At 38.8% G+C, this 72,089-nt stretch overlaps 1 protein-coding gene across 1 annotated transcript; it reads right to left on the bottom strand.

The window, feature by feature from the left end:
- Positions 1 to 24,266: 24,266 nt before the first annotated feature.
- Positions 24,267 to 32,334, bottom strand: LOC126810132 (uncharacterized). Its single transcript, XM_050535122.2, has 9 exons — positions 32,094 to 32,334; positions 30,815 to 30,856; positions 28,674 to 28,846; positions 28,073 to 28,138; positions 27,538 to 27,643; positions 26,770 to 26,885; positions 26,165 to 26,256; positions 25,333 to 25,418; positions 24,267 to 24,819 (listed from the first exon to the last, which is right to left on the bottom strand). The coding sequence occupies exons 2-9, from the start codon at positions 30,854 to 30,856 to the stop codon at positions 24,688 to 24,690; spliced, it is 813 nt and encodes a 270-aa protein (XP_050391079.1). The 5' UTR covers positions 32,094 to 32,334; the 3' UTR covers positions 24,267 to 24,687.
- Positions 32,335 to 72,089: the final 39,755 nt, after the last annotated feature.

The raw sequence follows: 72,089 nt of genomic DNA, 5'->3' as shown, positions 1-72,089 counted from the left end.
TGTCAATCAAAAACGGTGTATAGGATTTTAGTCAAAGTGTCTCATATGGACGGTAGAGTTAAAGTCTCTCATATAGACTGTAGAGATTGGACATTTGTCACAAGATAGAGAATCGGCAGTATCAAGAACCGTTTATATGATGTTAGCCAAAGTGTCTCATATGGACTGTAGAGATTGGACATTTGTCACAAGATAAAGAATCATCAGTTTCCAAAGAATTTGCTAGTGAAAAAAGTCGCATTGTTTTAACTGGAAGTCTATTCATCATATTTCTATGCAAGTGATCATTGTATTGTATCGGAGAGATTGTGACTAGTTTTACTGGAATAACGTACTTGTCGTGTGTGCATATATTCCTAAACAGGATATAAAACATTTCGTGCAATAAATAGACTTAAAACATTATACAATAAGGCGTGTCCTTAAAAAAAAAGATATAAATAATTCTCAAACACGCCTTTAAGCGCCGGTGCGTTTTACTTCTGAAGACAAAGGTGACACATTTTTCCACCTGATTTATCACCTGTAATTCTGTAGAATACCTGGAACCTGTTTAACAGTGATCCGGTTAATATTGGATCCCTAGAGCGGTCCAAGTGTGCCTTGTATTGTGATTACCCTTTTTTTTAAAAACAAACTTCAGATCTTCCTATAACCTTGCCATCAACATGAGGCCCGGATTACACGGAAACCTGTTACGTAACAGGGGTCAAAGGTCAAGACGGCTGCACAATAGACCACATACGTTTTCGTTGAGTCGTCTATTGATGATGGTGTTTGTTGGCGCCATTATGTTTATTCCAGGCCTAGCGTTGACGATTATAGGCCTACAAGCCGAATCTTTGGAGAAAATGGCACCAGGAGAAAGAATGTAAGTTGATTTAATAACCCCTTAATAACTGAACAGAGCTAGACACATATAAAATGAAATGGTTATCCAAACTTATCGGCAGTAAATATTCGCTCGGTCGCTACAATCACTGATAGGGAGGACATCGGCGCGGCTTACTGAGCCCCAAATATTCACTCGGCCGCTACAATCACTGGTAGGGAGGACATCGGTGCGGCTTAATGAGTCCCCAATATTAACTTAAATTCTAGAAAAAATTTTTTTAAACATTAGAAAAATAAATAAAGGTGTTTTAAGTATATGTCAGTAGAAAATTGTTTCCTAGTTAGTGTAAATGGGTATTAAAATCAGTAAAAGGCACCAATCTGCCTGGAGCAGTAACGTCTTATGTAAACAATGTCACGTGTTGAGAGCAGTCATTAGAGAGTTATTAGAAGACTTTCGTAATCCTCTATGAAACAGATTGTTACTTATTATGGAGCCCCTGACTGAAGATGTCCTATTCTAGTCGGTGCCCGTTACACTCGCTCAAATGCAATTTCTATACCAGTATGGTAAATAGATTTGTAACATGGACGGGAAATCTTCCTTTATTCTTTTCGTTGAATAAGCAGATTGTTTTCTCTTTAGTAGATTGGGTGGAGCTTAAATTAGACATGTTCAATGTTATTACATACTTTTGTTGCTTTATACTAGTTTTAGTAGAAATCATATAGAGAAGTGGGTTGGATTTTCTGTGCAATAACAACAAGCATGTTGAGCAGGTGTCAATGTTACAAGTTAATGTTAATAAATAGAATTACAAGATTATAAGTTATATGCTTTATATAAAACCATTTTAGAACTAATTTGGGGCCTCTTTAATATTGGGTCCTGTGGATCCTGTTCAGCCCCCCCCCCCCCATCCGGCGCTGTTACTTGTGGAAGAACAATTATTTATTTAGTTGGGTGAAAATAAGAGAATACTCGCCCATTAATATCAACAACCCTGTTCAGCTACGTAAAAATGTTCCAATGTAAACAACCCCTTTTATGAGAAAAGTCTAACGGGCGTGTGCTTTATCCTTTATCATCAATTGGTGGGATGGGATGCGCATTCAAAGCGCCAGATAATGATATAGACATGTGATATCACAATTAATGCTTTGCGTCAATGAAATTAAATCACAATGTGATTAAAAACAAAAGAACTGCAAACTAATTTTTCAATTTGTAGAAACGCGTTTATTTATATTAACTTTTAAAAAAACACGGCAAAATAAATTGCCAGTTTGTAGAATAATCCCCAAATTACATTGGCTCAGGTACCGTGCAAACCCCCTCCTACAAAAAATCTTAGATCCGTCCCTGCATTTTCATAAAGTTGTATCCTTGATCGTAGGTTTCCGTCAGATTGTCGTGTCGTGGAGCAACATAAGCCCAGCTTTAAAACCAGTTTAACATCAGTTAAGGAAATGATAAAACGAAATGAAGCCTGTTGAAGCTGAATTAAAGATCTAGAAAACATTTATCCTTGGGGGTGGGTGGTCGAATTGCTTAACGTGTGCGCTTAAAATGCCTGGTCTAAAACAAAATAATTAAAACAAATATCTAATGTTTATCATAGCCAGAATTTCTGATAATTTTGATTATTTATTTTCAGTATGTATAGAGCTCTGGGGCCAGCAATGTGTGTTCTGGGAATCGGAACCCTGTTCGGTGCGGCTGTGTATTATTGTTGTTACGCTGTAGGTAATCCGAATACCCGACAACAGGGAGGAAGCTCCAATCATGTAAGTATAGCAATAGCGTGTTGATTCGACACGCTACATTGAGGTTGTCGTCTCATCTCAGAATGCATCCCATGTGGTCTTCTCATCCCTTATTAAAGCCTGATTTAAACACAGATCCTGTTTTTATAGTTCAAAATTTCGTTTTACTTGTCTTTACTACACTAGGAACTGGAAGAGTTGTTATCATTGACGTGTTCTGAATGATGTAAGGGATTAGCCAATGAAGCGGTATGTTAGGGCGAGCTTTAGGCGTGTTTTGCATGGAACTGTGGGTAATCCATTAGTAACATCAATGCTGATTGGTTAATCAAATGTCTGACGTCATAGGGTCAAAAACCGTTGGTATGACCTCTGACGCGACATATTGCTACAACCGGTCAGATCTTCATGCAGTGTAGGCCATCGAAAGTATAAAAAAACGAAACGAAATATAGATCTGTATTGTAATCAGATTGCCCTTATTACGTCCCAGGTGGTCTACCAATCCCTTATTACATCCCAGGTGATCTTCTCATCCCTTATTACATCCCAGGTGATCTTCTCATCCCTTATTACATCCCATGTGATCTACCAATCCCTTATTACATCCCAGGTGATCTACCAATCCCCTATTACATCCCATGTGATCTACCAATCCCTTATTACATCCCAGGTGATCTACCAATCCCTTATTACATCCCAGGTGATCTTCTCATCCCTTATTCCATCCTATGTGGGCTGTCCTCTCATCCCTTCTTACATCCCGTGTGATCTTCTCATCCCTTATTACATCCCAGGTGATCTTGTCATTCCTTATTATATCCCAGGTGGTGTACCCATCCCTTATTACATCCTAGGTGATCTTCGCGTTCCTTGTTACATCCCAGGTGATCTTGTCATTCCTTATTATATCCCAGGTTGTCATTTCATCCTCTGTTTAGGATTTTTCTGGTCAAATCTGAAATTCAAGCTTCGATGTTGCACCATATACATATAAAGTGAATGGATTGGAATACCGCGGTGTCAATCACACGCAAACTAAGAAGTGTCGGGTTCGATCCCGGTGTTGGACGAGAAAGGTCCTGGAGATTTTCTTAGCGTGGATTCCCCTTTTTATTTGTGCAACGGGTACAACTGGATAGGGAGCAGTGTTCAGTCGACTAATAATCGTTCTGATTGGACAAAAACAAAGTGCCGTTCACGTAAAAGCACCCTTGGTAGTTGGAATTCGAGATAAGGGTAGACCGTAGCGCAGATGTCCGGGCAAAATTTACCTCCCAGCACACTGTATGTTGTATGCCCGTCTCCATTAGCCCAGTCGGAGCAGAACAGTAGGACGTTAAACCCCATTTTATTTCTTTTCTTACGAATTAATACGATTGAGATGAATTTTAAACTTGTATTATGTGAATACGTCGTGATATATATAGGATATTACATGGTCGCATCCGCGCCTGCAGGGTTTATTACTTCTTTGAGAGAGAACACATTAACCAAATACTATAAATATTGGCCTGATCTGATATTTATCCGTAAGAGGAAACTAAAAAAGCTATGAGAAGAAAGATGAATCATAATTTGCCCGCTGAACGTTTTTACGATTATTTTATGACCCTACACAATTATAGCCAGGCTAGGATTTAAAGGGACAACGTGATGAAATGAAACTTTTCTATACCAACTGGGTTTGGGTTAGGTTTACGGTTGGGTTTAACGTTATTCTACACCAACTGGGTTCGGGTTAGGTTTACGGTTGGGTTTAACGTTATGTAATTCTACACCAACTGGGTTTGGGTTAGGTTTACGGTTGGGTTTAACGTTATTCTACACCAACTGGGTTTGGGTTAGGTATACAGTTGGGTTTAACGTTATATAATTCTACACCAACTGGGTTCGGGTTAGGTTTACGGTTGGGTTTAACGTTATATAATTCTACACCAACTGGGTTTGGGTTGGGTTTGCGATTGGGTTTAACGTTATATAATTCTACACCAACTGGGTTCGGGTTAGGTTTACGGTTGGGTTTAACGTTATACAATTCTACACCAACCGGTGTAATGATGACGGGCATATATCATGCAGTATTCCGTGATGAATATTTTTCCCTGATCACGGTGTTTCCGTCTACTTGTTGTCGATGGGTCATTTACGTGCACACCATTTGAATCGTTGTCGATTGGTCATTTACGTGCACACCATTTGAATCGTTGTCGATGGGTCATTTACGTGCACACCATTTGATTTACGTACACACCATTTGAATCGTTGTCGATGGGTAATTTACGTGCACACCATTTGAATCGTTGTCGATGGGTCATTTACGTGCACACCATTGAATCGTTGTCGATGGGTCATTTACGTGCACACCATTTGAATCCAAACTGGGAGTTTATCTAGATATTTTGATTTTATCTTTTTAATTATTTATTAAATAATCAATTAGAGTGGATCTTAACGTGGATTATAGCCTGAACAAAGGAAACATGGGATGGAATGGGGTTTAACGTCCTTGGGGTAATAAAGACGGGCATACGCCATACAGAGTGCTATGAGAACAATTTTGCCCGGACAGCGGCGCTACGGCCTACTCTTATATCAAATTCCAACGGCCAATGTGTACACGGAACCTCGGTTTTTCGTCCCATTTGAACGACTAGACAGCTGTTCTTGTCAGGCCTTCCGTGCTGCACGCCGGAAAATCCCGATGAATTTTCTCGGCCAACACCGGGATCGAACCGGCGACCTCCAGGATAGCGAGCCAGTGCCTTCCTCACTGCTAAAGACCCCTATGCGCAAGCGAATTATTGAAATAAGATTGAAACTTGGGTTAGTCCCAAAATGACCTAGTTTGTGTCGAGTGGGCGTTAAACCTTATTTCGCTACCTCCAAACAATGCCACGGACGATCAGCGATTCACAAATTCAATTAATGAATAAACGGCGATCGTCGTTGGGATACGTTGGCTGGCAATGAAACCGCGAGAAAAAAAACAAAGATTCGGCACGCTCGGCCCTTTAACTTGTTGGTTTTAACCCTGGATGGAACGTGATAACAAAAGAATGTTGATGTTTGAGAAACAAGGAAAGATAATTATTATAAACGAGTGTCCATGTCGATAAATCGATATGGTAAGAGCACGAGGGGTATATATCGATTGATATACCATTATATCCTGTAACGAAAACATAACAAAATCACTTACACTGGCATTAACACTTATAAATACATCCTATACATTATTCAAAATAATTTTTCATTTTGTTTTGGTTATGTTGCGGGTGTAAGAGAGAGAGAGAGAGAGAGAGAGAGAGAGAAATGAAATGAAATGGTGTTTAACGTCCTACTGTTCTGCTCCTAAACTGGGCTAATGAAGACGGGCATACGTCATACAGTGTGCTATGAGGGAAATTTTGCCCGGGCAGCACGAGGGAGAAAGATTCCTTTAAAGGCCAAAAGTTATTATATGAGACTGTAAGAGGATATCTCACAATTCAAAAAAAAAAAATAAAAATGGATGAATATAAAATACATGGGTATGAGTAGGAGGCATACGGACAAACCCATCCATTAAGAAGTTTTCTCTATTATGTATTTGGAAATTAGAGAATGAATCCCAGATTATATGTCAGTGAGGACAACTAGTTATTTTATTCTAAAACATTCAATCAACCCAAATAACTACTTGTTTTAAAAGAGTCGGAAGTGGGTTTAACGTTCACTCGACACACACACAGAGGGGGGGGGGTGAGTATTGTGTCTCCTCCCACTACTAAAGACCCCTACGCGCACCGAGAGAGAGAGAGAGAGAGAGAGATGAAATAAAATTGGGGTTTAACGTCCACTCGGCATGCTTGCGCTAAAAGCCCCTACGCGCACTGGTATAGAGAGAGGGAGCGCGCGAGGGAGAGAGAGAGAGAGAAATGTGGTTTAACGTCAACTCGACACAAACTAGGTAATTTCGGGACTAACATATGGTCCAATTCTATTTCAATAATTCGCTTGCGCGTAGAGGTCTTGTTAGCATTTGGGGGAAAACAAAGGACCCGGAGAAAACCCACGAGGTTGGACAGAGACGGGTTTAACGTCCACTCGACACAAACTAGGTAATTTCGGGACTAACATATGGTTCAATTTTATTTCAATGATTCACTTGTGCGTAGAGGTCTTTAGCAGTGCGAGGAAACCCGACCCTATTAATATTAATCAAGTTATAATATAAACTATAAAGAAATAAGATCCTTTGATGTCGCTTCTGGCCGTTTTCACAACTTGTTCAGGTGATAAATGCCATAGTTAATGACGGGTTATCGCGGTAATAACAGGCTACTGTAGAACCTAACTTCTACCAGATAAATAATTAAATAATATTAAACAGTATCGAATAAACGTCCCGCTTTCATTGAAAGAGAGAGAGAGAGAGAGAGAGAGAGAGAGAGAGGGGTTAACGAGACTATCATATGGTTTTATTTTAATTTCAATAATTCGCTTGCGCGTAGGGGTCTTTATTGGTAGTTGAGAGAAAAATAGGGTTTAATGTCCACTCGACACAAACTAGGTCATTTCGGGACTAACACATGGTTGAATTTAATTTCAATAATTCGCTTGCGCGTAGGGGTTTTTTGTCAGTGGGAGGAAACCTGGGGACACAGAGAAAACCCACGAGGTTGGACAGGTGACACTTTTATTTAGAGCGTGTAGCCACGGCGGCTCAGTAAGTATGGAGGTCGTGGTTTCTTGGGATTTTCAAGCCAGGCATTCCCTTATCAGTGGCGCATGTTAGAGAATCTGGCAATGGAAAAAGAGATCTTAGTCTCTCGGATAATGCAAAAAGCGAGTTCCCCTCAGTGTCATCAGTTATGTACACGTAAAAGAATCTTTTCATTTTGAACGTGCCAACTCTTCGTTATGATTTAATGATAAAATGGATTTTAATATTCTACTTTTCTGCACGTTGCATCATAAGGTCTGCCATTGAGTCAAGTGGCGTGGTTTCGATTCCCCGGTTGTACGTGACTCGTGGGTCTACTCCGGGTCTTCCGGTTTCCTCCTATTGCTTAAGACACCTACACGCATGTGTATTATGTATTATTGAAATAAAATTGACTTATGTTAGTCCCGGAATGCTCTAGTGTGTGTCGAGTGGACTTTAAACCCATCTCTCTCTTTCTATCTCTCTCTCTCTCTCTCTCTCTTTCTCTCTCTCGTGCTGTTATCTATTTGTTAAGGCCAGCTCAATTTTTGTCAAGATCGCTGAAATGTAAATACGGTTAAGGCAAGTGATTGTTGGCGAGATTGTAGGTTAGGGTAAGCATTCGGGCTAGGACCAGGGTTAGGGTTGGGATTAGCGCTAGCCCTCTTTACATGGGTTAGAGGTAGGGTTAGGGTTATGACGAAATATTGAGCTGGCCTTATCATTTAGCACCAACCCTGCATGAACCACGCACGGAGCTTTAAATTACCGTGTTCTAGTTTGATAAACACTGCAATAAATCAAATAATCCATTGGATCAAACACAAGATGCGCCTGCGGCTTGCCGACATTGTTTTATATCAGTTTCCTACCATCGTTCAATATACATCACAAAATGGCGATTAGTTTATTATTAAACACTTTTGATTATTTCCATCACACTCGGTCTATATTCATAATACCAATTATATTGTACGCAGGTGCGGGCGAAACAAAATTAAACATACATAATACAAGAGCTACATCTGCCTATTACAGGTCTTTCTTTAGGTCTGAAATGTTATCTAAATTATTAATTAGACATTAATTAACTTATCAAGACCATGATTAACTTTAAGTAGATAAGAATTTTTCGACCTTATAATGATTTAATATATAACTGGAGAAGCGAGGCTAAGACTCGAATGACCAGTTGTAGCACTGTTGGACCTTTAATCTTCACATTGTATTCTCTCCCGTGACTAAAACTACAGTTTAGGTTCCTCCTTATATTTTATTTGAATAAGCTGGACGGATGCGTTAGCCACAATTCTTCCTCGTTCTCAAATACATATATGGCTGATGTGTCAGGCAGTGTGAGTTCTGCCGAATGCTACTACTACTACTACCTGGTGCTTTAAAGCGAGAATTTAATATTTTCTAAGAAAGTCAAAACATAATTATTATTATGTCTTTTGCTTCATAGGTTGTCAACTCACTATTATACGATCATAGTTATCATTCTCACACTCAAAAACGTTTCACACCGGAAATAATAACACAATTACCTCCCTTGTTTTTCTATGCCCTACCATGGAATAGCTTTCTTCAAATGTTTGAATTTGAAGTTGAAAATGGTATTTTTGCCAACTGGCAATAGTGAATTATAGGATTAATAGGATTATTTTTTATCAAGGTAGGACTGTTTATACATAGCATCGATTTGAAGGCTTTAAATTTTAATACATTTTAAAAATGTAACTTAAAAATATGAAATTGTAGCTTTAACGTCTGCTTCCACAGAAGTGGTATCGCAGACGAGACATAGGAGATTTTGCAATATTTCCATTTGCGACATTAGGCCATGGAGTAGGTTTAGTTGGATGTTCATCCCTTTTTTAAATAAAATACGTATTATTTGGTAGTTGATATGTAGAGACAGTTGGTATGTGTAATCTTTGTGCGTCTTCTCTTGGCCTCCCCTTACTCCAATATCCCACTCTGCAGGTTTGGTGGTTTTTTTTTTAGCGGATTAGTGTTTAGATGCCGAGCCCGTCTGACCGTACGTCTTCATTAGCCCAGTATAGGAGCAGAACAGTAGGACGTTAAACCCCATTTCATTTCCGTCTGACCGTGACCCTCCCTTAGTCCACTCTCCTGCTAATTTGGAATATCTCCCCTTGCCGAATGCTATTCCCCCACTCTCTTTTATAGTGCCCACACCCCAATTTGGTTTACGTCATAGACTGACCACAGTCTTTAATTACAAATATGGAATAGACATACCCCATACCTTGTACCCTGGTAGGGACCTATTACTATACTTGGTCAACAGACACATTGCATTCTTGGCCATAAAGATGGCATATGACAAATATGTTTATTAACCTTTAGTTGAATTCATGTACCATAATATCACATCTTTCCGTTGTTTCGCGTGCTAATTTGCTTGTCTATGAATCTGTAAACAATAATAGTTAAGGCCATAATATTATTATAAATATGTGTTGTTTTGACAAATCTCGGCATCAATAGTACGGTGGTTACGATCAATGCCGAGTGTTTTTTTACTTTTTACTTTATCAACGAGTGTTGATATTTTTTTTTTGATATCAAAAAAGACGAGTAGGAGATTTTATTTATCACCCAATCCTTTCTTACATGCACAATTAAATAATATAATTCTTGCTATAGATTTCACTTTTACTGAACCTGATTACATTACGGCGTAGTGATACATCATTTTTGACAGCAATTCAACCATTGCAAAGTCCTTTATATTGACCCAGTGTTTCCATCAAGGTCAATTAAATAAAAATAGTTCATTTTCAATAAGAAAAAATAAGTTAATTTTAATAAAAAAATGAACTGTTCTTTGAAAATAAAAAAAGTAGTTCCTTTTTAACTGACCAATCAAATTCATGTAAAGCGATATCTGCTAAGTAGATTATGAAATTCATCACTCCAGCGATATCAACTGTAGAATGTATTAATGGGTGATAAATTAGACTATTAGTATAATAAAAAGTATATCCACACCTAAAAGCAATAATATCATAATTATTACAGTGGTTAATAGGCTACTACTTTATATTCCTCCAAAATAAACACCAATTAAACGCCAACAATGATATCAATAATGCATGATATTTGAATATGGCGTTCGATAACATTTAATATGAGTGTTCTTTGTTTACTAATGTGATTAACCGTTAAATGATTGGATGTCGTTATTGTAGGCTTTAACGATATATTCCTCATTTTACACGAAACGAATTAAATAAATTATTTAATCACCAAAATTTGCTCCCATAAGATTATTTTCAAAGGCTATTTGTGTGCCGGGATTCATAGCACTCAGGGGATGTGCTTTAGTCAAATGATTCGGGGTATGTCATAACGGAGAGAGAGAGAGAGATGGGGTTTAACGTCCACTCAACACAAACTAGTTCATTTCAGGACTACATATAGTTCAATATTATTTCAATAATTCGCTTGCGCGTAGAGGTCTTGTTAGCAGTGAGGGGAAACCAGAGGACCCGGAGAAAACCCACGAGGTTGGACAGGCGGCCCTACTCTTTGTCACTTACAACCGGGAAATCGAAACCACGCCAGCTGACTCAATAACAGACCTTATGGTTCAACGCCCACGCGTTAACCATTCGGCCATCCACTCCCATGTATATCACAAGGGAGGACTGGATTGGGGTTCAATAACTCGGCTATTTTGACCTACTTGTTTTCCTATTCCATCTGCCAAGGGTTATATTACACGCATGGCATGGCAAGGAAACGGAAGTGAAGATGGGAATACGCCATACAGTGTGCTATGAGGGAAATTTTGCCCGGGCAGAGGCACTATCGCCTACTCTTATATCGAATTCCAACTGCCAAGGGATCTTTTACGTGGATTCTAATGTATACACGGGACCTCGGTTTTTCATCTCATCCGAAGGACTAGACAGCTGTCCTTGTCAGGCCCTCCGTCCTGCATCGCTGACAAGGGGAAACCCCGCCGGAAAATCTGGATGAACTTTCTCGGCCAATGCAGGGATCGAACACCCGACCTCCAGGCTAGCGACCCAGCGTCTTACCCACTTAGCCACGTGATCCCCGCTCAAGGAAACGGTGATGAGTGGTGATGAGTTGATGACACGTTGGCGTGTATGTAAAGACTCCTTGGATTTGGATTAATGGGATGCGTTACGATAGGATTGCCCCTACTAAGTCGGAGCCACGGCGGCTAAGCGGGTAAGACGCTGGCTCGCTAGCCTGGAGGTCGGGTGTTCGTGATAGTGGGAACCTTGCATAGGAGTAGCCGGAGTAGGCTTTTCCATATTTAGCACGGCATGACGTAAGCCTACCTATATTATCCCGCCATGATACAGATACGATATGGATATTAAATACAATTTCGCTTTCATTTCCAAAGCTTAGTGGTTAACCGGTCGAATGGCGTGAGACATGTGCTAAGATCAAGAGAATTATTGATATCCAAATGTGCCGTATTATTCCCGAATTGCCCCAGTTTGTGTATTAATGTTCCAGTAACGACAAGTCCACAGAACGCGCGCCAATATAATTCCTCTATGAATATGTTGAATTTTGATAAAGGAGAAAAGAAGCATACAGTGTTAATGTTATTCATTTGATTTCCCATGGATGTGGTGCCATCTGACAGTATTCTCTGGTTCTTATGACATTCTAAGTTTTGGGTCAGATGGTCCGGACTTAAAGATACAATTTCATATTTTTAAGTTATATTTTTAAATTGTATTAAAATAAAGTCCTAAAATAGATGGTATCTATTTAACAGCCTTACCTTGTTAAAGAATAATCCTATTAATCCTATTGCCAGTTGAGAAATTGGCATAAATATCATTTTCAACTTCAAATTCAAACGTTTGAAGATAGCTATTCCATGGGGGGGGGGGGGGAATAGAAAAACAAGGGAGGTAATTGTGTTATTATTTACGATGTGAAGATTTTTAAGTGTGAGAAAGATAACCTATGATCGTATAATAGTGAGTTGACAACCTTCTGAGCAAAAGACATAGAAATAATCATGTTTTGACTTTCTTAGAAAATATGAAATTGTAACTTTAAAGAAATCTGAGTAAAATACAGATCTATATTTCGTTTCGTTTTTTATACTTTCGATGGCCTCTACTAATTGAAGATCTGACTGGCTGTAGTGGAAGATCGTGTCAGGGGTCATGTGAGTGGCCTTTGGCCTATGACGTCAGACATTGTTTAATCAATCAACGTTGACGTTTCTAGTGGTTTACCCACAGTTCCGCGCATCGCATGCCAAGAATTCGCAGTAACAGATGGTTTCATTGGCTAATCCCTCACATCAACCAGAACGCAGGTTATATAACAACTCTTCTAGATCCTAGTGTAGTACAGACAAATAAAACAAAATCTTGAACTATAAAAAAACGAAACGAAATAGGATCTGTGTTTTAATGAGATTGATGTCGAAGCCAATCGTTCGTAAAGCAGATTCTCATATAGCAGCACATCATTGCCAATTCGTTTCCGTAATTCATTTCATCTTGGCCAGCTTTAAAAAATATGAATATCATTTGAATATATGTTGATTTGAGTAGCTGGTGTCTGTGAATCTGAGTTTGTTTATCCTCTATCGTATTCCTGTCTATATTGACGTTAATCTGATGTTAATGGAAATGGCAAGAAATATAGATCTCTCTATTTTTTATGTTGCAATATTTGATTTAAAACATCAAAGCATTGAGGTGAAAAGAGAGCGAGAGAAATGGGGTTTAACGTCCACTCGACACAAACTAGGTCATTTCGGGGCTAACATATGGTTTAATTTTATTTCAATAATTCGCTTGCGCATAGGGGTCTTTAGCATTGCACTAAAAACAATTCTTGGGGATTTAACATGTTATTGTGTAGTGGGCGGAAGTGATCCATGGAGGTTGGATGACCGAATGGTTAACGCGTTCTATCATAAGGTCTGGCATTGAGTCAACTGGCATGGTTGTACGTGACAACCGTGGGTTTTCTCTGGGTCCTCCGGTTTCCTCCCACTGCTAAAGACCCCTCCGCGCCAGCGAATTTTTGAAATAAAATTGAATAATATGTTAGTCCCAAAATGACCTAGTTTGTGTCGAGTGGAAGTTGCAGTCATAGTCCGGCTAAAGTTAAACATACATTATGCAAGAGCTAAATCTGCCAATGGCAGGTCTTTCTTTAGGCCTGAAATGTTATATAAACTATTAATTAGAAATTAATTAACATGAAAAGACCTTAATCAACTCTCGATGCCATCTTATCTGTCCGATTTTTAATGGATTTGAAACCGATCTGCTTTTCAACGTCTGTTGATGATAAAAAGCAAAAGTGGTTAACAATGACATCGAGGCTACAAAGATTTTAAAATAATGTGAAGCAATTTGACTGAAATGTTCAGCATATTTCATTTACATTATCTAGTTTTTAACTATTATAGTGAGAACTGCCAGCTAGCTATCTAATCTCCCATAATGTATCTTTAAAGGAATATTTCATTTACAACATTGTAATCTATTATAATTATTATTTACAGTGTTCCATGGTGTCCGGAGACTCAGAACGTCACAAACATCATCACCATCACCATGGAGAGAACGGGCATTCTGGAAACACACCCGACCACACCCACACCCATCGCCGTGCCAGCTATAACCGACAGGAGAACGACCAGGAAACACGCGTTCCACTTGCCTATATAGATGATGATACTTTAAAAGAACCGCTGTAAGTTAATTTACAATTAATTTATTAATGGGGGGGGGGGCGAATGGTTAGCACGTGCGTGCTGTATCTTAAGGTCCGTCATTGAGTCAACTTGCGCGGTTTCGAATCCCCGGTTGTACGTGACGAGTGGCGGGGTCGCCTGTCCAACCTCGTGGGGTTTCTCCGGGTCCTCCAGTTTCCTCCCACTGCTAAAGACCACAACACTTATCTCTAGGATTGCGATTGTCTGATCAGGTTAAAACACAGATCCTATTTCGTTTCGTTTTTATAGTTCAAAATTTCGTTTTACTTGTCTTTACTACACTTGGATCTGGAAGAGTTGTTATTTAACTCGTGTTCTGAATGGTGTCAGCTTTAGGCGTGGTTTGCCCGAAACTGTGGGTAATCCACTAGTAACATCAATACTGATTGGTTAATCAAATGTCATAGGTCATAAGTCGGTCTTTTGACTAGTCCGATTAACAACCAATAGCTAACTGCGTAACAATACCAAACATAGCTCCAAATTTGTCCAACTATGTTTACATAATGACGTCATAACTCACGATTTTATTATGCCCAATTAACCAGTGCATAGCAGAATACTGCAGAAAAACTAATTGTTTGACAAACAAGGCTATCAACACGATTTTTGCTCTGTGGATATAATTTAAACAATATTGTTTTGAGACGAACAACACTTTCACCGTTTTTAATACCTTAAATCACTGTCGAAAGTTTTAGGGAGGACCCCTAATTAAACGAAGGACTGTCATGTTGCTGTGCTTTGGATAGATTTGAATGAACGGGAAGAATAGACACACTTCCTCAAAAGCACAAGTATCAGAAGCCAATCCAGCAATAGCCAGAGATGAAATGAAATGAAATGAAATGGGGTTTAACGTCTTACTGTTCTGCTCCTATACTGGGCTAATGAAGACGGGCATACGCCATACAGTGTGCTATGAGGGAAATTTTGCCCGGGCAGCGGCACTATCCCTACTCTTATATCGAATTACAACTGCCAGGGGATCTTTGACGTGCATTCCAATATATACACGGGACCTCGGTTTTTCGTCTCATCCGAAGGACAAGGGGGAACCACGCCGGAAAATCTGGATGCAGGGATCGAACACCCGACCTCCAGGCTAGCGAGCCAGCGTCTTACCCACTTAGCCACGTGATCCCCAATGTGGCTGTTAACGAGCGTACAATATGGCCAGAAACCTAGCATGACGTCATCGTGGCCATCATTTTAAAAATCGAAGCCAGTCAATACATGTTAAATTGTCTATAGCGAAAGCATGTCAAGGTGTACGTCTACCGTACTCGAATTAAAATGCCGTGGGCTTTTTGTAACTGCATCGCCCCAAGAGAGAGAGAGAGGGAGAGAGAGAGAGAGAGAGAGGGTTTAACGTCCACTCGACACAAAGTAGGTCATTTCGGGACTAACATATGGTTCAATGGGGTCTTTAGCAGTATGTGGGGGGGGGGGAACCGGATGTTCCGGAGAAAACCCACGAGGTTGGACAGGCGACCCTACTCCGTGTCACGTACAACCTGGGAATCGAAACCACGCCAGTTGACTCAATGACAGACCTAATGATTCTGTCCGTACGCGCTAACTATTCGGCTATACCCCACCCCCCTCATCGCCTCAAGAACAAGAAGTTTGCTAAGTCTATGAAAGAGAAAAAAACCCTCAGAAGCTCAGTAAATAGGCACCGAACCACGTCTTATAAGACAACCATAAAATCTTGAGTCCACGATCTGCAACGATCAAATACGTTCGGATACCTTTCGATACGATCAACACGATTGCTAAGACTGGCCTCAATATATGATAAGACCTGATAGGATCACCACGATTACTCCACGATTAAAACCACGATTTCAATCACAGCACGAATCGTCATAGTGGGAACCTAGCATGAATCACCAGACATTATTTTCATCCAAGGAATTGAAACTCGAAATTAAACGTTTTTAAATTGTTATTTTACAGATCTCCAGTAGCCATACAGATAGAAAGTGCATCGGATAACCAAGGTGCGTTTGGCTTAGATATACCAGAAGTAAGAATATCGCCATGTTCCAGCTACCAAGGCAGTATACTAAACGGTGAAATCCGATCATCGTCACCGACATGATGACGTCATTCTATATTTAGACAGTGAAATAACCAGTTAGCGTGACAGCAAGTGTTTTTGGATCCGCGATAAATATTTTTCTATCGACTATTAACGGTTGGTTTGTGTGATTGATTTTTTAAATTTGATCTGAATTTTGGGATTTGACAAATCAGTCATTCTTCATACATATATTTGTGAGACTGTGAAATGCATCTAGTGATGCCGGTTGTGGTATACCCACGATGTAATAATACATATATCGAAGCAATATTCGACTTATTGAACGTGATAAACACGTGTTAGTTTTGATAAAAGATACGATGTGTATCACGAATCACGGATATCTCGAAATACAATTCGAACATTTGTTAAAACGTGTGATGATTCGAGATATATAATATTGTGACGATTAATAATTCGACATATTAAAATGAAACATGAATTTCAGTACATTTTATGTATCAAACTGGATTTTGAATCTTTAGAAACAGAAATCGATGTGATAAACCTTACATTTGAAATCGTGATAATATAATCGTGATAGGCACGGGAGAGATTTTTGTTTTAGTAAAATGTGTGTTTTTATATAAATAAAATAAAATGTTCATTTCTTAAAAACACGTCAAGAAACCTGAGTGAAAAATGCGTCGAGATACTTTAGTGAAAAGCACTGCAGGATAGTTTTGTGAAAAATGCACCAATTGATTAAAAGTGAAAGGTATTTTCAAGAATTTAATTAATAATAAACACTTTAATCTCAACAAAGCTCAAGATATGGAATGTGAATAAATCCATACAGAGGGGATGTATTGTGGATACAAAGCCAATATTGAAATGCATAAACATTTTCGGAGGGATAGGACAAGTTGTTTTGGTAATGGATCTTTATGGACACGTTGCTATGGTAATAGATCTTTATGGACAAGTTGCTATGGTAATGGATCTTTATGGACAAGTTGCTAGGGCAATGGATATTTATGAAAAAGTTGCTATGGTAATGGATCTTTTTGGGCAAGTTGCTATGGCAATGGATCTTTATAGACAAGTTGCTATGGTAATGGATTTTGGACAAATCACATGTTATGGACAGCTCTCTGTATAGCGGAAGTGTTACTTGGTTGTTCTAGTGTTATTATATCGTTAAGACAATTCAACCAAATTATGACGGATGGTATAAAGTAAAATCTGCCTGAAATATTTATAAATATTGTTCTCGCCCCCTACACTCGTTGTGGAAGAGTAAGTTGTTACAAATCCTATTGTGTATCTCTGATCGTTTATTGTCACTCTCTTCTATTCAAGCAATCAGAAAGACTGAAACCCTGCCTAGTGTTTCTTGAACTTAATTTTTTTTTTTTAAAAACAATAATTTATTTTCAATAACTTATCAGCTTATATTAAACCTGAATCCTTGAATATAAATAATCCAAAGATTCGGGCCCCGAGTTCACAAAGCATTCTCAGACTTAAGTTAAGAATTTATTCAACTTTCAATCACTGTTTATGAGAAACATCTTTGATCAACAAACACAAAACTTTGCACAAAGTTTTTTATTGATGTATTTGATACATTAAAACAACAAAAGATTTATAAAGGGTTGTATATTTAGTTAAAATAAATCCAACAATTTTGAGTAAATTCTTATCTTAAGTCTGCTAATGCTTTGTGAACTCGGGTCCCGAAAGCCTCAAATGCCGACACAATTTCTTGAATATATCTAAATGCATAACCAGTATCACGTGTTATTCTTGGCCAATCAAAATACAGTAATCGTCTATGCGATAGCAATTCATATGGTATACACATTTTGATTGGCTGTGTATATAACAAACCAATTCTACAGGATTACGTTTAATAGGATTTATGAACCCTTAAAACTGATATTCACATAGCTAAATCTATTTGTTAAGGCCAGCTCAATTTATGTCAAAGTCGCTGAGATGTAAAATAGGTTAGGGCACGTGCTTGTTGGCGAGATTGTAGGTTAGGGTTGGGGTGGGCATTGGGGCTAGTTCCAGGGTTAGGTTTAGGGTTGGTATTAGCGCTAGCCCAGTTCACATCACGTGACCTATGACCTTATCATTCAGCACTAACCCTATCCACATGGACAAATATACAGGTATTTGCATTATATAAAAAAACTAATCCTTAAAAACTAATCCTTAAAAACTAATCCTGCATTGGCCCCTAGTTCAACAGCGAATCAAGTTCAAAATACTACTGTTGACTTTTAAGTGTTCCATGAACTATCAATCACCAAGGTCATAGGCGTACGAGCTGGGGGGGGGGGGCTGGTGGGCGACAGCCCCCCTTATTTTGGGCACCAAATGCTAAGAAAATTTGGGAATACAATTGTACTTTGTAAAAGTTGTATAAAAAAATATTGTGTTCTTGAATGTGTCCAATTTAACAGCGAATTTAAATTCAGAGTGTCTATAGTTAGGCAATTAAAAAGAAATCTTATGACTCGAACCCTCTATTGTTTGGAGTACAGTAAGCCACGAGTTACACTTACATAAACAACTGTTTTATTGATGATTTAGAAATTAAGAACTTATTCATCGCAAAAGAGATATTATTATTATTATTATTATTATTATTATTATGTAACATACTATGAACCTAACTACATTTTTGGGCCACCAACCACCACCGCCCCCCCCCCCCCCCCCCCCCAGTCAAAAATTTCCCCGTACGTCTATGACCAAAGTATATCAAAGATCTGATTACCCCATATAAATCCACAAGAACCCATAGATTGACTAATTTATGTATCAACCATCTTGAAATTGCAAAAAGCTAGTTACACAACTCTCTTTACGTATTAAGCATTAGTTTACGGTACTGATAATTCGCATAATTTAATGGTAACCACTTTTCATTACTAAACGTCACTGGTTCACAAGGAAGTGGTCTCAGTTCGACAGTGATATTATTTATTGAGACATGCGCAGAAGAAATGGATTTTTAAGGGAGATAATGACAAAATAATCTACTTGTTAATATTTTAAAATCAAAATGTATTGTATGTGCCTCTTTGAAATATTACCATAAAATGATTATAATAATCATTTATCGTTCTAGCAATCACGTGTTTTGTTTGACTAAAGGGGAAAAACTCCGTTTCTTTGGAGCTATTTCCTGTTACATTAATTTTAATATATCTGATATTTATTATTATAAAATATTTGCTATTTCCCGAATTTCGGGTGGAAATTTTCTTACATTTGATTATATATACATATTGTATATTTGTTTATCTCATCGTATTGAATATTTATGGAATTATAAATAATATAATATTGGTTGGCGGGGTACTGGTACGTTTAATTTGGCGGTGATGTCACTTCCTTTATCAGACATGCGTGTTATATAACATAGAGTCAAGTTGAGTCAGCCAGGTCACAAGTGTTCATTGAATTATTGATTTATTTCTAAGACACATTTCCTTGTCTTGATAGTCAATCTCGAAAAAATTAGAATTTGCAGGCAATAGTTTCCCAGATTTCATACCCGTCCTTTATATAATATTAGAATTAGTCTACTACCCCATAGAAGAGAGCTGTCTAGTAGGTCGGATGGGACGAAAAAACGAGCTCCCGTGTACACATTGGCGTGCACGTAAAAGATCCCTCGACAGTTGGAATTCGATATAAGAGTAGGCCACAGTGCCGCTGTCCGAGCAAAATTTCCCTCATAGCACACTGTATGGCATATGCCCGTCTTCATTAGCCCAGTTCGGAGCAGAACAATAGGACGTTAAACCCCATTTCATTTCATTTTTCCATAGAAACGTTAACGTTCACGCTGTAGAACTGCCGCATAGAAATAAAATGAAATAGGGTTTAACGTCCTACTGTTTTGCCCCGACTGGCCTAATGGAGACGGGCTACCCCATAGAAACGTTACGCTATACAACATTAAAATTAATCTACTGTTAGATATGAACGTTAACGTTATAGGTATATAAACCCATATGAACTTTAACGTTATAGGTATATAAACCCATAGGAACGTTAACGTTATAGGTATATAAATCCATAGGAACGGTAAACTAAAGGATAATCTGGTTAAAACACAGATCCTATTTCGTTTCGTTTTTTATAGTTCAAAATTTCGTTTTACTTGTTTTTACTACACTAGGATCTGGAAAAGTAGTTATATAAACCCGCGTGCTGGGTGATGTGGGGGATTAGCCAATGAAACGGTCTGTTACGACGAGTTTTTTGGAGTGAGGTGTGGTGTAGGCCATCGAAAGTATAAAAAAACGAAACGAAATATAGTTCTGTATTTTAATCCGATCAATTAAAGGTATGCTATATAGCATTAAAATTAATCTACTACGTCATAGAAACGTCCACGTTATGCTCGAACATTACAATTAGACTTCTGTTTAAGATTATAGGCATATAACGTCAGATCAAGTTTACTGGCCAAAGAAACGTGGCAGACGCTATTGGTATATTTATATAACGTCATAATGAGCCTATTGCCTCAGAGAAACGTTATAAACTAACTTTACTGTGTAGTGATTTTGTAAAGATGTCATAGTTGACATTCTTTGGTTTTCAGTGTATAACAATATGATAAATGTCATTTTTGGTTATTGTTATCAAAGGGAGACGATCGACCATTTTCCTCTGATTACCTCCCTTGGTCAATTTACGAAGTGCTCAAAATGTCACGTGGCCTTGTTTGTGGGCTTGGTTGTTATTGTATGTATTCATATTGAGCTCAAATATTTCGTTGTGATTAGGCACTCAAACTCATTTCCCTTTTTATTGGTGTGAGTTTTATTTTGACCTTACAAAGTGGAATAAATACAATCGGTGTTGCAACATTGGTACAGACAAAAACATGGAACAAGTTTGGATTTTTTGTTTTTGTTTAGTCCAGTGTGTGACCAATCCTTGATGCGTGTACATACCACTCGGCAAACCTCGACAGACTCCAGTACCCTACATCTAACCTCGGCTGTATGACGAGGTCCGCCATGGGAACTACTTTCAAGTTCCCGGATTATCAACGGCGTTGCCCATGACGACGACTTTGAAGAATGCTTTATCTTACAAAGATTTCAAAGTCTGAAGCTGTTTATCCGATTTTCTTTAGACATGGACAAGTTTGCACTAAAAAATTCTATACACTCTTCGAACAAAGCAATTGTTAGAACTTCTTTGTGAAAGCGACAAGTTTATTTAAAAAGTAAAGCGGTGCCGCATCGCAATTGTATAGGCGTAGGTACATATCACTTACCGTCATACAGCCGAGGTTAGATGTAGGTTACCGGAATCTGCCGACGTTTGCCGAATGGTGTACATACGTGACATTATTTTGAAGAGATAAACCCGCTGCGAATTTCGAGGACTATTTTGTATTCGTAAGAAATTACCTATACATGTAAATAGCTTTAATTGTTTGGGATTTTTTTTGTTAATTTAAGGGTAAATATTTTGAGCTTTTTCTTAATTTATGTATTTCCAGGCTTATTGGGCTAAATTTTATTTCGACGAATATAAATTGTGTTTTTTTTTTTTTTTCTAATTGACTCTTATAAATGATATCCGAAGACAGTGCTGCCGTTCGGCAAACCAACTGGTTCATATCCATATAATACGTATGTAATTTGTAATATTATTATTCATGTATTTAGAAGTTCTACTTAATAACCGTATCAGTTCTATAAACCATGTCATCTAGTGGAAGACTACGCATACATACTCTCTCTCTCTCGCTCTCTCTCTCTCTCTCTCTCACTTATTAGTTGGAAGACAACGTGGCATAATTGATGTTAGCCTCTAGTTGGACAGGGTTTTTAAAGTGTCAGCATACATAATTTGGAATCATGTACACGTGTGTATTTAATTTGTCTGTATTTACCTATTAACATTCTTGTCATGTATATTTTTATTTTTATCTTAAAGGGGAACTCCACTAGTTGCATGGTTTACATTCTGGTCACCCGCTGTGGTTCGCGCTATGTATATTTTTTTTTATCTTAAAGGAAAACTCGACAGGTTGCATCGCTTACATTCTGGTCACCCGCTTTGGTTCACACTATGTATACTGTTAAACAAACGGATAATACATAATTCATCTTAAAGGAAAACTCCACTATTTGCATTTTTTAATATTTTATTTATCATAACTATGGAGTGGCATTTAGCGATTGAGCACAACAAAATACATAGACCATTTACATGGAAAACAATCACTGGTTTTGGTATATATACATGTGCTTGAAACCGGTAAAGGAATTCGTGTCGAAACGTTGTGCTATATATCTAACAATCAGTGATTCTATTCCATATGCAATGATCTTTTTTTTGTTTTTTTTTTATGAGATTTAAATTACGTAAAACCCGGATGTGACGTCATGCGTTTAATTGTAATCTCCCGCGCACACTGTAACGACGAGAGTTATCCTTTCCTATATCCATATTTTTCAGCAATATTTCGTCGAGTGGTTTCAAGAAAAGAAATATATTTTAATACAATGGCTCACTGTGTAATATATGATATTTCTCCGCACAAACCACTGCAGTGTACAAATTCACCCTTTGATTAAGATTGGATATTATTTCATAATCTTGTCTCTTTCTTCCAGACGTCTTTTATTATAGATGTTCCATAAATAAATTATAAATATTAAAACATGTGTTGTGTTGTTTTCCCCCGTGCCGGTTTATGAAGCAGAGAGGACCTAGGCCAGGGGTGTCAAATATGCGGCCCGCGGGCATCCAATCTGATTAAAACACAGATCCTATTTCGTTTCGTTTTAATAGTTCAAAATTTCGTTTTACTTGTCTTTACTACACTGGGATCTGGAAGAGTTGTTATCATTGACGTGTTCTGGATGATGTAAGCTATTAGCCAATGAAACGGTCTGTTACGGCGAGCATTCGGCGTGTTTTGCACGGAACTGTGGGTAATCCACTAGTAACATCAATGATGATTGGTTAATCAAATGTCTGACATCATAGCGCCAAAAGCCGCTCGTATGACCTCTGACGCGACCTATCGTTACAACTGGGTTCAAATGTGGCCCGTGGAACAAATTTCAACAACTGACCTGTCGATAATTCTTACAGACTAGCGGTGGAAATCATTTACCAGTAAAACTCTGACTTCTGTACTGTATATCATAGATATCTAAGTTGTATGTAATACAAGAGAACGTTGTGTTCAGTAATTTGGAAGCCTGTCGCGGACGTTTGACTTTGTTTTTAGAATTTTTGTATATCTCCGGCCAACTTGATGTAAAAGTTTAGTTGATGTGGCCCCTGAATCAAAATGAGTTTGACACCCCCCTGACCTAGAGTATTTTACTTATAAGATCCCCCACCCCCCACCCAATTCATGACATGAGGAAGATGACAGTGTGTTTTAAATACAATTAAGCAGAGCTAAGGAGGATGACCAATGTTAATAAGAGAGAGCAAAATGAGGTTTAACGTCCACTCGACACAAACTAGGTCATTTTTGGACTAACACGTGGTTCAATTTATTTCCATAGGTCTTTTTCAGTGGGAGGAAACCGGGGGACCCGGAGAAAACCCACGAGGTTGGACAGGCGACTCTACTCCTTGTCATGTACAACCGGGGAATCGAAACCACGCCAGTTGACTCAAAGACAGACCTTATGATACAGCGCGCACGTGCTAACCATTCAGCCATCCAAACCCCCCAATGTTAATAAGACTACAGTGCGTGTAAGAAAGTCTTATGGCGGTGTCAAAACCATTATACACCATGGCCGATGATATCATTTGAGTGATTTCGAATACAATATTGTGAAAGTTGAATCTCTAATAGAAATATTAGTCTAAAAATGGCTCAATTCCGTTCAGGCCTTAATGAGTTCACAAAGCAATCTCAGACTTAAGTTAAGAATTTACTCAACTTTCAATCACTGTTAATGAGAAATATCCTTGATCCAGAAACACAAAACTTTGCACATAGTTTCTTATTGATGTATTTGATACATTAAAACAACAAAAGTTTTATAAAGGGCTATATTTTAGTTAAAATAAGGCGACCAATTTTGAGAAAATTCTTATCTTAAGTCTAAGAATGCTTTGTGAACTTTGATCCAGTTTTATAAAGGACTATATTTTAGTTAAGATAAGGGGAACAATTTTAACTTGAGTCTGAAAATGTTTTGTGAACTTGGATCCAGTATTTACAAAGATATGAATTGAAAATCTGTCAACATTCAGCATTCTTCAGACAATAAAAATAACACAGGATAAAAAATGTTGATATTTTTGTTTAAAACCGATCGAATACAAGTTGTGAAATTATCTACAGTTATTATGCTGTATTTTTTGTTTATTTTTTGCATGTTACCGTACACTTATCAGTGACAAATTAGACATTGGTAGACGAAAAATGAAAATTACATCGTTCGCTTTAAAGTTCGTGATTATGTGAATTGAGCAACTATCAATGTCGGGTGAGCAAAAACGCATGTTGAATCTTTATTATAGGTGCTTGTATAACCAACTGTCTGTCAATTAAGGTGAAATCCAAACTATTCAGTGGCGCCATCCTACTTCATGCCCGTCCACCATCTGGGGTTCGAGAAAACCCCTAAAACTTGTGCCATCAGCTGTCCATCTGGCCCCATAGCCCTTCTCCTCTCTTGCCTCGATTACAAACACATCGTGCTGAAACATGGTATAAACAATAACTTGTATTACAAACACATGGTATAAACAACAACTTATATTACAAACACGTGGTATAAACAATAATTTATATTACAAACACGTGGAATAAACAGTAACTTATATGGCAAACACGTGGTTTAAATAATAACTAATATTACAAACACGTGGTTTAAACATTAACTTATATTACAAACACGTGGTATACACAATAACATTTTTATAAACTTCTATCACAAACACATCCTTCCAGAAATGTAGACAACAAAGTTTTCTTGTAAATAAGTAAGCATTTGATTACAAAAGCATCGAGATCGAGAGTAAAGGGCAGATCTTAAGATCTAAATCGCATGCGTTAGACTATTCGCCCCGCCCTCACCACTAATAATACTAGTAAAAAACTATAAACAGTGAGTAGCTTTCGTTACAAACACAGAATTTTAGAAAGAAAAACATTTTTATACATAAACTGCCATTTTAATTATATGAAGCTGCGATAGGTGATTTACTTACCGGTAACCAATGTATATTAATCCATGTGGCGCCATCTAGAATTCTATTTACGATGCTCAAAGCGTAAGCATTCTTTTCCGACTCAGCTGAAAATACAGAATATATATTGATATAAATTATTTTATCTATTTTAAAACAAATTAATTTTTTAAAAATGTATTTTATCATTCAAATTCAAGTTGTTCGATCTTGTACTTGGGACAACGCATCAAAGATATGATAGATGGGTAATGGTATCATGGTGGATGGGTAATCGTAACATGGTGTATTGGTAATCGTATCATGATGGATGGGTAATCGTATCATGGGGAATGAGTAATCGTATCATGGGGATGTGTAATCGTATCATGATGGATGGGTAATCGTGACGTGACGAATGGTTAATTGCAACATGATGTATGGGTAATCGTACCATGATGGGTGGGTAATGGTGACGTGACGAATGGGTAATCGTGACATGATGGGACGTGACGAATGGGTAATCGTGACATGATGTGTGGATAATAGTATCATGGGAGATGGGTAATCGTATCATGATGGATGGGTAGTCGTATCACGATAGATGGGTAATTGTAACCTGGTGGTTGGGTAATCGTATCCCGATGGATGGGTAATCGTATCCTGATAGATGGGTAATCGTGACGTGACGAATGAGTAATCGTGACATGATGGATGGGTAGTATCAGTATGGATTCATGGGTAATCGCATCGTTACATGATCGAGATAATTTGTTGATTTAAAGCTTTCGGACTTAACCGACCTACATTGTGACAACGTTATCGCAACGTAATTTTGTTGGTTGGGTAAAACATGAATGTTGAAAAAACGTACTGCCTGTCGAGTTACCCCACCATGAATGTCCCTCGTCTCTATGGTAATGTTTCGCCAGCGCCCTCGATCCTACCCAAAGCTGTGATTTCTCGCTGAAATGGAAAAAATGACGATCAAGCCAACCAATATACTATCTCTATCTCTCATCGCGAAATCGGGTCATATCCAGATTTCATTCTGTTATAAAACGACAAAGATTTATTTTTGCTATAGCCGCCAATACTTTTTTAAATGTCGGTTTATATTCAGTATTTACAAAGATATGATAAACTGAACATGTTTTAACATAATTTGATGACAACTGTCTAGTCGTTCGGATGGGACTAAAAACCGAGTTCCCGTGTACATATTGGCGTGCACGTAAAAGATCCATTGGCAGTTGGGATTCGATATAAGAATAAGCCGTAGCGACACTGTTCGGGCAAAATTTCCCTCATAGAACACTGTATGAAGTATGCCCGTCTTCATTAGCCCAGTCGGTGCAGAAGAGTAGGACGTTAAACCCCATTTCATTTCATTTAACATAACATAATTTGGTATCCTCCGCGGACGATATAGGCAAGCCAATGGCATCGTTAAATGTTAGATAAAAGGGTTGTACTTACGAGCATTTTTCTTTGAAAGACTCCATTAATACGGAACGTGGTGGTGGTAATATTTCTTTTGTTCCAACCGTTTTTCTGATCCCCAATAGATCCATTATGCCCCTTTTACCCAATAACTAACAAATATACAAATATATACACATATATAAATCGATAACGTCATTATAACTCTTTTACCCAACAACATATACACACAAATCTATGACGTCATTATACCTTTTTTACTCAACAGATATCAAATATATTAATCTATACACATAAATATATGACGTCATTATAGCTCTTTTACTCAACCACTAACAAATATATACACATATATCTATGACTCCTTTTGACGTCACGTTACTAATTATAGACGGGGGTTAGGGTATCCCTCTAATAAGTCTTCCTGCCAAGATCGTTTCAAAGAACCTATCTCTATATACTGAAGTTAGAAGTTAGTTTTCTAATTGTAGGCCGGTTGGGGAGGTTCGGGTGCAAAATGGCCGAATACTAACCCGAACCCCAACCCTTTTAAGAGGGGTAAATTGGATCCCAGTTCAGTTTCTAAAAAAATAGTTAAGGTTAGGCCTAATAATTCCCCAAAAAATTATTTATATAAAGTAGCCATTTTGGACCCAGGAAACACCCGAACTTCCCCAACCAGCATCGCCCAAGTTATAAAAACGCTGTGACGTAGCTACCTGTCTGACGTCATTTTATGAATAAGTCTAGAACCCAGAAAACCTTGAGTTTGTGTCGAGGAATAAGTAGTACTGTGATTCTTACCATCAATATCTGTCGCAGTCTAAATTTAATTTCTCCATCAACCCATATAGACCACAATGTCTTCAGACCATCCAGCAATGGTGTTATAGACAAAATAACAGCACTCCTATAAATAATAGTAATAATACTTATAATTCATAATCTATTTTCCTCTGCATTATTTTTACAGGTAATTTCTATTTATTGAAGGAAATCCAAAATTGACGGTTGAAATGGGAAAATAATTCTTATTTTTACTTTTATGCACGTGATGTGGAGTTTTAAAGGGAAGCAACTCGCTGTACCTATAACTTTACACGAAATTTAAAATGCTGCAGAATAGATTTAAAGATACATTGTGTGAAATTAGATAAAGGGCTGGTAGTTCTCACTATATTAGTTAAAAACTAGTTAATGTAAAGTCAATTTGCTGACAATTTCAGTCAAACTGATCCATTATGAACCGAGTATTTGCATAATGTATGTTTAAATTTGGTTTATTTTTACTTTTATACACCTGTGATGTTGGTGTTAAAAGGGAAGTAACTCTATATACCTGTATTGTACATACGACTGTTCATCTAGTAAATCATAATTAGGCAAATCTAAAACAGGACACGATCTGAAAGTACAAAATTTACAAAATGTCTAAAAATATGTCTTTCTTCATTATACCAAATGCCATGGTTTTACTAGGAAATCAAAGCTTCCCATTCGTCATTTCAATCCCTTTTGAATCTGTAACATTCGGGTTCCTCTGCAGACAATATGGTCAAGCCGACTGAATCAAAGGCGGACGATTATTTACAGCTGATACTTTGAATTTCACCATAATTGACTTGAGTGCATTTTGGCATGTTTTGAAAACTTGATTGTCCGATTAACCCACGATAGGGATCGGCGACGTTTAATTATCAGTTGTGCTGGACGCAAGACCTGACAAAACAGAGTCTAGTCTAGTCGTTAGGATTGGACAAAAATCCCAGATCACGTGTACACGTTGGTGTGCACTTACAAGAAGTTAAGAACTTTTGACACATATGGTGAATAGCGTACGACAGTCTTCACTAACGCGGATCGTCCAGAAAAGTAGGACGTTAAACATCATTGAATTTCCTGTCACATTTCCTAGCAAATATCGTGTTAAATATATTCACCTAGTGTTCATCCAGATCTGTAACATTCCAGCTATATCACGATATAATGGGTAACTAGGGTAACCAATTATAGATCTTCTTACAGTATCATCAGACTTATCTCCCCTTATTAATATCTTCAAATCATCAACTTCCAGAAACCGATCATCACGATTCATCTCTTCTTCAAACACCTGAAACATATTCTATAATTACAGCGACGTAGTCATGTCGGCTCATTAAATAAATTCCAGTGAATGCTTTCTAACTTCGTTTTGGTGGTGTCCTTCATTCCCCACTCGACAAACCTCAGCAGATTCCAGTACCCTACATTTAACCTCGGCTGTATGACGAAGTTCGCCATTGGAACTAGTTTATCCGATTTTCTTTAGACAAGGACGGGTTTGCACTGAAAATTCTACATTCTCTTGGAACGACGCAATTGTGAGAACTTCTTTCTAAAGGCGGCAAGTTTTCCTAATAAGTAAACCGGTGCCGCATCGCAATTGTATAGGCGTAGGTACATATCAATGACCGTCATACAGCCGAGGTTAGATGTACGGTACCGGAATATGCCGAGGTTTGCCGAGTGCTTCATTCCCTAGTAATGGTGTCTCAGTAGGTGGCGCTGGCTCCTTAACCAGGAGGTCCGGGTTTTGATCACGGTGTTGGCCGAGGAACTTCCCCGGGTTTTTCCAGGGTGCTTTCCCCCAGATGGAGGGTCTGTACATCAAGGGGGGTGGATGGCTGAATGGTTAGCACGTGCGCGCTGTATCATAAAGTCTGTCATTGAGTCAACTGGTGTGGTTTCGATTCCCCAGTTGTACGTGACAAAGAGTAGGGTCGCCTGTCCAACCTCGTGGGTTTTCTCCGGGTCCTCCGGTTTCCTCCCACTGCTAAAGACCCCTACGCGCAAGCGAACTATGGAAATAAAATTAAACCAATATGTTAGTCCCGAAATGACCTAGTTTGTGTCGAGTGGACGTTAAACCCCATCTCTCTCTCTCTGACAATCAACAGCGTCTAGTCGTTAGGATGGGACGACAAACCGAGGTCCCGTGTATACCTTGCCATGTACGTAAAGGAACCCTTTACAACTAGAATTCAATTGATGTCTACACAACATTTCCCCCATAGCACACCGTCTCCATTATCTCGGTGGGAGCAGAAAAGGGAAATACAATTGAAGAGCCCCGGGAAGAACGATCGAAGTCATTTACTGGCGCCATCTGGTAGCAAATTGAATAAGCTTTCTTTGGAACAATCAATTTCAGGTAAAAACGATTCGTATTAAACATCATTTTGAAGTTGTAATTAAACCCACTCGTTGTTCTGTTCGAGTCAAACATTCCCGTCCAAAAATTGTTTTGCGTTTTATGCGTAAAGACAAAAATGTGACTTATATCGTTCTTCCCCTGGACTCTTCAATTTCATTCAATAGTTAGGGCCGGTGCTAGTGTATAGGGTTAAACGTGAGATTATCGGAATTCCCGAGAGAATAATATCTTGCATGGCTATGACCTCACTAGCCGGCCAGACAACAGACCGACTGCATAAACAATCTAGCTCAATTTATCGCACATTAGACAGAAGCGGCAAGACAAATGGCGTCATTAGACCAAAACCGAGTGGAGTTAAAAACCGGAACAAAATAATGATAAAAGATGAATAAGATTTGTCACACTGTCTAGAATCTGGTGATATTTGTTGTCAACATGGCGCCCGTACAATGTTATTATTATTATTACAGCATATTTATAGTGCACCCTTTCATATAACATGTTCAGGGGAACTTTACAAAGTGACAATGTAAATCATACATAAACAACAAGATTATGGACATGTTAACGATTGTATACAGAGTCAGTTAAAAACCTGATTAAATAAATGTGTTTTAAGTTGTTTTTTAAAAGAATATAGAGATGTACAACATCTTAAACTAAATGGTAGATTATTCCATAAAACAGGTGCTTGATAACTAAAAGAGCGCTGACCATAAGAGACCCGGGGCCTGTTTAATGAAATTTTAACTTAAGATAAAAATCCAAATTTTAGTAGATAAGTCAATTTTGATTGGCTAAGCACTAAAATCAATCTAATATTATCCAATCAAATTACTAAAATTAGGTGAAACAGGCCCCGGATGTTTACAATCTACTCACCTCCTTGATATACTTCTCTAATTTTATCTCTTTAACAGACATCTTCAAAAAAATAAAATAAAAATAAAAAATAATATTCAAAACCCACGTTAGAAGATATTTCAACTCTTCATATAACTGAGAAATAATAGAAGGTGTTCTAAAATTAGTAGAAATGTAAGCATACTCAACCCTGAGCACCACACCCATCCTTCAATATATCTCAGCATACACAATCCCGAGCACAACACTCAACCCTCAATATACTTGTATCTCAGTATTCGTAACCCACCCTCAATATACTTGTATCTCAGTATTCGTAACCCCAATATATCTCACCATACACAACACAACCCCGAGCACAACACCAAACCTTCAATACTTGAAAAGGGTATCTCAGCTACGGGTCTACTCAACAGTGGCGCTATGACCTACTCTTATATCGAATTCCAACTTTCAATATTCACGCCAACGTGTGCACGGGATCTCAGGTTTTCGTCCCATCCGAGCGACTAGAACAGTTCCTTGCCAGGCCCTGCTTCCTGCAACACTGATAAGGGGAAACCACGCTGGAAATTCTCAGGGAACTTCAACTTTCTCGAGGGGTGTTGAATGGCCGAATGGTTAGCACGTGCGCTGTATCATAAGGTCTGTCATTGAGTTAACTGGCGTGGTTTCGATTAACCGGTTGTACGTGACAAGGAGTAGGGTCGCCTGTATGTCCAACCTCGTGGGTTTCCTCCGGGTCCTCCGGTTTCTTCTCACTGCTGAAGACCCCTCTACGCGAATTATTGAAATAAAGTTGAACCGTGTGTTAGTCCCGAAATGACCTAGTTTCTGTCGAGTGGATGTTAACCCCCTCTCTCTCTCTCTCTCCCTCTCTCTCTCTCACACAACCGTATCAGACCTATATTCAGGGGCGCACAAACATATTTTCCTCGGGTTGGGGTGGGCGTGCGCCTTCAAAAAATCGGCCCACTCAGTATTAGAAAATCCACCCCTGTTAGGGTGAAAAGTAGTAAGTATAACATTATGTTATTTTTAAATGACTCAGTTGAATATTGATTTGTTTGCCTCATTTTAGTTTGATTAAATATTTACGAGACTTGGGTAATAGAGTACATTTTCCCAGAAAAAAACACGGCCCACTCCGAAAAAAAAAATCGGCCCAATTTGCCTATGCACCCTGTTGTGCGCCCCTGCCTATACTGTATTTTTTATACATATATGTACCACATTTTAGCTGTTTATATGGCTGTATTCCTCCTATATCTAATATCGTATAAGTTATTTGACTTACCTTAATATCGAGTACAGCTCCAATTGTTGTCCTTGACAATGGCGTCTAAACGAAACCAGAAAAACAGTCTGGTGTTTTTCAGCCAACTCTGCCTTCAACAGTACCTGTCGCCCTTTTTATTCAAATCTCCAATGTTTCATCAGCTCTAAATATTATAATATAAGTATTCTACAATCCTAGAATCCTCCAGAAGATTGCAACTCGCAATCATTTGTAATGTTTTATTTTCCTTTGTTTTGATCGTACAGTTATCTCCCTTTCATTTCTAGTCTCGATTACGGGTTGCTGTTAAAATAATTTTAGTAGATTAATTATGGGAGATAACTCGTGGAGTCTTGTTCAATTCGAGTGGCCACAGTAGACTATTGATTTCCCTATTGGCTCTAATGTTAATTTTCGTCGATTTGACTGGCTCTAACTTGTCCCCAAATTGTCGTTGGGTTGAACACTTTCTACCATTCGAGAATAGATCTCTGCCCTAAATGGCCGCCATTTTTAACAATATTAGTATACTGTTTTGTCATGCGGTCTTAATTTAACCTTTTCAATTTATTAAATGGAAGCAGAATATATACTTCTTAAAATCCTCGAAATATTTATTTTAAAATGTCGGTCAACTAGCTTAGTGTCCGTATACAGAGAGCGTAAGTTTAGTATGCGCTTTCTACCATAGATGGTGTAACATGGGGCAAGTTCTTGTTCTAAAGCATGTAACTTTTCTAGCGTCCGAATGATGACATCTGATTCAAAATGTTGACATAATAAAATAACAAGGTCGTCGTCACGGAAATGCTTGTGTTTCTTCTGTTTTTACCCAATGCAGGCCTATGTGTTATCACGGACCATATGTGTTATCATGAACTTTATCATGGTGTTTCGGAAAAAGTAAGCAAACTCTTCTGTACACCGCATAAAATAATTACCACTTCAATGCGAGGTAGGCAAATTTTGCCTAAATAGCGCTAACCCGAAATCCAAGGTATCGTTTACATGCATGCTAACGTGTATAAAGTAGAGACCCGGCTTTTCGTCCCTTCTGAACGACTAGACACAACTGGGGGGGGGGGGGGGGGCGAATGGTTAGCGCTGTATCATAAGGTCTGTCATTGAGTCAACTGGTTTCGATTCCCCCCCGGTTGTACGTGGCAAGGAGTAGGGTCGCCTGTCCAGCCTCGTGGGTTTTCTCCGGGTCCTCCGGTCTCCTCCTACTGCTAAAGACACCTAAGAGCAAGCGAATTATTGAACCATGTTAGTCCCAAAATGACCTGGTTTGTGTCGAGTCGACATTAAACCCCTTGTCAATGGTACAGGATGGAGGGCCTGACAGGACAGCTGTCTAGCCGTTCGGATGGGAAGGAAAACCGAGGACTTGTGTATACATTGGCGTGCACGTAAAAGATTCCTTGGTAGTTGGCATTCCATATAAGAGTAGATCGTAGCGCCGCTGTCTGGGCAGCGTTTCCTTCATAGCACACTGTATGCCCGTCTTTACTAGCCCAGTCGGAGATGAACAGTAGGACGCTAAACATCATTTCATTTCATTTCATTTGGTACATACAGCGGAATTATATATTAAAATAACATTCTTGACTTTAATAGTTTTCTATCGTTTAAATACCGATAACGATAAAAAAATGAAAGGAAATGCTCTTGACCTTAATTTGTGTTAGTCTACCGTTTGTTTAAAGTTGGGGGTCACTGTGGCTAAGTGGGTAAGACGCAGCCTGCATTGGCCGAGAACGTTCATCCAGATTTTCCGGCGTGGTTCTCCCTTGTCAGTGATGCAGGACAGAGGGCCTGATAAGAACAGCTGTCTAGTCGTTCGGATGGGAAGGAAAACCGAGGTCCTGTGTATACATTGGCGTGCACGTAAAAGATTCCTTGGCAGTTGGAATTCGATATAAGAGTAGGCCGTAGTGCCGCTGTCCGGGCAAAATTTTCCTCATAGCATACTGTATGGCGTACGCCCGTCTTCATTAGCCCAGGTTAGGAGCAGAACAGTAGGACGTTAAACCCCATTTCATTTCATTTGTTTAAATGTAGTCAATAAAATATTCAACCTTAATGTTCAAAGTTTAACATTATATGAGGGGGAGGGGGTTGGATGGTCGAATGATTAGCGCGTGTACGTTGTATCATAAGGTCTGTCACTAAGCTAACAGGCGTGGTTTTGATTCCCGGTTGTACGTGCATGACAAGGAGTATGGTCGCTTGTTCAACCGAATTATTAAAATAAAACTGAACCATATGTTAGTCCCGAAATGATAATATGACTTAGTTTGTGTCGAGTGGACGTTAAACTCTCTCTCTCTCTCTCTCTCTCTCTCTTTCTCTCTCAACCATATATACATGTATAAACGTTACATTATATGATATAAGTTTTAGTTATAAGTTTTAAGTAGACATAAGTTTTAATTAACAAAAAAAATCATAAAGCAATTAAAACTGAACTTGATTTCGGGCATGTTAACCTCAAGTGACATTCATCAAACCTACTTGATAATCTGAAGTCAGTAATGGTAATGAATGAATGAATGACACCGGGGTTTAACGTCCTACTTTTCTGCACAACCTAGACTATTGAGAGAGAGAGAGAGAGAGAGAGAGGGGGGGGGGGGGTAACGTCCACTCGACACAAACTGGACATTTCAGGACTATCATAATGGTTCATTTTTAGTTCAATTCTTCGCTTGCGCGTAGGGGTCTTTAGCAGCTGGAGGACCCGGAGAAATCCACGGGGTTGGACAGGTGACCCTACTCCTTTTCACGTATAATCGGGGAATTGAATCCAAGCGATTTTACTCAATGACCGGCCTTATGATACAGCGCACATGTTAACCATTACCCGTCTAATGAAGACAGGTATACCCCGTGTAGTCCTCTATGAGGGAAATTTTACCCTGACATGGATGCTATGTACAGTCTACGGTGTTATTTCGATTTCTAGTTGCATACACCGAATCTCTTTGTTTCTTAATAGTAAGTGCAGGGGGACAGCACCACACATAATAACACAACACAAAACGTACATATGAATGGATCCGGAGTCTATTAAGTCAGTAATGCTAATGAATGAATGAAAAGGGGGTTTAACGTCCAACTTCCCTGCACAACCCTGGCTAATGAAGACAAAGATAAAGACAGGCCCACTCACAAAGTGGCTTACACCGAACTTCTGTTCCTCATAGCACACTGTATGGCGTATGCCCGTCTTCATTAGCCCAGTCAGAACAGAACAGTAGGACGTTAAACCCCTTTTCATTTCATTAATCATTTCATTTCCATCATGATTCATAACCGTCAACGTCTTCCTCGGTCAATTTTCGAACCGGATTGTTAAAGACAAAAACCTGTGTGTCTCGACAACGGATTCTGGTTTTTGCCCAGTCACGACCTAATCTCACAACTCGTTCTACGCCAACGCATAGGAAACAAAACATGCCATGTTTAATCATGTGACGCTAAAAATGATGCAATCGACTGTTGAATTGGGCGGAGAATTCGGCTACAATTCGTCGCAGATTGATTCAATCGATTGAGTTTGGAAGAAATTCGTCTAGTGTGTCTAGTGGTCACTTTAAGAAATACAAAGGTTCAGTGTATGCCACTTTGTGTCTGTCTTTGTTGTGCAGGAAAGATGGACATTAAACCCCGGTGTCATTCATTCATTCCTTAACATTACTGACTTGATAGACTCCGGATCCATTCACTATGTACGTTTTGTGTTGTGTACTTATGTGTGATGCTGTCCCGCTGCACGTACTATTAAGAAACAAAGAGATTCGGTGTATGTAACTGGAAATCGAAATAAGACCGTAGACTGTACATAGCATCCATGTCAGGGTAAACTTCCCCTTATAGAGAACTACACGGGGTATACCTGTCTTCATCAGCCCGGTTTGCGCAGAAAAGTAGGACGTTAAACCCCGGTGTCATTCATTCATTCATTAACATTACTGACTTTAAATTATCAAGTAGGTTTGATGAATGTCACTTGAAAGATCAACAATCGAGGTTAACATGCTCGAAATCAAGTTCAGTCTTTTTAGAGAATTGCGTTATGATTTTTTTTTTTTTCTTTTTTAGTTAAATCTACTGATATGTGATATAATGTAGCAACATACCATCGATAGAAGGTTGAAAGAAAAAGAGAGAGGGGGTGGGGTAACGTCCACTCGACACAAACTAGATTATTATGATACAACGCGCACGCGTTAACTATTCGGACACCCCCCACCTTTTGTAAAGTAAATTTGTTCAGATTGGTATTTATGGAGAAATAAAATGGTGGTTTAACGTCCTACTTTTCAACGCGGATAAATTGTTAACAATGGCATAATTGACAATATATGTACATGTAAAAAACAATCCTTGGTTAATGCTGACTACCCAGAGAAGTCTAGTAGAAACGTCGATTAGTAATAAGCAGTAATTGTATTCCATAGAAATGAAATGAAATGAAATGGGGTTTAACGTCCTACTGTTCTGCTCCTATACTACTGGGCTAACGAAGACGGGCATACGCCATACAGTGTGATAAGAGGGAAATTTTGCCCGGGTAGCGGCACTTTCGCCTACTCTTATATCGAATTCCAACTGCCAAAGGATCTTTTACGTGCATTTCAATCCATACACGGGACCTCGGTTTTTCGTTTCATCCGAAGGACTAGACAGCTGTGCTTGTCAGGCCCTCCGTTCTGCACCACTGACAAGGGGAAACCACGTCGGAAAATCCAGATGAACTTTCTCGGCCAATGCAGGGATCGAACATCCGACCCCCAGGCTAGCGAGCCAGCGTCTTAACCACCTATCCACCGTGGATCCCGTATTCCATAGAATTGAGGCCTGTATATTTTCTACACGGACTGTGATAATGATGACGGACATAGGCTATTCTGTGTTTTATGGGCAACATCGTGCCCGGGCAATCATTTCGAATTCCAATTGTCAACGGTTATTTTCTGTGCATGCGAATATACCTCAGTTTATACTCCCATCCCAACAACTAGGGGGTTGGATGGCCAAATGGTTAGCACGTGTCATTGAGACAACTGACGTGGTTTCGAATCCCCGGTTGTACGTGAGAAGAAGTAGGGTCGCCTGTCCAACCTCGTGGGTTTCCTCCCACTGCTAAAGACCGCTACGCGCAAGCGAATTATTAAAATAAAAAATTAAACCATATGTTAGTCCCGAAATGACCTAGTTTGTGTCGAGTGGACGTTAAACCCCCTCTCTCTCTCTCTCTCTCTCTCTCTCTCTCTCCCAACAACTAGAATGCCATCAGATTATCTGATATTGTCTACAGCATGTGCTTTATAAAGGGCGTGTAATGCAATATGTATGTTATGTCATAGCTCACCCTGGGTTTTTTCACAATAAATTGTTACGAATCGAATAATATAACTTCTTCAAATAGATGAGGGGATCACGTGGCCAAGTGGGTAAGACGCTGGCTCGCTAGTCTGGGGGTCGGGTGTTCGATCCCTGCATTGGCCGAGAAAGTTCATCCAGATTTTCCGGCGTGGTTTCCACTTGTCAGTGATGCAGGACGGAGGGCCTGACAAGGACGGTTGTCTAGTCCTTCGGATGAAACGAAAAACCGAGGTCCCGTGTATACATTGGAATGCACGTAAAAGATCCCTTGGCAGTTGGAATTCGATATAAGAGTAGGCCAAAGATAGTGCCGCTGACCAGGCAAAATATCCCTCATAGCACACTGTATGGCGTATTCCCGTCTTCATTAGCTCAGTATAGGAGCAGAACAGTAGGACGTTAAACCCCCTTTCATTTCATTTCATCCCATTTCAAATAGATGGTTTCACATCAGTAAAAACATTTTTGTATGAATGAATATAAATATTTAATTCATCGGCTTATATAAAACAGTCGCCGTTTTATAAATCATTTTATACCATTTTTATTAATTTAAAATATTATTCAACTTATTAATAATGCATCGTTATATAGATAATATCGGGTTCACATTGAGCAGGCGGGGGGGGGGGGGGTATCTAAATTAGATTACGGTGTCAGTGAACCGTTTTATTTTAGGTAAAAAATGGTTTCTGAATCTATTCTTCTACAACAAAGACATTATTGGGGTCAGGGAGGGGATCTTTGAAGGGAGCTATATAATATTTATCATTTTTTCATACGCCGAATTTAATCAATATTAAGTTACCAATACTTAATTCAATCCGACAGCCCCTATTAAAAAGTACTTAAAATAATCTGTCAACATGATTATCCAGTCGTCATCAACGGCAATTGGTTATATATAGACTTACCTGTTAATAAAGACTACACGTTTAGTCCTTTGTTGCGCGAGGTCATTGTTCGAGTCGTGCCATCAATAGAGATGTTGATGGTGATCGTATCTGGTTAAAGGGAGATAAGCGGGGATGTTTGTTTAGTTTTTTTTAAGTATTGTGTAAAAGGGACAGGTGTAAAGAGAACACGACACCCAGCCAACATATGGACGTTATTCGTTGCCCTATTTTTATGGCCTTTGTTTCATTGTCCCCCACGCAAAAAACAAAAAAAAAAACCCAACAAACTCAAATTTATTTAACAATAAAAGTACATTTTGATGATAGACGATCGATTATTTTTAGGGGTTCTTTTTTTGTTTTTCTATTATTTTATTTTTCGGTCAACGACATTAGGACGCAACCGTGCTGCAAATAGATTAAAAATTACGAATTAGTAAATGGAGGTTTGAAATGTTTTTTTTTTTAGTGAATTAAAAAACGACCACTCGACACCAACAAGGTCATTTCGGGACGAACATATGGTATAATCTTATTTCAATAATTCGCTTCCGCGTATGGGTCTTTAGTAGTAGAAGGAAACCGTAGGACCCAGAGAAAACCCACGAGGTTAGACAGACGACCCTACTCCTTGTCACGTACAACCGAGGAATCAAAACCACACCAGTTCACTCAATGGCAGACCTTATGGTACAACTCGCACGCGCTAACCATAGTTCAATTTTAATAGACATCGATTGCAGTTATCGAATAGCGAGTGGTACAATAGAAATGTCCGATTTTGTAAACTTTATTATTTTAACAATATATAACGAATAGAAAACAACATGATTATGATTCGGCTTACCAATGCGCAGAGTGTATTGTCTTTCAGTAGTCATCCCTGCATTGGCCGAAAAAATGAAATGAAATGAAATGGGGTTCAACGTCCTACTGTTCTGCTCCTATACTGGGCTAATGAAGACGGGCATACGCCATACAGTGTGCTATGAGGGAAATTTTGCCCGGGCAGCGGCACTATCGCCTCCTCTTATATCGAATTCCAACTGCCAAGTTCTTCGAGATTTTCCGGCGTGGTCCCCCCCTTGTCAGTGATGCAGGACGAAGGGCTTGACAAGGACAGCTGTCTATTCATTCGGATGGCACGCGAAAACGAGATCCCGTGTAGACATTGATGTGCACGTAGTAGATTCCTTGGCAGTTGGAATTCGATATAAGAGTAGGCCGTAGTGCAAAATTTCCCTCATAGCATACTGTATGGCGTATGCCCGTCTTCATTAGCCCAGGTTAGGAGCAGAACAGTAAGACGCTAAACCCCATTTCATTTCCGATGCCGTCTTCATTAGCCGAGTTCGAAGCAGAACAGTAGGACGTTAAACCCAATTTCTATTTATTTCATTTCTTTCAGTAGCCTCTTCTTATACTAAAGGAGGTAAATCGCTAATATTTAGGACCTAGAAATTGACCCAAATGGGCCGCAACGCATATAATAATGTAATCTGATTGTATATAAACTGATTAACATTCAATTGTTTCCGTTTTGACTCTTAATTTCAAATCAGTTATGTCCAGCGAAATAAGGCATGTGTCTCAACCCCATAGAAATTTCTAGCGTCTTGTTATTCCAGTCTATTGAACAGGCTCTCCAGTTGAATATGTCTAGCCTCGTTCTTTCTGGTCACTTGTTGCAAATGACGCTAAAACGCACTATGGTACACGATTCGTGTACCAATGGTAAAATGTTTATTTTGTCTTAAATATTGGATATCAGAAGCCTGCCTTTTCCTGGTAATGAAATGAAATGAAATGGGGTTTAACGTCCTACTGTTCTGCTCCTAACCTGGGCTAATGAAGACGGGTATACGCCATACAGTGTGCTATGAGGGAAATTTTGCCCGGACAGCGGCACTACGGCCTACTCTTATATCGAATTCCAACTTTTCCTGGTAAGATCACAACATCAATGTTGATTTGAATTGACAAATAATCCGTATTTTCAACGTGTAAGACATTGGATGTTATTGGGTTAGAGACTTAGCTACTTTATACTAACTATTGAATATATTTAATTTAGCTACTTAGCCTATATCGTAGACAAAAGGTGAACCACACGATTCACGGATAAAAATTAAACATGAATAATAACTGCTAAACCTTGCTGGTTTAATTTTAAACTATTTCGTGATCATTGTTTAGTTGTAAGACGTAGTTCGCTTCCATGTTTTTATTACGTCACGTGTCTAATAAACCCGGATAAACTATGACGTCATCGGATGTATTGTTATGTTTTCACGTGGCGAAAACTACAAAACTGTGAATGTTGAATCTCTATCAGTGAGTATTTACACAGATATGGTGAAATTATGGTGAAATATATCAACAAAGTTCAGCACCCTCTTCAATACTATCCAGGGTGGGGTCGAATGGTTAGCGTGTGCTCGTTGTATCATAAGGTCTGTCATTGAGTCAAGTGGCGTGGTTTCGATTCCCCGGTTGTATGTGACAAGGAGTAGGGTCGCCTGTCCAACCTCGCTTGTTTTTTTCTGGTCCTCCGGTTTCCTCCCACTGTTAAAGACCCCTATGCGCGATCGAATTATTGAAATAAAATTTAACTATCTTAGTCCCGAAATGACCTAGTTTGTGTCGAGGGGACGTTACCACCCCTTCTCTCTCTCTTCCCTACTTTTCCGCACCAAATGGGCTAATTAAGACGGGCATAGGAGAAAACGCCTTGCCATGTACAAGCGCGGAATCGAAATCAAGCCACTTAATGACTTATGATGCAACGCGCCGGCGTTAACCTTTACCCCCCCCCCCTCCCCTTCAGAAAAGTAGAACAAGAAACCCAATTTCATGTCATTATAGAATATGTTTTATTTCATAATATTACGTTCTATTCAAAATAGCGTCAGTGGTGCAGGACGGAGGGCCTGACAAGGCCGTAAAAGGACCCCTGACAGTTGGAATTCGATATAAGAGTAGGCCGTAGTACAGCTGCCCGGTACAATTTCTCTCATAGCACCATACTGCACGCAGCGAACCATCTCTATTCTCAGCCGGAGCTAGCTGTAGATAGGCAGCCTAAGTTTGGGATGTCATAGCACACTAGACCTATATGTCCGTCTTCATTAGCCCAGCCGGAGCGGAACAGTAGAACGTTAAACTCCATTTCATTTCCTTTTATTCAAAATGGCTATATGTCAGAGGTAAGGACTACACTGGAGAATTTGGACTACTTTGCACCAGCCAAAGATAAAAAAAGGACATTCGATTTCAACAGTGATAGCCTACTGAATGATATAAACCTGAATTCACCTCTGAACCTCTCCCCCCCACATCTCTCTCCCTCTCTCACACACACGCACCCACACACACACACACACACACACACACATAAACTGGCCATTATGTTGTACAAGAAAGACGGGATAAAACGCATCTGGCTAGAGATAAGTGATTCTCAATTTAAATAAAAAAGTTAATAAATAATTAACCATGCCCCTCCAATATTTTACTTTGATGTCTCAATTTCAACATGGCTGACACAATGGCGCTCATTTCCGAGCTATTTGTAGTCATAGCTACACAATGACGTCTGGTGACGGTGTTTGGTGCATATTGTTATATTTGTATGGGTATCGAAAATTTGGGAACTAGAGTGGCTCCATTGTTATTTTTAAGTGTTGTTACAGCTTTTTTCTTTAATCGAATGATAATTTGTGTGCTGCCCCAATAATATAATAGGGTTTGGGTTTTTGAGGGAATAGAAATGAAATGAAATAAAATGGAGTTTCACGTTTTACTTTTTTTCACCAACCGGGCCAATGAAAACGACGAGCATGAGCCATGCTTTGTGATTAATGGGCAATGCTGACCAGACAGCGGACCGCCTACTCATCTTCGAATTTCACGCTTTTTGTTCCACCCGAATGAGTCTATATCCTACTGTTTCTTGCCACGTCTTGCATCACGTTCAAATTGAAACATTAAAAAAGCGAAACTAGAGTGAAAGGAGGGTTTTGAGCGGTATATTAAAGATACATTATGTAAGATTTATATAAAGAGCTGGGGGATCACGTGGCTAAGTGGGTAAGACGCTGGCTCGCTAGCCTGGAGGTCGGGTGTTCGATCCCTGCATTGGCGTGGTTTCCCCTTGTCAATGACGCAGGACGGAGGGCCTGACAAGGACAGCTGTCTAGTCCTTCGGATGAGACGAAAAACCGAGGTCCCGTGTATACATTGGAATGCACGTAAAAGCTCCCTTGGCAGTTGGAATTCGATATAAGAGTAGGCGATAGTGCCGCTGCCCGGGAAAATTTCCCTCATCGCACACTGTATGGCGTATGCCCGTCTTCATTAGCTCAGTATAGGAGCAGAACAGTAGGACGTTAAACCCCATTTCATTTCATTTCATTTTATATAAAGAGCTGATTGTTTATGCTATAATAGTTAAAAAATAGATAATGCAAAATGAATATATTGAAACCATCAGACAAATTACTTTATTCTGTATCATAAAGTCTGTCATTGAGTCAACTGCGTGGTTTCGAGTCCCCGGTTGTACGTGACAAGGAGTAGGGTCGCCTGTCCAACCTCGTGGGTTTTCTCCGGGTTCTCCGGTTTCCTCCCACCGCTAAAGACCCCTAAGCGCAAGCGAATTATTGAAATAAAATTAAACCATATGTTAGTCCCGAAATGACCTAGTTTGTGTCGAGTGGACTTTAAACCCCATTTCTCTCTCCCTCTCTCTCTCCCTTTAACACATCCTGGATGAAGTCATTAAGTCGTAGGAATCTACAGATTTTAAACGACATCCTGGTCTAATCTACCAACCAATTATTTTTATAGAGATATTAATTTTCATTAGGTGAAGGAACCCTACTTCCCGGTCGACGTACATTTAATGGTTGTTTAGATCGCTTTTTTCATTAAACATACATTATACAAGAGCTAAATCTGCCTATTGAAGATCTTTTTTTAGACCTGAAATGTTATCTAAATTATTAATTAGACATTAATTATTATTAACATATCCAGAGCATAATCAACTCTCGATGTCATCGCTAGCCTGTGGTATTTACTGGATTATGAGCCGATTTACTGCATAACTTTCCTTCACAATTTAACGATTAAGTGGATAGACGAGACTATGCTTTTATCGTACTGACTTTAGTAATGATGAAATTTTCAGCAAATCGCCTTTACATTATCCAGTTTTTAACTATTATAGTGAGAACTGCCAACTCTTTATCGAATCCTCCTTGATGTATCTTTAAAATGTTTCTCCACCGTGAACATACATTATGAAAGAGCTAAATCTGCCTATTGCAGGTCTTTCTTTAGGCCTTAAGTGTTATCTAAATTATTAATTAGACATTAATTATTATTAACATATCCAGAGCATAATTAACTCTCGATGTCATCGCTAGCCTGTGGTATTTACTGGATTATGAGCCGATTTACTGCATAACTTTCCTTCACGATTTAACGATTAAGTGGATAGTCGAATCTATGCTGTTTATCGTACTGAATTTAGTAATGATGATCGAGGCTAGGCGGAAATTTCAATCGCTTAGTTCTCGGTTCATAGTGGATCAATTTGAATGAAATTTTCAGCAAATTGCCTTTACATTATCTAGTTTTTAACTATTATAGTGCGAACTGCCTACTCGTTATCCAATCTCACATAATGTATCTTTAAACTATTTTCTCCACCGTAAACATACATTATAGAAGAGCTAAATCTGTCTATTGCAGGTCTTTCTTTAGGCCTGAAATGATATATGAATTATTAATTAGACATTAATTAACTTATTCAGACCATAATCAACTCTCGATGTCAACACTAGCCTGCAAATTTTTATTGGATTATGATCCGATTTGCTGCACAACTTTCATTCATGAATGACCTTGGCAGTTGGAATTCGATATAAGAGTAGGCCGTAGTGCCGCTGTCCGGGCAAAATTTCCCTCATAGCACACTGTATGGCGTATGCCCGTCTTCATTAGCCCAGGTTAGGAGCAGAACAGTAGGACGTTAAACCCCAATTCATTTCATTTCATTTCATTTAATCATGAACTGTATAATCGAGACTATGTTTTTTATCGTACAGACTTTAGCAATGATGATCGAGGCTAGGCCGAAATTTCAATCGCTTAATTCTCGGTTCAAATTGGATCAATTTGACTGAAATTTTCGGCAAATTGCCTTTACATTATCTAGTTTTTAACTATTATAGTGAGAACTGCTAACTCGTTATCTATCTCCATATAATGTATGTTTAATAACAGTGAAACTGCTTGTATTAAGACACAGTCGATCTTGATGTGCAATAACCATAACCGATACGGTTAGGTAATTTTTTACTTCAATATGTTTACATTCATATTTGATGTGATATATGTATAGCAGATCATGACTCGTACTAGTATTATACAATGTTTTTCTCTGGGTTATATTCCTGATTGTTTGTCTTTCAATTTTGATTGAAGTCTGTATCACTACGGGTTAGCCCCCGGATCGATTCACTTAATTTGACATGTACGTTTGTTTGTGATTTCTACGTATTGTGTCTGGTCCGTAGATTTGTTTTGTGTAATTGTGTGTGATGCTGTCACCCTGCACTTACTATTAGAACAGTATAATATTTGGGAAATGTTCCCTTTTCGTGATTTTGCGTTTGTGAGTTGCCCTGGACTATAATCTCAATTCGTATCCTGATTCGAATTGGTATTCATTGTGTGGGGTTGGATGGGCGAATGGTTAGCACGTGTGCGCCGTATCATAAGGTCTGTCATTGAGTCAACTGGCGTGGTTTCGATTCCTCGGTTGTACGTGACAAGTAGTAGAGTCGCCTGTCTAACCTCGTGGGTTTTCTTCGAGTGCTCCTGGTGTTTCCTTCAACTCCTAAAGACCCCCTACGCGCAAGCAAATTATTGAAATAAAAGTGAACGTTGTGTTAGTCCCGAAATGACCTATATAGTTTGTGTTGAGTGGACGTTACCCCCTCCTCTCTCTCTCTCTCTCTCTCTCTCTCTTATCGTTTTGTGTTACAAGTGAGATGTCGACTTAAATATGTTGCTTTCTTTCTCTCTCTCTCAAATACAGCTCCCACGTTTCACTTTTTGGCCCATTGTTTCTTTATTGGGACAAATTCTTTATAGTCTACATAATAAACTATACTAAAATATTCCCTGATGAGTGAGATAGATAGGGCTATATACTATCAGTTTCTGTCAGTCCTGGGGGGCTAAATAGTTTTTCGGGATTTTCATCGATTTTATTGGTGAAAACCAGAATGGCATCGCTATGAGAGTTTCTAATTTTATAGATAATTTCGATCTCGGGGTTGGTCGAGAAAGTTCCAAGGGAATTTCCAGCGTGGTTTCCAGTTGTCATTGGTGCGGGACGCGTGGCTGGAAAACGGCTGAGTCTTTTTGTTAAGGCCAGCTCAATTTTAACAAGGTCGCTGAGATGTAAGTAAGGTTAGGGCACGTATATATATATATATATATATATATATATATATATATTCGCCCTAAAGAAACCGCAACGGTCGAAAGTACTCGACGGAATGTGATAAATTTATTTGTTTTTATGAATCGTTAATAGTTAAAAATTGTGTGGTTTTTTTAAAGTCTCAATACCACTCTTGCTGTAACTGAATAATATGTCCCAATCTTTACTCTGGTCAACAAATTGTACTATTTTAGAATATTCCAATTAATTGTTGACACAAATTTCATCTTAACACACCTTATTTAAAAATTTTGAAAAATTCAACATAATGGTTTGAAACGTCTAACGTAAACCTTTTCAAATGAAACTTCGATTTAAAAATATTTTCGAACCCTCTGGACAAGTAAAATAGGATGTAATGGATAATTTACACAACAGGTAGGACACTTAAACATCTAGTACTTAGATAGAGATATTATTTATTTTCTGGAGATGTCAAGCCAGCAAGAGTGTTATTGTCCCTTTAAATATTATAAACTGAGCACCTTTATTTAGTTTACATTTATATATATATATATATATATAATTCATTATGAAAGTACACGACTTTATATATTTATTAGTAGTGTTTGTCTTAATGCTATTAAAGTTCTAATTCCTCTTTACCATTAATAACTCTAAAACGAATTTTTCCCTTAATTACATCCAGTTTGTTTGACATTCTAATAGATTTTTATATACAAAAAATGTTTCTATAAGAGAAAAGTATTTTAGGCTACTTGTTGATTCATTAGTTTGTCTTAAAATAGAAATAATTTCCCAATCTCGCCACAGAAAAAGAGAAAACAATAGGCGAGGGCATCCCGCGGGCGGTTTCACATTTAAGTACTGGACGATAAAGATTTACCTTGGGATATTGTCGGAAATGATACTGTCCAATAAACAACAACACATTTTATGTTCTCGTATATCAAGTTAGTTTTACAGCCGTTGATAAACACGCGTTGATAAACAAGTCTACAATGACCGGCCGCCATTCACAATTTATATATTATATTAATGACGTAGGCCATGACGTCAATGAGGTCAGATTTCAATTTGTGAATGAATGTGGGCGGGTCATTGAGTCGTGATGTATTTTTTTGGTAAAGTTAATGAATGGATGAGATTATATGAGAATCAATTAATGAGGCGAGAAATCAATAGACCCCCCTTGGGTTATGGTGAACACGAGTCAAGGCCATAGGTTTTAGGTTTTGTCAGTAGGCGAAGTTATGATCAAATTGTCTTAATGGCGTTTAGTAACTCAACCCGAAAACACGCAGGACATTATAGTTATATTAATTATAATTAATTAATTATTGATTAAAACTTAGAGACGTTTCCACTAGGCATCTCTAGTCATTATCAAGCAAGGGAAGGACGATTTATCTAGTACCCAATACTATCGGGGGAGGGGGAGGGGGCGAATGGCTAGCGCGTGCGCGTTGTATAATTAGGTCTGTCTTGGTCAACTGGCGTGGTCTCGATTCCCTGGTTGTCTGTCCAACCTCGTGGGTTTTCTCCGGGTCCTCCAGTTGCATTCCACTGCTAAAGATCCCTACGCGCAAGCGAATTATTGAAATAGAATTGAACCGTTATTAGTCCCGTAATGACCTAGCTTGTGTCAAGTGGACGTTAACCTCTCTCTCTCTCTCTCTCTTTCCCTCTCTCTCTCTCTCTATCTCGTCATAGAAAATAATCCTTGGAAAATTTAAATATTCCATACTTCATTTTTTGTGTAAAGCATTTATCTTAATACAAATTTGCACAAAGCATCAATGAACATACCAATTGCAGCGAAGTAAATGAAATGAAATGAAATGGGGTTTAACGTCCTACTTGCTCCGAACTGTGGTATGAGGGAAATTTTGCCCGGACGGCAGCACTACGGCCTACTCTTATATCGAATTCCAACTGTCACGCCATTGTGTACACAGGACCTCGGTTTTTCGTCCCATCCGAACGACTAGACACCTGTCCTTGCCAGGCCCTCCGTCCTGCATCGCTGAACTTTCTCGGCCAATGCAGGGTTCGAACACCCGATCTCCAGACTGGCGAGCCCGCGTCTTGCCCACTTAGCCACCGTAATCTCGTAATGAAATAAAATTTTACCATATGTTACATGTTAGTCTCGAAATGGCCTAGGTTGTACACACACACAGGGAGAGAGAGAGAGAGAGAGAGAGCGAGAGAGAGGGAAGGGGGGGGGGTAACGTCTACTCGACACAAACCAGGTCATTTCGGGACAAAGATATGGATCAATTTTTATTTCAATAATTCGTTTGCGTGTAGGTCTGTAGCAGTAGTAGGAAATCGGAGAAAACCCAGCGGTTGGACAGGCGACCCCACTCCTTGTCACGTTCAACCAGGGAATCGAAACCACGCCAGTTGACTCAATGACAGACCTTCTGAATGATACAACGCGCACGTGCTAACCATTCGGCCATCGACCCCCCCCCCCCCCAACACACACATACACACACACAGTTTGTACAATAGTTAAGGTATATTGTTAGAAACAACTTGTTGGACAGATTCGTCCGGACATTTTATTTTTGAATTCAACATTTCTTTCATTTTACAAACAATACACTATTAAATCAGTAATCTATACGCCCACCAAAAACTGTTTAAAAATACAAACACGTGTACACTAAGTGCAAAACAGTGTACTACGTCACGTGTCTTCAAGTGATGGCACAAAAGATACCAAATAATTGAACATTGTTACTAAATTTACAAGCACGTGCAAGTTGTTACGGTTTGTGAACACACGTGTAACCGATCGTGGGTTGAATGGTGTACGTGCAATTGTCAAGGGATTAAAAAGTGAAAGGTACGGAAATTGTGTCGATGGTCGATACTGACACTTTTATATACAAACCAATATTTCATGAAATGGGGTTTAACGTCCTACTGCTCTGACAGTATTCTGTCCTGATTGTTCAAATGAAATGAAATAAAATGGGGTTTAACGTCCTACTGTTGTGCACCGATTGAGTTAAGGAAGACGGGTATACGCCATACAGTGTGCTGTGAGTAGGGTGACCCATGTACTCTACAGAAATAAAGTCCACCGCTGATAGTTCGAGACTACCACTGAAGCGTGCACATTCGCCGTGCCGAGACCAACATTCTGACAGTATGATACTATAAATAGCCATGGCACGTGCAATTCTCTACAAATCTATCAACTATTACAGCCGTAAAAAATTTATTGTTGACGATTTTGAATAGCAGTGAAATTAAGCTTCTTGGTTATTACAGCAGATTTAGAAATTACGTTCGTTTCATTTTTTAAATCGCTTTATCATTAACTGTACCGTTAAGAGCGGCATCTTTTGGTTTAGTACAAATAATATCTCTGAATCACTCGGGTTAGACAGGAACATGATACTAGCAGTAGTTTCATTTTACTTTTACAAGGTTCTTAAAACGATTGTTTATTTCTAAATTCAATTTCTTGTTCTAGCTTTCTGTTATGTTTCGTAAAAAAGTAGTCTTGATTATCCCGACCTGTCAATCAGACGTAGAATGGTCGATAGACTGGTTAAGCGAGACTAATTTCAAAACAAGGGCACGTAACCTATCTTTTACTCAAAAGTGTCTGGATGTTATGGACGACACTTGGAACCAGTTTTCAGTCTATTATTTATAGATGATTAATGGTCATAGCTTATTAAGTACAACATGATCGTTTATTTAGTGACTATAATTGTGTGAAACTGATTTGAGGCTTGGCATATATATAAATATTGTGGCGTAATTGTCGAGATATATGGAGATATATGGAGATATTTATTTATGGTGGGTCACCCTACTGTGAGGGAAATGTTTCCTGTCTTGTCTTCATTGTATAAAGAGAGAAAGAGAAATGGGGTTTAACGTCCACTCGACACAAACTAGGTCATTTCGGGACTAACATATGGTTCAATTTTATTTCAATAACTCGTTTGCGCGTAGGGGACTTTAGCAGTGGGAGGGAAAGCGGAGGACCCGTTGAAAACCACGAGGTTCGACAGGTAACCCCACTCCTTGTCACAAACAAGCGGGGAATCGAAACTACGCCACTTGACTCAATGACAGACCTCATGGTTTCACGCACACGCGTGTTACCCCCCCCCCCCCCCATTGTATAAAGGACGTCGCACGGTGGCCATGTGTGGAAGACGCTGGATCGATAGACTGGAGGTCGCGTGTTGGATCATTGCAGTTTTCCGACGCGGTTTCCCCTTGTCAGTGGTGCAGGACGGAGGGCCTGACAAGGTCAGCTGTCTAGTCATTCGGATGTAACGAAAAAAAACCCAGGTACACGTAAAAGATCCCTTGTCAATTGGAATTCGATATAAGAATAGATTATAGTGTCGCTGCACGGGCAAAATTGCCCGTCTTCAGTATCCAAGACGAGGTAGAAAAGTAGGACGTTAAACCCCATTTCATTTTCCTTGCCAGGCCCTCTGCTCAGCATTACTGACCAGAGATAGGAGGCTGAAATATCCCGAAGACGTTTCTCGGCCGACACCTGCATCAAACCAGGTAGCACCTGATTAGCGAAAGGTAAAAAAAATAAAACGAGATCGCTTGTACAGGTTGGCGTGCACGGCAAAGAACCAAATACGAGTAGAATTCTATATAACAATAGGCCTTAGTGTCGCTGCCTGGGAAAATGTCTCTCATATTACAGTGTATGGCGTATTACCTGTCTTCATTAAAACAGTCGGTGCAGAACAGTAGGACGTTAAACCCCATTTTTATGTTATTTTATTTTTCACCAGGAAAAGTTGTTTTTTTTTATTACAAACTGATGTGTTTAATGCCTGAAGCAACACATTTATTGAAACATAATATATCTCACCCTGATCAGCAATTTCTTTAATACAAAACGACCTCGACCTTGATCGACCTCACGTTTAACATGGCTGATTGGGAGAATTTACTTTACTAAGGTCAATACCTTACGGCCGTCTTCATTAGCCCAGTCAGTACAGAACAGTAGGACATTAAACCCCATTTCAGTTCTTTATTTTAAATTTTCCTGTTGTAAGGCTTCTTGGCTGCTTTGTTAGACCCAATTAAAATATATGGAGTTTATTTGATCCGAAATCAGCGACCCTAAACTTTTTATTTCACAGGCCCTACAATCGGATTAAAATACAGATCTATATTTCGTTTAGTTTTTTTTATACTTTGATGGCCTGCACTACATGAAGATCTGACCAGTTGTACTGGGAGGCCGTGTCAGGGGTCATACGAGCGGCGTTTGACCCTGTGACGTCAAACATTGATCAACCAATCAGCGTTGACGTTTCTAGTGGTTTACCCACAGTTCCGTGCACCTCACGCCAAAAACTCGCCGTAACAAGCCATTTCATTGGCTAATCCTTCACATCATCCAGAACGCGGATTATATATATAGTGCAGTAAAGAAAACCAAAGCGAAATTTTGAACTATAGAAAACGAAACGAAATAGAATCAAATTGCAGGCCCTATAACTCTGTCTTCGTGTGATCTTTTCTAGACAAATTCGGGGGCTGATCCACAGTGAGGGGCGGGGGGGGGGAGATATGAATATAGACGTATGTGATATCATAACTATTGCTTTGCATCTGTTATAGCGTATCTTTGTATATATTTTATTATATAATTTTAATTTTAGTTAAAGTAGAAGTAATTGACCAATGTCTGAATTGATATCTCACTAATCTTTCAAGTCTTTTAACTGTTTGGGTAAATTTACCCACGTAAGGCGCTGGCTCGCTAGCTTTGAGGTTGGGTGTGCCATCCCTGCATTGGCCGAGAAAGCTCATCCAGATTTTCCGGCGTGGTTCCCCCTTGTCAGTGATGCAGGACGGAGAGCCTGACAAGGACAGCTGTCTAGTCGTTCGAATGGGACAAAAAACCGAGGTCCCGTGTACACATTGGCGTGCACGTATAAGATCCCTTGACAGTTGGAATTCGATACAAGAGTAGGCCGTAGTGCCGCTGCCCGGGCAAAATTTTCCTCAAAGCACACTGTATGGCGTATTCCCGTCTTCATTAGCCCAGTTTAGGAGCAGAACAGTAGGAAGTTAAACCCCCTTTCATTTCATTTCATTTCCCGCCATGTCCATATCTTCATCTGCATTTAAACATCTGTTTCCTATGTACAATTTAACATTTCTTATCAAATATTATTATATAATTATTTTAATCCTAAGCATGTATATGTTCTATATTCTACTGTAACTTTAGTCTGGTGACCGGCTCGCCCTAGCGATACCTATCTCGTTATTGTGACCGTTAACCAGTTTTGGACACTCGTTTATTAAAAGTACAATTTTAACTATTTATCTGAGTTTTCGTTGTTAGTGTTTGAATAAGCCACACCCCCCAGACAACAGCACTTCGGCACATCAATGAATTTGAATCACAATATGATCGTATTAATTCATATTAAAAATTGACGTCAAATGGGGTGTTGGATCTCTCTCTTTAAAAAGCTCAGTGTGTATGCCTACGTAATTTAGAGACGATGAAGGCATCAACAGATGTCCTATATAAGTGTTCGATTCCCCGGTTGTATGTGACAAGGAGGAGGTTCGCCTGTCCAACCACGTGGGTTTTCTCCGGGTCCTCCGGTTTCCTCCCACAGCTAAAGACCCCTAAGCGCAAGCGAATTATGGAAATAAAATTGAACCATATGTTAGTCCCGAAATGACCTAGTTTGTGTCGAGTGGACGTTAAACCCCATTTCTCTCTCTCTCCCTATATAAGTGGGGAATGTGGCCGAATGGTTAGCACTTGCGCGCTGTATCATAAGGTCTGTCATTGAGTCAACTGGTGTGGTTATGATTCCCCGGTTGTATGTGACAAGGAGGTATAGGGTCGCCTGTCCAACTTCATGGGTTTTCTCCGAGTCCTCCGGTTTCCTCCCACTGCTAAAGACCTTTACGTGCAAGCGGATCATTAAAATACAGTTGAACCATATGCTAGTCCCGAAATGTTCGAAACGACATAGACAGGGTTTGCGCGAACGGTATACCTTCATCCGGGTCAACTGTCATGAAACACGACGAACCTTAGGTAATTAAGAACCCAATAAAGGTAACGAAGTGTGTTTTTGACGTCTCACTTTTCTCACCCTTAAACGACTAAGGAAGACACCTTAGATTTGTTTTCGTGCAAAGCAATTAGACCAAATATACCTTTAATTATAGCTTATCACGTTTTATTAAAATAAAATCTAAAAAAACACGTTTATAGGTATACAAAGTTCGGGTGGGGTGAAATTTTTGTAGATTTTTTTATGATTGATTGCTTTATTTATTATAAATAAAGTTCAGTAACGCCTATGACGTAATAGGTTCTATTTAGCCTCGGGCTGAATGATTTGACGTAAAGGTCAGTTTTTCCCAGCAGGTAATACGAGTGGTAATATCGAACACATGATTTTTTAATGCAACCGACTGATATTGACTACAGGGGTTTTAGAGAGTTTAAATATCAAAACATTTACAAGACGTCCATGTTCTTTCTGTAAAACACTCATCTCTCTGGATTATACATCGCCATGTCCTTGACATTAGATATACATGTAACTGGTTGGATGGCCGAATGGTTAGCACGTGCACGCTTTATCATACGGTCTGTCATTGAGTCAATTGGCGGGGTGTCGATTTCCCGGTTGTACGTGACAAGGAGTAGGGTCGCCTGTCCAACCTCGTTGGTTTTCGCCGGGTCCTCCGGTTTCCTCCCACTGCCAAAGACCCCTACGTGCAATTCTTTAGGCTGAAATGTTATATAAACTATTAATTAGACATTTATTAACATGACAAGACCTTAATCAACTCTTGATACCATCTTATGTGTCCGATTTTCTTTGGAATTGAATCCGATCAGCTGATCTGCTGTTGATGATTAAACGCAAAACTGGATAATCGAGACTTTGTTAATTATCGTGACAGCGGTAACGATGAGAATCGAGGCTACAGATGAGTGAAGAGTGACTGAAATTTTCAGCAAATACCCTTTACATTATCTAGTTTTTAACTATTATTGTGAGAACTGCCACCTCTTTATCTAATTTCACATAATGTATCTTTAAATTGGTTTGGTACAAAAACAACTTTCCTTTAAAGCGAGAATTTCAAATTTTCTAAGAAAGTCAAAACAATTATTTCTATGTCTTTTGCTCAATAGGTTATCAAATCACTATTATACGATCATGGGCATTATTTCCCACCCTTAAAAATCTATGACACATGAAATAACAACACAATTACCTCCCCTGTTTTGCTATTGACAACATGGGGCAGCCATTTTCCAACGTTGGAATTTGAAGTTAAAAATGATATTTTTGCCAATTTCTCAGCCGGCAATAGCGAATTATAGGATTAATAGGATTATTCTTTAACAAGGTAGGACTGTTTATGGATACCATCTATTTTAGGGCTTTATTTTAATACATTTAAAAAAAATATTTCTTAAAAATATGAAATTGTAGCTTTAAATAAAAAATTAGAAATTGTAACTTTAAGCGACGTTATAGAGAGAAACAATGGACATTATTCAAATACCAGAATTTAAACTGTTAAAATATTTAATTTAATTTATATACAGTGTATTCAATAATTGACATAATTAAAGGTAATTAAAGATGACAAATTACTCTGGTTAAATCTCACATAAGGAAATATTTGTTTGTATATAAATCGGTTACTATTAGTCTATTACTCTGTTTTATAGTGGGGGTTGGATGGCCGAATGGTTAACACGTGCGCGCTGTGTCATAAGGTCTGTCATTGAATCATCTGGGGTGGCTTCGATTCCCCGGTTGCACGTGATAATGAGTAGGGTCACCTGTCCAACCTCGTGGGTTTTCTCTGGGTCCTCCGGTTTCTTCCCACTGTTAAAAAAAACCCTACGCGCAAGCGTATTATTGAAATAAAATTAAACCATATGTTAGTCCCGAAATGACCTAGTTTGTGTCGAGTGGACGTTAAACCCCATTTCTCTTTCTCTCTCTCTATGGCGGAACACGTGCTGTATTTTATCAGGTGCGCGGCTTTTTTTTTTTTGGTTTGTTTTTTTGGGGATCTTTTGTTGTTGAAGATTTACGCGCGGAACGAGGATAAGTGACCACTCAGGTGAACTGATAAACTAGATAAAACGTCATCCTCTCGTGGCACGGGACAAATAACAATAGAAAAGCTGCTCGTGTGAAACGTGCACGCGCGTTCCAGAACACGAAACAAAGAATGCGTGCATGTACGTGGCGGGTGGAGTCGGCGTCACCGTGTGATATTGGAGTTGACAGATGTCGCTTTAAACAATGTTGCGTGGTAACGTCTGGTGTATTCATAGCCGTCTGCTAGGAAATGGCGGGATTTTTGTTGTTCGAATCAGGAAAAAATAATTAGACGAATTCTTGATTGTTTGATTAATAAATATATGACTGGTCACGCGCTGCATGTGTAACGTCATACAGGTACAATATTTCATGTTTTTTAAGATGGCGGAGAGGATTAAACCTGTACACGCTATTATATTCGCCACGCTCTGTCGAACAAATAATTATAATGGAATATAAATCTAATTAAGTCACAATTAAAATTTGAGTACTTTACCTGTCTGACCTACCTGAAATCTGAATAAATTAATTAATTTGAATACTTTACCTGTCTGCACTACTTGAAATCTGAATAAATTAATTTATTCAAAAATTCATAATATTATGTTTCAATGAAGAAACAAAATTAATTAAAATGTTGTCTGAGAGAAGGGAACCATGGTGGCTAAGTGGGTAAGACTCGACATCTGCTTGAGACGTTAAGGCGTCCAGTCGTTCGGATGGGACAATAAATGAGGCACCGTGTATACCAATGTCAATATATTAAAGATTTCACGATATGGTGCAAACTTTTCCTCGAAATGACTGCAGTATTTTATTGACAAAACATTAAACACCATTACATTCCAACCAAAACAAAAAAAAAACCGAAACGAAATACAGATCTGTGTTTTAATCAGATTGGTAACATTGGATATATTCTGTTACAAGTTTCATACTGTTCAGTGTTAGAGGGTTTGGGCAGCCGAATGGTTAACGCATGAGCGTTGGATCATTGACTAAAATGACGCCACGGTTTGTCTATTGTCGGAAAGTTACGACTACTTACGGAGAACAGCGGAAATCGCTAACGTTGAAATTTACCTGTGGTAGGTAACATTGACATTCGGGATCGTGTTATGTATAGGATATTAACGTACCCGAGGGAGAGTAGGTTTATATCCGACATATACAACGTCATTTCACCCTTAAATTTAATGGGCTCTTCTATTAATTGTTCGATAGTTTCCGCCAAATAGCGAACATTACCGAAGTAATGAAGTGAATGTACGTGTAAGTTTTTGTTTATACGTTGCCATTTTAGAGTAATTGAATTGAAAGAAAAAACAAAATGGATAGTAATACAAAGTCAGACGAATAATCAATCCTTTTTAGCCAACATATTGAGGATCTTTACAAAGTCTGAAGAAAATTTAGATCAAAAGGCAATCTTTTCCGATAATTCTTCCGTCTTCATTAGCCCAGTATAGGAGCAGAACAGTAGGACGTTAAACCCCATTTCATTTCATTTCCGATAATTCTGACAGTGAACCCTCATTGAAGGTTTTCGGTATGTTCAGAGAAGGATTTGACCGACTGTTTTATATGGACTGTGCTCAAAAATACTTTACAAAGGAACTCTTGGGCCATAAATACTTTCAAGTCTTGGAGTGTGGAGAAATAATCAAAATGTGGACGGAAAGAAAATTCTGAAAGATATCTTAGGCATGGGGTATGGATAACCGATTTAAATATGCCGATAAGTACGCTGTCTATTTCGGTCCTGAATGCTACAAACTGTACCGTAACAATTTTTAATTGTCAAAAGAACAAAAATGTATTTCCATGTTCTTTGTATTATTTCGATCATCTACGTCATCGGCGGTTGATATGAGCCTAATATATCGACCTGAGATGACGTCATAATCCGTTGATATGAAATATCAACCTGTCATGACGCCATCAGCGGTTGCTATGAACCGAAAAAATCAACCTATGATGACGTCATCACAGGTTGGAATGAGATATAACTGCTATGGACATCAAAGAAAAAACATCCGCCAGTTGTATATACTTATTTATAAACCTGTAACGTTAAATTTCTTTGACCTTTGGGTTATATTCTTTGCCCAGAATAACCTGAGGTCTGAAAGTCGAGGGCGGCTTTGGATACATACAGGCGAATTTGGGGTTATTCTTCCAGGGTAGATTTTTTTTCATAAGAAAACATGATCTAAGGTGTTTCTTATGGGAATTCTGGGATATTCTCATTTTGTGTACAAGTAAACATAGACGGTTTATAAGCAAGATAAAGTCCTCGACTTCGGTTATGCTGGGGAAGAAAGACTAAAGAAAAAACCCTCCACAGAAAAACCTTGGCCTACACGGAAAAGATATGTTGACATAATTCCTTGCACTATTTTTAAAAATATGAAGCGTTTCCTGTGACGTCTCTTTAATATAATAGACCTATCAAGGCGGGAGTGTTTGACGGGATATATTAAGATGGCGGATTGATGAGTACAGAATGATTACTGCGAGTGAGTAACCATAATAAACCTAATCAAATCTAGACACCCACTCCAGAAGAAATAAGCGTGTGTAGGTCATTTGGAATTCCAACAACAGTTTGCGGAAAAGCAATATCCGGGTAATATCCACCGCCCTCGCATTTTACGTTTTATGTCATAACAGTATTGAAAACAAAAAATCAAAACAAGAAAAAAAAAAAAAAAAAATACGTGTCTAATGCCATCCTGACACTTGTATGATTTTTGTCACCGCAATGTCACGCAATGCGTCGTGGCAAGGAGTGCCATTTAGGTGATAGCCGTGTTTGCGCCCTATTCGCACATTGCTTGTACACGCATATGCACGACCAAAACTGAGCCGTATTGGCAATGAAATGATATGGGGTTTAACGTCCTACTGTTCTGCTCCTAACCTGGGCTAATGAAGACGTGCATACGCCAGCTATGAGGGGAAATTTTTCCCGGGCAGCGGCGTTACGGCCTACTCCTATATCGAATTCCAAATGCCAAGGGATCTTTTACGTGCACGCCAATGCGTACATGGGACCCCCTATTGGCAAGCATTGAGACGCAATGGCACTACTTGTTTACGCGTAGGTTAATTGTTATTCGCGCATTGATCATGTCTGCCACTTGTAGTGGATTCCCCATGACACGCACTGACACGCACCAGAGCTTATTAACACTGAACAGTCCTCAGGATACCTGGGTGACAAGTTTTAAAAATACATGTAAATGAAATAAAATGAAATGGGGTTTAATGTCCTACTCTTCTGCTACACAGACTTCATCTAACACATGGTTTGTGTGTAAATTATTCAATGTTATATGATAAAAGCTATGTTTGTGTGTAAATTATTCAATGTTATATGATAAAAGCTATGTTTGTGTGTAAATTATTCAATGTTATATGATAAAAGCTATGTTTGTGTGTAAATTATTCAATGTTATATGATAAAAGCTATGTTTGTGTGTAAATTATTCAATGTTATATGATAAAAGCTATGTTTGTGTGTAAATTATTCAATGTTATATGATAAAAGCTATGTTTGTGCAGTTTTCTGTTTTAAGTGAGTGAGAAATGGACTATAGTTTATAAAACCATTGTTCTCGGATTAGCTGGGATGAATGGCCCAATGTTTAGGGCGTGCGCGCTGTATCATAAGGTCTGTCTGCGGTGGTTTCGATTCCCTGGTTGTACGTGACAAGGAGTAGGGTCTCCTGTTCAACCTCGTGGGTTTTCTCCGAGTTCTCCGGTTTCTTCCCACTGCTAAAGACTGCTAATTGAACCATATGTTACTCCCGAAATTACCTAGTTTGTGTCAAGTGGACGTTAAACCTCTCTCTCTCTCTCTCTCTCACTCACACACATCTATGGTTATTTCGAGACTGACATATGGTAATGTTCAGTGGCTATATTTGAAATGCAACGCAGCGTTTATAAATCTGTGATTAACTCTGGATTAGCGGCAAAATATAACATCAAAGTCTACCGTCATTTCGGGGACATCGCATTTTAATTTTGTGTTCTTAATAAAATGTTAAAAAATCATTGCAATCTGAATACATATTAGCATAGATTGAGCATTGAGACATTTGATATTTTAGTTATAAATGCCAATGGCGTATAGTTTACTTTATGTTTTATAATTACATGTTATAATTACGTCGACACAATATCAATATTCATATCTTTGTGTAATATGAATACTTATAGATTAATATATCGGTACAGTTGTTTATATATTCCCACTTTTATTTCATCTAGTGGTTTTGAATCCCCGGTTGTACGTGACAAGTAGTAGGGTCGCCTGTCCAACCTCGTGGGGTTTCTCCGGGTCCCCAGGTTTCCTCCCACTGCTAAAGACCCCTACGCGCAAGCGAATTATTGAAATAAAATTAAACTATATGTTAGTCCCGAAATGACCTAGTTTGTGTCGAGTGGACGTTAAACCCCATTTCTCCCCCTCTCTCTTATTTCATATATTTTGATATAGACTTAAATAAGTTATACAAAAAACAATCTAAAATGATGTACAATAAAGGATTCTTCTAGTGTCGCTTTAATTCGTCAATATTCTTCCATATCAGAGTTGAAATCTATTAACGTCTGCAAGGAATGTTACTTTAGTTTTAAAATAAAATACGCAATTTAAATCTTATTAATTAAATACGTATCCAAATTATATATAAAAATATACACCACTACACTATATTTATCTCAACTATTAAAACCCTTACAAGTGTCATGAGACCAAAAACCGAGGTCCCGTGTATATATTGGAATGCACGTAAAAGATCCCTTGGCAGTTGGAATTCGATATAAGAGTAGGCGATAGTGCCGCTGCCCGGGCAAAATTTCCCTCATAGCACACTGTATGGCGTATGCCCGTCTTCATTAGCCCAGTATAGGAGCAGAACAGTAGGACGTTAAACCCCATTTCATTTCATTTACTTACAAGTGTCGAAAAGTAATATAAATAAATAAGGACAACGTTTTATTGTAACTCCAGATTTTACGAATAAAGATTACCTCGTAACCACGGTGTCTACGAATAGATTATCGCGGTGTTTACGAATAAACATCATCTCGTAACAACAGTGTAATCACAGTGTTTACGAATAAAAATAACACCGTAACCACGGTGTTTACGAATAAAGATAACACCGTAATCACAGTGTTTACGGATAAAAAAATAACACCGTAAGCACAATGTTTGCAAATAAAACTTACCTCCTAAAATAGAACTACAATACTAATATACTAGTTCTATGCTCGTAACCACGGTGTTTACGAAAAATGTCAACACGGATATTGCGAATAAAGATTACCTCGTAACCATGTGTTTTTAAAAAAGGATTACTGCGTAATCACAATGTTTACTAACATAGATTACCTCGTAACCACGACGAATAAAGATTTCCTCGTAACCACAGTGTTTACGAGCAAGGATTACCTCGTAACCACGGCGAAAAAAGATTACCTCGTAATCACGGTGTTTACGAATAAAGATTACCTGATAAATACTATTACTATTATGCACCGAACTGGGCTAATGAGGGCAATTTTGCCTGAACAGTGGCACTATGGTCCACTCTTATATCAAATTCCTACTGTCAAGGGATCTTTTACGTGCACGTCAATGTGTAAACGGGACCTCGTATTTCGTCCCATCCATTCGACTAGACAGCTGTCCTTGTCAGGCCCTCCGCCCTGCATCACTGACAAGGGGGAACCACGCTGGAAAATATGCATAAACTTTCTCGGCCAATGCAGGGATCGAACACCCGACCTCTAGGCTATCGAGCCAGCGTCTTACCCACTTAGTCACCGTGACTCCAGTATTTATGATATATGCCAGTGCTTGTGCGGAAAGTTATACCCTCACCCAGATCCTTATAAACCTAACACAACTCTAACCCCTTTGTGGTTACGAGTCAACCATTATATAAATAATCGTAACAGCATCCTTCCTTCAAATGTTGATTACAATGCAGCCGTTCTTGAGACGAGGAGAAATTACCAATTTAAATGTGATGTGCGTGCTTCGCATGAAAGTGAATGTATGATAATAATTTACAATTTAAAACACCCGCTAATAAAGTAGAATACCAAGCCCGAAGGCATTCAGAGCGCCTGAACGATTTGTCATGTTTTTATTTACATTTTGCACAAAGACTGGCTCGTAAACATCAGGGAATTAGTTAACAAAGATTGGCATACATGTGGTGCCAGTAGGAATACCAAGTATCTGATACCTCTTGTACAAATGGCGGTCTTTAGCAGTGGCGGTGGGATGAAACTAGATGATCCGGAGAAAAACCCAGGCAGTTAGGAAGCCAACCCTGACTTTTCCTGGGCCCCCACAAAATACAAATTAATGAAGATGATGGGAGGGGAATAACCTGGTTGTGTTGATTGAACCAGATGGAGAGAGAAGGAAAGAGAGAGATGAGAGAGAGATGGAGTTTAACGTCCATATTGTTCAATTTTATTTCAATAATTTGCTTGCGCGTAGGTGTCTTCAGAAGTGGAGGGGGGGGGGAACCGGAGGACCCGTAAAAAACCCACGAGGTTGGACAGGCGACCCTACTCCTTGTTCCGTGCAACCGGGGAAATCGAAACCGCGCCAATTGATTTAATGACAGACCTTATGATACAGCGCTTACAGGCTAACCATAAGCCCTTGGATCGAAACCATTTAACTACAGACCTTATGTTCTAAAGTGTATGCATTAGATCATTGAGCCACCTACCTGTTTTTATAATGACTATCAGAGCTAATAGATACAGAATCCCATGTATTATGAGTCAATTATTTAGTAGATTAGAATCACCAATGAATCATTGGGTCTTTTATCGTCTAGTATTATACATGATAATAAAACAGAACAACTCATCATATCGTACGTGGGTGTATTGATGATTCAAATACCAGAATAACTATAACATCATGATGGCTTTACAGAGAATACAACACGGGTGGGGGAAATCAAATCAAAGGAAATGTGGTTTAACGTTCTACTGTTCTGCTCCGGCTTCGCCAATGAGAGAGAGAAAGAGAGAGAGAAGAGGGAGAGAGAGAGATGGGGTTAAACGTCCACTCGACACAAACTAGGTCATTTCGGGACAAACATATGTTTTAATTTTTTCAATACTTCGCTTGCGCGTAGGGGTCTTTAGCAGTGGGAGGAAACCGGAGGACCCGGAGAAAACCCACGAGGTTGGACAGGCAACCCTACTCCTTGCCACGTACAACCAGGGATTCGAAACCAAGCCAGTTGATTCAATGACAGGTCTTATGGTACAGCGCGCACGTGCTAACCATTCGGCCATCCCACCCCCCTCACTTCTCCAATGAAGACCGGCATACGCCATACAGTGTGCGATGAGGGCAGCGCCGGACAGCGGCGTAAGGCCTACTCTTATATCGAATTCCAACTGCCAAGAGTTTTTATTAGTGCGCACGCCAATGTATACAAGGGACCTCAGTTTTTCGTCCTATACGAAAGACTATACTCTATCCTCTGTCTGACTCTCCTGTCCTGTACTTACTCTGAGTCACCGTGGGTGCACCCGGTGCATTTACGCATCTTAAACGTTGGGGTAACCAGTATTCGTGCCGCAGAACACTCGATCCGAGAGGATGAGGTATGGGAGGGGATGGGGGCAACATTTCTGTAGGCGGCCCTGCGCGAGCATTTGGAATAATAAAATGAAATATGGTTGGACGTTCTACCCTTCTCTGTATGAACCTACCTTTTGAAGTCGGGTATACGCAACGCAATACAGTGTGTTATGAGGGAAATGTTTCATGGACTTCTTTTTATTTGCAACGATCGGGCTCATCAACCTAGCTTTTGAAGGCGAGTATACGCAACCCAACACAGTGTGCTATGAGGGAAATGTTTCGTGGACTTCGTCATATCTGCACCGATCGGCCTCACGAAGATGAACAAACGCCGTGCAGAATTCTCTAGTGCAACGTGTGTCCCGACAGATGTGTTTCTGACTCTTCATCGAAGCATGTTCACCACGCCTTCAAGGGGCCTCGGGTTTTCGTTCCATCCGATTGACTCGTCGCCATTTCTTACCTGTATCACCGTCCTGTACCACTGACAAGGAAACGGACGGGGAACCATGCTGCGAAATCTTTAGTAATTGCTCGGCCACCACCGGTATCGATCCGGGACCTCCTACTTAGTGAACCAAGAGAGGGTATCTACGTAGAGGGAGGACACCGGAGTTCCCTGAGAACACCCCACTAGGGTGGACGGTCGACCGTAATCATTATCACGCATAGTTGTGAGATTAAACCACGCCATTTAACCCAATGGCAAGATGAAAAAAGTATAGACTAGAAAGATCAAAATGTCGACTTTATTCCTGACATTGTATCAATGTCTGGGCAAACGATATCAATGTCTGAACAGACGATATAAATTATTGCACAGATGATATCAATGTATGTCAAGACAATATCATTGTATGTTAGGACGACATCAGTGTATGTCAGGACGACATCAATGTAGCCCAGACGATATCAATGCCTGCCCAGATGATATTAATGTCTGACTAGACGATATCAATGCCTGCCCAGATGATATTAATGTTTGACAAGACGATATCAATGTCTGCCCAGATGATATTAATATCTGACAAGACGATATCAATGTAGCCCTGACGATATCTCAATGCATTAAAGTCAGGGACCGTAAACAGATTTTTGTCAAAAATTTATATTTTTATGAAAACGTCTAATGGAATTTTATTCTTTTTATGATATTTTTTTTCAATCAAATTTTATGATTATTTTATGATATTGTTATCAAATTTTATGATATTCTCATAATGTTTTTATCTCAATTTATGACTTTTTATGTTTTCATCATTATCAAATATTATGATTTGTTTATATAACTGCCCTGACAGTAAATAACTTGTCTCCGGTCCATGGAGTAGTGTTCAGCCAGTGTTATGCGGATAAGAACGTCCCATCAGTAGCACTGGTGGTATTAATGTTTGCAGTCATTTTCTTCTAGGTTCACATACCCCCATAATATCGACAGAACACTGTCAAATATAACATGAAAGAGAGAAGCAAGCTGGGGGTCATAAAATGCCTGGATGATTTTCTTATTCAAAATCGGATTTATAAACATAGACATTTATTATTGGGAGTAGAGATTTATAATTAATTTTATATTTTGAAGGGATTTTTTTTATCTCATTTTATGATAATTTTTTGTTAATTTTATGCGAAAAGGTGAAATTTCATGAGAAATAGTGAAATTTATATTGTTTATCATATTTTTTCCATTTTATGCTAATTTTATGAGAAATGAAGAAATTTTATAATAATATTAATGTTTTTACATTGTAGTTACAATGAATTTATAATTCAGTTTTGGCTTAAGTTAAAGCAGCACTTGAAAAATGTCCGAATTGTTATCTCACCAATCGTCCAAGGCTTTCGACTGTTTTAGTTTACATCATATTCCTGAAGCAATGGCCCAAGAAATCCCTCTCTGGCCATTGCTAGATTGGCTTCTGATACTTGAGCTTTTGTTTGGTTTGCTATTCTTCCCGTTCAATCTCTCCTAAGTACAGCTACATGACAGCCCTTTGTTTAATCTGGGGTCTTCCCTAAAACTTTGGACAGTGATTTAAGGTATTAAAAACTGTAAAAGTATTGTTTGTCTCCAAACAGTATTGTTTACATTGTATACGTTTTGATAGCCTCGTTTATCACGCAATTAGTTTTTCTGTAGTATTCTGCTATGCACTGGTTAATTGGGCGTAATAAAATCGTGAGTCATGAAGTAACGTTATGTAAACATATTTGGTCCATATTTGGAGCTCTGTTTAACGCGTAATGATATTGTTACGCAGTTAGCTATTGGTTGTTAATCGGACTATTAGCCAGTCATAAGTTGGAACAGAAATTTGCTTCCATTACAGCAGTGTTAAGTAAGATTAGCTCTAGTCAAACGAAACACTGCGAGGAGTATGAGTTTATACATAATGTAACGATTTATATTAAATTTTTAAATAATTTTGGGTAATTTATGATCAATTATATTCGGTGAAATACGTGGACATCCAAATTGAAAGGTAGTCATTTGCGCTTGCATAGTCCAAGCTACACGTATATTTAATTATTATTTGTCGTTTGTGAATCAGCCATTAAAGTTCACCGGAAAAGGTTCAGTTTTTTTTGTAATGCAAGTAATTATGTCTGCATATCCGTTTAGTCTTGCTCATATTCTAGTCTATATTTCTATGAGCAGAAAGACTAAAATGACGTCGAGGATTGTTTATTGACGGAAAGTTACGACTATCCACGGAGAATGGCGGAAATTACTAACGTTGAAATTTACCTGTTGTACAAGTAATATTGACATTCGGGTTCGTGTTATACTTATGGAAAGGATATGTAGACATAATTACTTACATTATTTCAAAAAATTTATGAAGATTTTCTTGTGACCTTTAATAATTACTTCTGCATTGCCGTGTAGCACTCGGCAAACCTCGGCAGATTCCGGTATCCTACATCTAGCCTCGACTGTATGACAGTAAGTGATATGTACCTACGCCTATGCATTTGCGATGCGGCACCGGTTTACTTATAAGGGAAACTTGTCCGCGTTTAGAAAGAAGTTCTCAAAATTGCGTCGTTCGAAGAGTGTGTAGAATTTTCAGTGCAAATTTGTCCTTGTCTAAAGAAAATCGGATAAACTTGAAAGAAAAACAGCATAAAACTTTGAAAATTTTGTTAGATAAAACATTCTTCAAATACGTAGTCATCAATGACGTCATTGGTCGTCATGGACAACGCCATTGTAATCCGGGAACTTGAAAGTAGTTCTAATGGCGGACTTTGTCATACAGCCGAGATTAGATGTAGGGTACTGGAATCTGTTGAGGTTTGCCGTGTAGGATATGTTATTACAGATGTGCAGTTTATTATACGACCATTCGATCCTTGATGACGGCCCATTTCAATCCGTTTCACAGCGGGGAGAGATGACTGACCTTTATGTTTACGAGCGGGTTGGATGGCCGAATGGTTGGCACGTGCGTGTTGTATCACAAGACCTGTCATTGAGTCAAACGGATTGTACGTGACAAGGATTAGGGTCGCCTGTCTTACCTCGTGGTTTTCTCCGGGTCCTCCGTTTCCTCCCACTGATAAAGACCCCTACGCGCAAGAGAATTATTGAAATAAAATTAAACCATATGTTAGTCCCGAAATGACCTAGTTTGTGTGGATTCTCCCTCTCTCTCTCAGCGACAATCACTGATACGGATGACATCGATGCAACTTAATGAGCCACAAATATTAACTTTTTTCCTCCGACAAAATTAAATTCTAAAACATTCTTTTTGTGTATTAGAAAAATAAATAAAGACGTTTGACGTATTTGTAGGTAAAAATTATTTCCTGTTTTAGTGTAAATGGGTATTAAAATGACTAAAAGGCTCCATTCCGCCTGATGCATGCGCCATTGAACCTATGATTGGCGCCGCGTGATGAGACGTCACGTGTTGAAGGTAGTCATCTTTTACAGAGATATTAGAGAACACTTTCGTAATCCACTGTAAAACAGATTGATTACTGACCTTTATGTTTACGAGCAATATACTTCTATGTGTGACGTTACATTATACCGCCTCGATAGGCCTACCACGTGCGTTGTTTACATGGAACGTAGTAATACAAACTCGTTGGAGCAGAATTGGTTCCTTTTGCCCATTATACGCATGCGTGCTACTTAATATGGTGGCTGATTGGTATCATGTCGTAATGGTTCACTCCCATTTCGACTACGTCCCAGGGTATCGTCGTGATATCACCCCCGACATCACGACATTTTAACCCGACAATACGACATTTTTACGCGACAATACGACATTACGACAGTTTTAATGTCGTATTGTCGCGTGAGAATGTCTTGTCGGGTTCAAACTTTTACACGATACTAACTAGTTCATTTCAGAACTAACATATAAGCTTGCGCTTAGGGGTCTTTAGCAGTGGAAGGAAATCGGAGGACCCACAGAAAACCCACGAGGTTGGATAGGTAAACATGGTAAGACTTGATCTGATGGTTATCCTTCCTTCGACAATATTCGGGGGGTTGGGTGGCCGAATGGTTAGCACGTGCTTGCTGTATCATACGGCCTGTCATTGAGTCAACTGGCGTGGTTTCGAATCCCCGGTTGTACATGACAAGGAGTAGGGTCGCCTGTCCAACCTCGTGGGTTTTCTCCGGGTCCTCCGGTTTTCTCCCACTGCTGAAGACCCCTACGCGCAAGCGAATTATTGAAATAAAATTGAACCATATGTTAGTCCCGAAATGACCTAGTTTGTGTCGAGTGGACGTTAAACCCCATTTCTCTCTCTCTCTCTCTCTCTCTCTCTCTCGACAATATTTAAATGGCGCCTGTATTACATTACCAGTTAGTTAATACTTTTGTTTGTAATCTTAATAACGACAAGAGTATACTTGTCGAAACATATCACGTGGATTAAACAAACATTATGCAAGAGCTAAATCTGTCAATTGTGGGTCTTTCTTTAGGCCTGAAATGTTACATAAATTATTAATTAGATATTCAGACTATAATCAACTCTCGATGGCATCGCTAGCCTGCGATATTTACTGGATTAGAACCCGGTCTGCTGCTTCTGATTAAATCAAAAAATGGATAATCGAGACTATGTGTTTTATTGTACGTACTTTAGTTATGATGATCGAGGCTAGGTCGAAATTTCAATCGGTAAATTCTCGGTTCAGAATGGATCAATTTGACTGAAATTTTTAAGCATATTCCCTTTACATTAGTTTTTAACTATTATAGTTAGAACTGCCAACTCTTTATCTAATCTCCCATAATGTATCTTTAATTAATATCTCGGTTCAGACTGAAAGTTTCAGCATATTCCCTTTACATTATCTAGTTTTTAACTATTATAGTTAGAACTGCCAACTCTTTATCTAATCTCCCATAATGTATCTTTAATAGATAAACATCATTCTGACGTCATTCGATTCTAATTAATCATTAGGTACGAACCGAACTAGGGTTTAATGTCATACAGTGTGGTATGAGGAAAATTCCAGCCGTAAAGGGTTCTTTTACGTGCACGCAAATATTTACACGGTCGCTAGGTTTTTTTTGTACCATCCGAACGACTAGATACTGCCCAGTGAGAAACTAGTGATTGTATTTCATATTAATGTTGATTCTGCCTAGTCTCTAAATGCAACTCCATGGGCGTATTGTAAAAAGCTAAAGTTCTCTGGTTATAAGTCTTAAATGAAACAAACACTGTATTAGATGTATAGCAAGTTTATGAAGAGTCTACTAGATGTTTTCCTTTTATAGTTAGATTATGCATTCCTAGTTTATAGCAGCCAATTTAGTTAAACACTAATTAAAGTTTATTGTTTGTAACTTAAGACGCTGCCCTCACAATACTTGCTAATACTCCAATACAGCTTTTACCAGAATTCATCTAATTAAGATAGAGAGAGAGAGAGAAATGGGGTTTAACGTCCACTCGACACAACTAGGTCATTTCGGGACTAACATATGGTTTAATTTTATTTCAATAATTCGCTTGCGCGTAGAGGTCTTTAGCAGTGGGAGGAAACCGGAGTGCCCGGAGGAAACCCACGAGGTTGAGAAGGCGCCCCTATCTCCATGCCACATACGCTCACACCAGGGCTCGAAACCACAGCCGCAAGCCAGAGGTGACCGGCCAGCCAGAGGTCGAAGCGCGGCACTCTAGACCACTAGGCCATCCCAACCCCCCTAATTAAGGTAGCGTTTAGAATAATCTTTAAAACAACAAGAGGGATTATAAGATTTAGAATATACAATAAGATACTAACTATTACAGTATTATATTATCTTTAAGATTCACTTGGTTAATTTATATAATCATTTAAATATATAAAAATGTTGAAATAAACTAGAAGTTACTATGTTGAAATTAACTAGAAGTTACTATGTTGAAATGTTGAAATTAACTATAGAAGTTAACAGCTGTTGATGGAGGAATGTTACAGACTAGATTATGACGAATATGATCTATTAGTCAATTGGCGTGGGTGACCGAGTGATCAAACGCGCGCTGTACAACATAACATCTGTTATCTATGCAAGTCATCAGTTCGATGCCATGCTTGTATAACTGTGTGAATTTCCTCCACGTATTCCAATTTATCCCATTTTTAAGAGACCCAAATAGCGCACACAATTTATATTAAAGGGCCAATTCTGATAATATTTTGGAGAATAAAGCTGCTTAATTTTGTGCTAAAATCCCTTAAAATCCGCTATAATAGGGCCGAGCAACTAACTCAATATACGTGATACGTTTTTAAACAACTTCAACCTGTCAGTCTTTATCTGGGAATGGAGACCGGTGTACCAAGCTGTATTATACAGTGTCTGGATAAAACCAGACTTTTATTTTATAAAAATAACGTGTAGTTGAAATTTACCTTTTGTTATCAAGTACAGCACATGGGTCATTAATTCTATAGAGCTCTCTCTGACGGAATGGGAATCGATTACCAGGTCATCCAACGAAAACACTGACCCGAAATCTTAAAAGGGTTACGTGTCCGGATAAGCATTTTTGACTTTCACGTCCAAACGACTCAATATTTTGAGCTGAAATTTTGAGACAAGGTAAATTCACCATTCCTCTAAATTTTGGCGTTTAAATTTCATACGTACCCAGACTTTTATTTTTGAGACTCGGGATAACCCCTTTAAATCTCTATTCTATACCACAAGTTAGACAGAAATGAAACGGGGTTTATACAATGCAGCACATAGTTCTTATTTCATATACATATTTATTTTATGATCAGTAGTGGAATACCGCGTTTTATCAGTGAAATAAAAGTGTTATTCCACTGGCTAGCAGTAGTCCATGTTGTTTTTACCTAAAATGATTGTAAAATCATAAAATAAATAGAACATTTGTCGTTTTGTCGTGAATAACATATTTTATTTCATCTCTAAGCAAGAAAACGTTTATATTTTCACTCATGCTACACATGAAATAAAATATGTTATTCACTCTAAAACGACAAATATCCTCTATTTATATTGTTTGTTGTCTTGCTGTAACCTTTCACACTGATCCGCAGTGAATATTCGCTAGGCCGCTACAATCACTGATAAGGATGACATCGATGCGACTTAATGAGCCACAAATATTAACTTTTTTCCTAAATCATTGTTTTTATGTGTTAGAAAAATAAATAAAGACGTTTGAAGTATTTGTAGGTAAAAAGTATTTCCTATTTGTGTACATGTGTATTAAAATTAGTAAAAGGCTAGAATCTGTAACGTCCTATGTAAACAATGCACGCGCCATTGAGCCAATGATTGACGCCGAGTGATATGACGTCACGTGTTGAAGATAGTCATCTTCTACATAGATATTAGAAGATTTTCGTAATCCTCTGTGAAACAGATTGGTAATCTTTACGTAGGGGGTTGGACGGCCGACTTGTTAGCGCGTGCGCTTTGCATCATAAGGTCTGTCATTGAGTCAACTGGCGTGGTTTCGATTCCCCTGTTGTACGTGACAATGAGTAGGGTCACCTGCCCAACCTCGTTGGTCCTCCGGTTTCCTCCAAATGCTAAAGACCACTACGCGTAAGCGAAGTATTGAAATAAAATTGACCCATTTCTCTCTCCCTCCCCTATGTTAGTCCCAAAATTACCTAGTATGTGTCAAGTGAACGTTAAACTCTATTTCTCTTGCCCTCTTGCCCTCTTACTTGAAGAAAACGTCCTACTGTTCTGCTCCGACTGGGCTACTAAAATAAACATTTGACATAAATTAAAATATATTCGAAAACAAGTGCATGTAAAATAACATTTGACAGTTGAATTCGATGAAGAGAGGGCTAAACCGTCGCTGTCCTGGTCAAATTCCCTTTAAGCACAATCCATAACGTGTGCCCGTCTTCATTCAACCCATTTAATTCCCCGCTATTTGATTGAAAGTGTGGTTGTTATCCTGTGTTCGTCTGGGTTGTAATCCCAGGGGTCTAATTATTATCATCACTTGTAGAGATATTAAAGACAGTATGTGTTAAAGGCTCAATACCACTCTTGTTGTAACTGAATAATATGCCCAATCTTTATTCTGGTAAACAAATTGTACTATTTTACAATATTCCAATTAATTGATGATACAAATTTCATCTTAACACACCTAATTTAAAAAATTGGAAAAATTCAACTAAATGATTTGAAAAGCCTGACGTAAAGCTTTTCAAATGTGACTTGGATTAAAAAAATATTTTTGAACCCTCTCGACAAGTAAAATAGGATTTAATGGATAATTTACACAACAGGTAGGACACTAACACATCTAGTACTTAGAATAAGGCCATTTTTTTTATTTTCTGGAGCTGTCAAGCCAGTAAGAGTGTTATTGTCCCTTTAAAGGCAGTATTTGTTAACACGCGGTCTTCTTCTTATTCAGTTTATTCAATGACAACTAACACAAGGGTTGCGGTCACAGGGCTAAGTCTATTTGTTAAGGCCAGCTTATTATTTAGTTTATTCAGTGACAAATAACACAAATCTATTTGTTAAGGCCAGCTTGCTGAGATGTAAACAAGATTAGGGCACGTGATTGTTGGTAAGATTGTAGGTTAGGGTTATAGTAAGCATTGGGGCTAGGGCCAGGGTCAGGGTTGGGATTAGCGCTAGCCCTGTTTACATCTCGTGACCTATGATGAAAAATTAAGCTGGCCTTATCATTTAGCACTAACTCAATCACATGGTAAAATATGATATTGTCCAATAAGATACAAAACAAATGTAATAAAATGGGGTTTAACATCCTACTGTTCTGCTCCGAACTGGGCTAATGAAGACGGGCATGCGCCATACAGTATGCTATGAGGGAAATTTTGCCCGGACAGCGGCACTATATGACCTACTCTTATATCACATTCCAACTGCCAAGGGATCTTTTGAGTGCACGTCAATGTGTACACGGGACCTCGGGTTTTCGTCCCATCCGAACGACTAGACAGCTGTCCTTATCAGACCC

Source organism: Patella vulgata, chromosome 2 (assembly GCF_932274485.2).
Source record: "Patella vulgata chromosome 2, xgPatVulg1.2, whole genome shotgun sequence".
NCBI classification, from domain to species: domain Eukaryota; kingdom Metazoa; phylum Mollusca; class Gastropoda; family Patellidae; genus Patella; species Patella vulgata.
The sequence above is the reverse complement of the archived record's forward strand: the minus strand, read 5'-3'. Positions and strand labels throughout refer to the sequence as shown.

Coding starts and splice junctions, on each gene's coding strand:
- LOC126810132 (XM_050535122.2), bottom strand. CDS start 30,856: ATGTCTGTTAAAGAGATAAAATTAGAGAAGTATATCAAGGAG. Junction 28,847..30,814: donor TAGAGAAGTATATCAAGGAG/GTGAGTAGATTG, acceptor AATATGTTTCAG/GTGTTTGAAGAAGAGATGAA. Junction 24,820..25,332: donor TTAATATACATTGGTTACCG/GTAAGTAAATCA, acceptor ACCATGTTTCAG/CACGATGTGTTTGTAATCGA.